General features: G+C 36.9%; 1 protein-coding gene across 5 annotated transcripts; it reads right to left on the bottom strand.

Moving 5' to 3' along the window:
* Window positions 1-10,649: 10,649 nt before the first annotated feature.
* Window positions 10,650-55,928, bottom strand: UAP1 (UDP-N-acetylglucosamine pyrophosphorylase 1). Of its 5 annotated transcripts, none has more exons than XM_058310036.2 (11): window positions 55,736-55,908; window positions 46,778-47,105; window positions 28,343-28,547; window positions 25,743-25,918; window positions 24,122-24,294; window positions 19,670-19,863; window positions 18,550-18,690; window positions 17,553-17,741; window positions 16,345-16,395; window positions 12,002-12,068; window positions 10,650-11,224 (listed from the first exon to the last, which is right to left on the bottom strand). In XM_058310036.2, the coding sequence occupies exons 2-11, from the start codon at window positions 47,055-47,057 to the stop codon at window positions 11,132-11,134; spliced, it is 1,569 nt and encodes a 522-aa protein (XP_058166019.1). In that variant the 5' UTR covers window positions 47,058-47,105; window positions 55,736-55,908; the 3' UTR covers window positions 10,650-11,131. The 5 variants fall into 5 exon arrangements, with proteins under 5 accessions (XP_058166019.1, XP_071063647.1, XP_071063646.1 ...); XM_071207545.1 differs by having other exon boundaries at window positions 10,986-11,224; window positions 16,345-16,392; window positions 55,736-55,859; XM_071207547.1 differs by lacking the exon at window positions 10,650-11,224 and adding an exon at window positions 11,788-11,924 and having other exon boundaries at window positions 55,736-55,859.
* Between the last annotated feature and the right edge of the window lie 1,716 nt (window positions 55,929-57,644).

The following is a 57,644-nucleotide window of genomic DNA, read 5'->3' as shown; positions in this document are numbered from 1 at the left end:
TTGTGTTTTTTTTGATACCAGTATATTTTCTTTGATGAAGTGTCTGTTCAAATCTTTTCCCCACTTATTAAATTATATTATTTGTTTCTTTATTAAGTTTAGAGAGTTCTTTATATATTCTGGGTACAAATTATTTATCAGATATGTGATTTGCAAATATTTTCTAATAGTCTACAGCTTCTCTTTTCATACTGTTAACAGTATCTTTCAAAAGAACAAAAATTGTTGATTTAGATAAAATTCTACTTGTCTTTTTTTTCTCTTATGGATGGTGTTTGGTGTTATAGCTAAGAAATCTTTGCCTAACTTCAGGTAGCAAAGATTTTTTTCTCCTATCCTAGATGTTTTATATGTTTAAGATTTACATTTAGATCTATGATCAGTTTCCGGGCCCAAGATGGTTCCTCGTCTGTTTGCTCGTTGTTGTTTTTGTTGTTGTTGTTGTTGTTTTTGCTCGTAGTTTGCACTCATTGATTTTGTTTGTTTATTTTTGTGTTGGTGTTTTTTTGGCTCATCGTCTGCTCATCATCTATTTTTTCTTTAGGAGGCATCAGGAACTGAACCTAGGGCTTCCCATGTGGAGGCATGCACTCATGCTTAAGCTACATCTGCTCCCCACTCATTTTTTTGTTTGTTTGTTTTTGCTCATTGTCTGCTCATTGTCTGCTCATCGTTCATTTGTCTTCTTTAGGAGGCATGGGGAACTGAACTCATGTATATCCAAGAGAATACCGTAGAAATGTTGGTACATCACTTCTGAGATTAGTTGATAAAAGACACTGTGACCTCCATCTCTCTTGCTCTCTCTCTTCCTTTGTTCACTCATGCTGAGGAAAGCCAGCTACCATTTCACAAGCAGTCCAATAAGAGGTCCACATGGCAAAGGAATTGAGACCTTTTGCTTAGAGCCGCATGAGTGAGTCTGATGGCCCCAGTCAAGTCTTTAGATGATTGCAGCCTTGGCTGATAGCTTGACTGCAGTTTAATGAGAGAACCTGAGCTAGAACCATCTAGTTAAGCCACTTATGGATTCCTAATCCTCATAAAATGTATTAGAAAATAAATGCATTATCTTCAGTTGAGAATTTTTAGGGTAGCTTTTATGCAATAATACATAATTATTAGAACATAAAAGAAGGATCTTTATTTGTAATGCTCTTTTCTTATGTGTGTCTCATTTTGGTATCAGTGTAATGATTCCCTCATAATTAGTTAGCAATGAATCTTGAATTTTCTGAAACTTTGTATAAAACTGTTACTATTTCTTTAAATGTTTGTAGCATTCCCCAGTGAAGCCATCTGGGCCAAGGTTCTTTATGGGAAGACTTTTAAACCACTAATTCAACTTATTTAATAGATATAGACCTATTCAGGTTATTTCTTCTTGAATGAAGTTTGGTAGTTTATATATTTCAAGAAATTGTCCCATTTCATCCCAGTTGTCATATTTACTAGAATAATAAAGTTGTTTACAATATTCCTTTATTTTCCTTGTATAACAGTACAATCTCATTCTTGGTATTGATAATTTGTATATTCTCTCTTTTTTTAGATTAGGCTTACTATAGGTTTAGTGACTAGATTGGTTTTCCCAAAGAAGCACCTTTGAATACTCTATTGTTGATATTCTCTATTGTTTTACTGTTATCTATTTCACTGATTTCTTTTCTGATCTTTATAATTTACCTTCAGTTACTTTAGATTTCATTTATGCCTTGTTCTTTTTTTTTTTTCTAATTTTATATGATGGAAGCTGAGGTCATTGATTTAAGATGTTTCTTCTTTTACAACATAGATATTTTTATGCTACAAATTTTCTGTACATACTGCTTTAGCTTCATCTCACAAATTTTAATATGTTGTGTTACAATTTTCATCCAATTTAAGGTAGTTTCTAATTTCCCTTTTAATTTCTGCTTTGACTCATGGGTCATTTTGAAGGGTCTTATTTAGTTTGCAAATGTTAGGTATTTTCCAGATACCTTTCTATTATTGATTTCTAATTTAATTCCACTCTAGTCAGAGAATATAATTGGTATGGCTTGAATATTTTTAAATTTACTGAGCTTGTTTTACTTCTCATAATATGGTGTTCCTGAGAACTATTCATGTGCATTTGAAAAGAATGCCTATTTTACTGTTGTGGGTGGTATTCTACAAATGTCAATTAGCTCAATTTAATTGCTAGTGTTATTCAAATCTTCTGTATACTTACCGAGCTACTCATTTTATCCATTGAGAGAGCATTATTGAAATCTTACTATAATTATAGATATGTGTATTTCCCTTTGCAGTTCCATTGTGTATTTTGAATCTCTATTAGGTATGTAAACATTTATGATTGTTTTCCTCTGAATTAACTGATCCCTTAATCATTATAAAATAAACTTCATCCCTAATAATCCCTAGTACTATCTGAAATCCAATTTGTCTGATATTTATATAGGCACTTCAGCTTTCTTTTGATCAGTGTTAGCACAGTATAGTTTTGCATCCTTATGCTTTTACTTGTGTCCTTACGTTTAAAGTGTGCTTCTTGTAGAAACCATATAGTTATGTCTTGCTTTTGTTATCTAACCCCAAAATCTCTGCCTGCTAATTGCAATGTTTAGACCATTTACATTTAATGTGACTATTGATGTGGTTGGAGTAAATCTCCCAACTTGCTATTTACTTTCTTTCTGTTCCATAAGTTCTTTTTTCTTGTTTTCTTTTGCATCTTTTAAATTAAAATAGTAATTTTAATAATTCTATTTTATGTGCTTTATTGACTTATTAGTTATAACTCTTTATTGAATGACTTAGTTTATCATTTCTGGTACTGCCAATCTACTGATGAATTCTTTCATCTTTTGTATTTTTTAAAAAGTATTTTGCCTTTGTTTACAAAAGATATTTTCACTGGGTTAAGAATTCTGGGTTCACAGTTTTGTTTGGATTCTTCCATATTTTAAAGTTATTACAACTAACAAGATTGTTAGTACAATCTTGTTATTCTGTCTTATAACTTCATTGCTTTCTGTTGAGAACTCTGCTGCCATCATTATTTTTGTTCCTCTATAATGCTTTGGTTGCTTTTTAAGATTTTCTCTTTTTATTGGTATTGAGAAATTTTATTATGCTGTGTCTTGGTGTAGTTTTATTCATGTTTCTTTTCCTTAGGATTCATTGGACTGTTTGGATCTGTGGATTATGGTTTTCATCAAATTTGGAAAACATGTTGGCCATTATTTCATCAACTGTTCTTTGTCCCTCCCCCCCACCTACCTTTCAAACAACCATATACACTTGGTTCTTTGAAGTTGGCCCATAGTCACTAATATTCTGTTCTTTTTAAAATATATATATTTTCTCTATATGTTCATTTTTTATTTCTAGAAATTTGTTTCCTTTCTCAAATCTATATTTGGTTTTTGTTTTGTTTTGTTTTGTTTTTGTTTTTGGTCACTTTCTTGCCCATGTATCCTATATCCTTTTTCATTAAAGAAAATATAAAAAACATGTTAAATATGTTAATTTATATTCTCTAAGTACAATGTATGAGGTATTTTCAGGGCTGATTATGCTTTTTTTTCCCCATTGATATTTGTTCATAGTATCTTGTTTCCTTATATGTTTTGTCATGTATCTTTGATATAAGAGAGAAAGTTATAGGAACTCTGTCTTTTATGCATGATTTTTCTGTAAACCTACAACTTATCTAATAAAATTGTTTTTAAATTTTAAATAAATTTAAAGAGAGAAGGACTTTTATAAGAATTGTATGAGGATATGTTCATATTTGTTTTGTTTTTTAAATGTATGATGGAGGCTATCAAATGACTATGGTATTATTATTCCATTGGATGCATTTAAAGTAGTGATGTAGCAGTTTTATTTTTAAATATCAATATATATTATTGGTAAGCAGATGTGCCTCAGGTGACTGGGCTCCTGCCTACCACATGGCAGGTCACTGGTTTGGATACCAGGGCCTCCTAATGAGGACAGTGGGCTGGCACCATGGGCAGGCATGGCAAACTAACACAACAAGAGACAAAAGAAGTGGGAATATAATGAGAGACACAACAAAGAGGGAAGCAGAGGTTCCCAATGCCTCCTAAAGAAGTTAGCAAGCTGTCAAGACAGGCAGGTATGGTGAGCTGACATGACAAGATGACACGAGAGACATGGGGAAGAAAAATAATGAGAGACACAACAAAGCGGGGAGCAGAGGTAGCTCAAGCAATGAAGCAACTCCCTCCCATATTGGAGGTCCCAAGTTTAGCTCCTGGTGCCTCCTAAAAAAAAAAAGGCAGACAGACACAGCAAGTACAAACAACAAGGGGGGTGGGGAGAAATAAATAAAATAAATCTTTAAATGTATATAAACATATATAAATATAATAGCTGGAAACCACATCTGTTACAGTTATTTAAATTTGTGATAGATTTTAGATGCTAACTTAAGAATGTGGAAGGGATCTACATAGTTCTACAAAATTCTTTCAGGAGCAAAATTTTAAGACCTCTGAGAGAGTCAAATGTCCTCACAAAGCAAACACCAGGTTTAGTGCACCATAACTACCTTACCTTCCTGTTTCAAATAATTTTTTAATGCTTTACTTTTATGTGGGGTGTGTTATAGTAAACTTCAAGATCTCAAGTGGGCCATCTTGTGAGAAATGAAAGGTATAATCTCTAAGCCTCATTTTAAGCCTCATCTGTATAAAGGGAAAAATATCTGTGCTCCCATCAGAGGGATGCTGTAATGAACAAATGAAATATGAACATAAAATTCTTAGCACAATCTTGCAACATAGTAAGGACCCAGTAAATGCTAGCTATCATTTTATTTAGTTCTGAGGCATAGGTTAACCAAGACCACACACACCAAAGGTTAAAGTGACTTGCGAAACTTATAAAATACAGAAGCACACATGGATAACTAATAGACACAAAACAAAAGAAGATGAGACAGGGTTGCTGGTTTCCTAATACTATTCAAGAACAAATTTACAAGAAATGACTGCTTTTGACACAATGCAATCCTGTGAAAGACACTACAAATTGGACCTGTTTCTCATAAAAAACAATCTTGGAGGTGGGAAAAATGGTTTGGAATCAACTACATCAGAGATGCCATCAACAATGCTCCATCTTGTCAGAAAAAAATTAAATTAGTAAAACATGCTTTAAAGCATAGAATTCTATAGCTCAAGTGGACCTGAGAGATTATTTAACTAATTTAACCAAATTCACCCTGTGAATTTGTGGCCAATCTCAGGTCTAACTTTCTATTAGACCGTATTGCTTCCCTAAAGAGAGTCCTAAGGAACTTAAATGTACTGAATACATTGGTTTTATAAGGATTATCTAGCATTTTTATAGTATATACATATTTTTCTGTTAACCTACAACTTCTCTAATAAAATATAAAAATGAAACAGCTAAGAGACATATCAGCCAAAGGCTGAGTCAAATAAACCAATATTAAAAAGGTATTTATGAGAAAATTAGGGAGATTCAGCACTGGCTGGATATTAGATGATATTATGGAATTATTGTTAATAAGGTTTTTAAGGTAGCATGTATATATATATATATATATATATTTGTGTTTATTAAAGAGAGGTCTATCTTGATATATACTGAAGTATTTACATACATCTAGAATTCACATTAAAGTAATTTAGTGGTGGGTGAGGGATGGGAGTATATGAAAGAGGATTAACCAATGTTAACTGTTGGGAAACTAAATAATGGTCTTTATTCTGTTCTCTACATTTATGCACATTTTAAAATTTAAATTAAAAATTAAACAAAAAGAATGGATCTCTGGAAACAGAGTGATAGAACTCAATTCCCAGCTTTCTTCTTCCTAGGTATATAATCTTAAACAATTTACCTAACCTATAAATCTCAATTTCCTGATCTATAGATTGGACAGTAAAAGTTCCCACATCATAGGAAAGTAATAAGGATTAACTGAAACAATGCATATAAAGGGCTAACGCAATGCCTGGCACATGGTTGAGTATCATAATAAGATGTTTGCCATAATTAGGCTCATTACTTAATACTCACTTCATGTATTCATGAGATTTAATCTCTCCTCTTCAAAGGTCAGAACTTTAGAAATATATAAATTAAGGGAAAGTTTTAACTTTTAAAGAAAATCTATCATAACGTCTCATTTCTGCCTTACAACATCTATGTCATATAGTTTACTGTATAAACATTTATGAGTTGCCCACCAGAACAAAATCTGAGAAGGAACAATTCCTGACAAGTAGAATCACTAAGAAAGAAATGAAAGAACTGATGTGGAAACAATGAGTCATGAAGTTATGAGTTTAGACTTTTTGTTCTAACAGTGTCCTAAATTTACTCAAAACTTTTAAAACATTATGTCTATGTAAACATACTTGGTGTCACCACTGACTCACCTAGCGTTTTGGCAAGGCTTTTAGGCTGTTTCATTTCTAAAAGGGCATAATAAAATACTGTATTTATGTAGTAACATCAGAGGGTTCACATAAACCTCTTGCAAAGGAAAGGCTTTTATCTCAAATTGCATCATCTTGAATTTATACAGTATATTTCCTTCATACATCCCTCTGAATGAAGGCATTATCATATTTCACAAGTGAAGAATCTCCATTAAATTGTCCAGTGTCAGAGATAATGAAGACCATTACATTGCAATGGTACAATTAACATTCCACTGTCTGAAGGTACTTTTACATCCCACCTCTGCAACTTCACCACAACCAGTTTTACCTTCAAGTTCTCCGACAACTCTATCTAACTGGTTAATTTGAACAATATTAATCTATTCCTTTGAGCCTTCAAAAAAAGGTAACAATGTATCATCTCAAATTTATAAAATAGAACTAGAACAGGCATAATACCATCACCTGAACACATCATTTTACTTGTTCTCATTCAGCCTGAAACTGGTAATATTCATTAAATGTTCCCTTGCTCTCCCTGCCCTGCCCGCCCCCCCCCCCCCCCCCCCACCAACCTGTTTCAGGAAATATTGAGTCAGAGGAGTAAAATTTAGAAAGAATCCTATTTAGGATGGTTCTATCAGTCTGAGATATTTTCAAAATGGTATCATCCCCTGAAGTAGCAAAGCTTGTTTCCTAGTGCCATCCTCCCCATCCTTGGCCTGTGCCATTCTAAAGTAAACTGCATTTCCTTCTTTTCCTCCCCTTGTCTAATTTTTCAAAAATCAGAACATGCCCAAATTCTTTTTGCCCTCTCTCCCTTGGTTGATTCCTAAACTAAGTCTATTCCTCCAGGTCAGTGATAGTCAATCCTACCTGCACCTTGCAATCACCTGATACATTTTTATAAATTGATAGCTGGGACTTCCACCAGCCTGAGAATCATAATCTCTAGGACTGAAGTTAAGAACTTGTTTTGTTTTGTTTTTTTAATCTCTCCAAGTGATTCAGATGATCCAGAGTGTTTAGAAACTATTGTTATAGCAATTACAGTTCTCACAATCAAGTCTTGCTAGTTCCAGCTTCCTTTCTCTTACCTCCATCAGTACCACCCCTTTGGTGTTTGAAAGAATAAAGTTCACACAGACATATATATTTGGTTTCTCACTTAATCTATTCTTGCTCTAGGAATACTGGTCTCTCTGTTTCTTCCCTAGTTTATGTCCCCTTTTTGGTACTGTCCCTGAATTTTTATTTAGCCTCCCTGGATTCTCTTTGAACAATGGTTCTCAAACTTTATTGGGCATCAGAATCACCTGGAGGGCTTGTTAAAATACAGATTTGGGGGGCCTCACCCCCAAATACGTAATTCAGTAATTCTGAGAATGTGCATGTCAAACAAATTTACAGGTGATGCTTACGTACCTGGCCAGGGGGTCACACTTAGAGAGCCACAGGTTTATTGTGGGGTTTTGTTTTGTTTTTTAGCAGTTTTATTGTGTACCGCCTATTTTTTGTTTTGTTTTGTTTTTTGTTTAGGATGTACCGGGGTTTGAAACTATATCTTGGTCATCAACTGGCAACTTGACCATTAAGCGAGTGCTCTTCTCTCCAGAAAAATTACCAATCTCCTTTTAATACTCCATTTCTGAGTAACAATACACATTGGTATTTTAAGGCAATTAAATTAAATAAATCCAAGTTAACAAAATGTTTGAGCTTTTACTATGGGAAAAACATGGCTGATTACTAAAAACTCTGCTTTCTAAAATACATGTTAGATGGCCCACTGGATGGAACGTGGGAGAGTATGGGCTATGATGTAGACCATTGACCATGAGGTGCAGCGATGCCCAGAGATGTACTCACCAAATGCAATGGATGTGTCATGATGATGGGGGAGAGTGTTGCTGTGGGGGGAGTGGTGGGTTGGGGGCGGTGGGGGGTGAATGGGGACCTCATATTTTTTTAATGTAATATTTTTTAAAAATGAATTTTAAAAAATTAAAAAATAAATGTTAGAATTCTTAAGGTACATTTATGTGTTAGTACATAGATCGCTGACCCCATTTGAGAATGGAATAGCTCTACTCTCAAAACAATGGGCTTTGTATTGAGTTCTGCCACACCAAACTCCAGTTCACAATGGTCACCTTTGTTTAACTCTTACTGAACTTAATTTCATATATTAGTATTAAACTATCTTTCATTGCATTATTTGGGTGAATTTTACTTCTTTAATAAGAATGCAAGCATTGTAAGGAGGGAACTCTGTTATAATTTTGTATGCCTTATCTGATAGTGCTGGGCATGTGATAGGAACTTAATCCTTATTGGCTGATTCATTTATTCATCACTTCCCAACATGCTTTTCCCAAGCCAGGGTTGTAAACAGGGCCATGGTCTCCAAAAACATCTGTCTTAGCCAAAAGAAAAACATATGTCAAAGCTAATTGAATGATTTGTGTTTTAGTCACTTTCCTAGATTATGCATGTTTCCTTCCCTTCTTTTACCTGTATAATGAGATCTGACTGTACCATGATGCATCAAGAAGAAAATACTGGAGACAGCCATCAAGGGTTAGAAATGAAATCATATATTACTAACAACAACCAAAACCTCTGGAAATAGAACGGATAAGAAACTGAAAATGGAATTTTTTCCTCATTCATCTTCTAGTAGGTGTCACTAACAATTCCTTTTTTGACATCAAAACTGGATCAAATTTGAGAGTCAAGAATGAAGTTGAGAAACAAAAATCAGATATTCAAAAAGCATACCTCTTTGGACTTATATATTCATTTGTAGCAATCAGTAAAGTTATTCACACATAGTAGGTGTCATCTCAACAAAACTCAACAATTATTAACTCTCACATAAATTCTACCATGCCCTTTCCAAATGATTCTATTTCTATATTAGCATTTTATCCATTTTTTTCTGAATTAAGACAATATTTAATAAAGACCCACAAAAGTACATAATGCCATCATCTCTCAGACTCTTCTCCCTTACTCTACCCAGTGTCCCCAGCCATTGCACCTCTCCACTACCATTCCTCCCTATCTCTGGCATTGCTGGTATGTTCTTAAAGATACAGAAAGAGGAAATAGCAGGTGAAGGTTCAGGAAAAAAAAAAAAAAAAGATGAATCATACTAATCAGGCTAACCTGTGCTGTAAAAGCTCTATAGTCTGTCCTCAGAATCCATTTTGTTTGTTCTAATGAGAACTCAAACATCACAAAATTTTTTGAGAAATGGAATGGATAACAAAAGTAAAACTGGGCTGTTACTGAATTAAAATGAAACAAAATATGCTAGACACACTATTTAGGCCTTACTAACAAAAAAAAAACATTTAGGTAGGTAGGTAGATAAAGACAGATGTTAGTATTACATGCTCTTAAAAAGAAAAGTAATCCTTAAACTTTTTACTTTTCAGAACAAAAGACCCACCCATGCCACTCCATCATGTAATAGCTTGTCAGGGAAAAGTAAAATTTACTGATTTCTTTTCTAGATATAATTTTTTAAATCTTTCACTTATTCAGATATTTAATTTTCATGCTTTAGAAGTACTTAAATATTATATAAAATACATTTTAAAAAACCATTATTTTAGATATGGAGAACCCTTAATAACAACCAATGATTTATGCCTCATATTTAAAGAACTGTTTCTTTCTCTTTTAATTCTCTAGCTGAATATAACTGGGATAGTAGTGATCAACTTGCCCAAGGAAATCCAGGAACTATATTCATTTGAATTCCTAAGTGCCAGCAAACACTTAGGCAAAAGAGAGCAAATCAATGATGTGAAGCAGGGTTTCTCAACCTTGACACCACTGACTTTTTGGGTTGGATAATTCTTTGTTGTGGAGAGCTGTTCTGTGTATTGCAGGATGTTTAGGAACATCTCTGCTTTGCATCCACTAGATGTCAGTAACACCACCATACCGTCTTGCGGCAGCTAAAAAATGTCTCCAAATGTTGCCAAATGTCCCTTAGGGAGTAAATCATCTTTGGTTGAGAACCACTATTACAAAGTGAGAGAAAGGGTTAGTCTGTTAGATAATTCACTGAAAAAAGCTCTGTGACTTTGCACCCTAACAAAAGTATCAATTTGTTTTTATGCATTATTTCAAAGTATCTCCCAACTTTCATATTTTCCCAATGGTTTACTTTCCTCAAGGTACAAATGATAACTCCAGAGACAAGAAGAAAAGTTTATTTTATTGTTCAATTATTATTTTAAAAATTTTAATGTCTGATAAAATAAAACAAACTTTTAGTACCATAGAAACCTTTCAACATGTACAATGACATATTATTACTATGTACAATTTCAAAAACAAATATTACCAGCTCCAAGTAAATGATGTTGAACATCCTGATTATACTAAAGCTGTAGGAAATGTCCTGGATGGCCAATGTTTTCCTTGGTTTGGGGGAAAAAATTATACAATTGGAGAAATATAAATAAGACCTTCAATGAGTTGAGAATCATAAAAAAAATGCCTTTTGAGTTTCAGTTATCAGGATCTTGGGGAGTTTTTAGTGGCTATAAGGGTTCAACAAGCAAAAAGAAACCCTGTGGATATTTGAATTTCAGTCTTCCAGGAGAGGTCCTTTACGTTCACAGTTGGTCTATCAAAAATAAAAGCTATTCTTCTTGTGGTAGACTATGGCATCTGGTTCATATACCATTCTTCACCAGCTCATGGACTCCATTCTCATCAATGATTAAAGGTGCGTGGAATTCTTTATCTGCCACATAACTTTCTATTCCCTAAAAGGAGGTTTGAAATGAATCACAGTTAGAAAACTGTTGGACAGATGCTGGACTTAGAAGCCATAATAATGATTTAAAGTGTGAATGCCAAAAGTTGGGTTGAGATGTTCAATTTAAAAATCAATAAAAATTTATTTAATATAATTTTTAAACTGGGCTTAATGACCCATTTATGGAAGCATAAAACAAACAACAAAAAAAGAAAATTATTCTGATTATAATTTTAAAGTTATTATAGAATGACTTCATTCTTCCTATAATCTTCACTCAAAAGAGTCAACTTTCTAAGCAAGGTGGCTGTGTCTGAGGTTAATACCAAGGATCTCCAGGAAAAAAATACTACATAATTAGAAGGGTAGGGACTCCAAAATCTCTAGGTTTTAAAAGTAAAACTACTGGGTATGTAATCAAAATAGCCTCTTTGAGAGGAAAAATTACATTGCATTAAAAAAAGCCAGGTAATTTATTTAAAAACAGCATTGATCACATATTTTTTAAAAGCCCAGTGCATTTCAATGTATAGGTAAAATGGCCCAAACAGTAAACATTTGTTAATGGCAACTAACCTATTTATAGGACAGCTGCTAAGCTGTAACAGGAATTCTCAAAGAAAAGAACTCAGAACAAATGCAGCTTCTTGGCTTGTTCCCAGGATGAGCACATCAGAGCAGGGCGATCAGAAAAGACTGCATCCTCTCTAAGGACAATTTAAACATAAAATAACACTAAAATCCTACTTTGAAAGAAAAAAGAAGAAAAGCAGTGCAAACTTACTTCTCCAGCATAGGAAATAAGAGGAGAGATTTCACACTGGATTGGTGCATCATTGGCATCCTTCAAACTGAAAGAAAGAAGCCCAAACATACATTAAAGAATTTGTTTCCCATATTATTTGCCAGAATGAAAGTAAAGACTGTAACTTCCCTCTGAAAAGCTTGCAGATAGTAAAATTCTCCTAGTTAAACAAATAGAATAGATCCTACCTTGATGATCACTATGTTCTCTGAGGATTAAGTTAACATAAAATTATCATAGAAAGGCACTATTTGGGGAAAATGCCAGTAATTACAGGTAGCTCTTCAAAACACTTCACTGTATATATATGTATTATAGTATATATTGATATACTATCTGTTTATATATATCTTATTTTTGTCATTTCCAAGCTTAAATTTGATAACAGAAGGGATTATTTGTTGGTATTTACTTTCTGCCAGGTCCAGGAGTGGGTGCTTTGAATCCTCACTACAACTTTGCAAGTTAGGTACTAATGTTGACCAACATTCTAAACCTGCACTGTCCAATAGAGCAGCCACTTAAATTAAATTTAAATTGGATTTTTAAAAATTTAAAATTCAGTTCCCCAGTCATAATAGGCACATTTCAAGTGCTCAATAGCCATGAATGTAATAACTACAAATTGGACAACACAGACATAGAATATTTCTTTCATTGCAGGAAGTTCTTTTGGACAGTACTATTCTAAAGGTCAGTTATATTCCCAGGACAACTAACGAGGAGGTGAGGATGGACAACCACCATACCAAGGAACTAAGAGAGTCTATAACTGCAAATAAGAGTCCCATCTATCAGCCACATGGGATCGAAGCCTCCTCTCAATTAGAGGTGGAGTGGGCATCACCATCCCAGAATCCTCAGGAATGGGGAATAAAATATGGACTAGAGTGGACTTACTGGTATTCTACTACAGATTTATTGTGACTCTAGCAATGAAAGAAATTATATCATTGATATGGAGACAGTGGCTGCTGGAGTTGCTGAAGGCAGGGTGAGGGAAAGAGTGTAATATGGGGGCATTTTGGGAACTTGGAATTGTCCTGAATGATATTGCAAAGACAGATACAGGACTTTATATATCCTGCCACAACCTACAGAATGGAGTGGGAGAGAGTGTAAACTACAATGTAAACCATAATCAATGCTGTGGAACAATGCTCCAAAATGTGTTCATTAATTGCAATAAATGTACCACACTAATGAAAGAAGTTGTTAATGTGGGGAAAAGTGGCAGGTGTGGGGAGTGGGGCATACGGGAATCCCTTATTTTTTTTTATGTAACATTTTACATAATCTAACTATCTTTTAAAATAAATAAAAATATATTTTAAAAATAAATAAACAAACAAACCTTGGATTTTTCTAGCTTAAAAAAAAAATCAGTTATATTATCTTCCAATGCATGTATTCCTATACACTGAAAATCTCCTAAATTAGATGACCTGATGTATTCGGTATATTTCATTGTGCTTTTGTTGCTTTTACCAAAAGTCCTTTTTTAAGGAGCTGAGGCAGAATGTATCTAAATAAAGGCAAGGCCAAAGTCACCATTTGCTTCTTCTAAGTCATGATCTAACATTTATATCCATTTGCAATCCTCAGTTTCTAAATTATCTAATAAAAAAACTCAATCAATAGTGTTTCCAATATGTTTACAATAATTTGGCCTCTGGTTGTTCACTATTTCAAGAATCTTACCAACAGGACACAGGGCACACAAAAATCTAGTCTCCTACAGTCTCAAACCATAGCTCTTCTTCACTTCACCATGTAGTCCCAGGCTTTGGTAAAGTCAATAAAATCAAAGGGCTACTGAGTTCAGCCACAGGCCAACCTTTCCCTGAATAGAACCATTTTTAGCTAGGTATTCAAGGTGCTCTATCTCCTACTCCAACTTAGTTATCCTGTTACTTTCCATTCAAACCAGGCCAATGGCACTCTCTTTGTATTATTCCAAGTCTTTCTCAACTATGCTTTCTTCTGACTATCCAAATAATACCCATCCTCCAAGATTTAGCTCAAGTCTCAACCTCCCCTTGATAACTACAGTTCATAGTGCTTGCCCCCATCCACTGATTTATAAAAGAAAAAAAAATAAGTTTATTAGACCCCTGCTAAATCAATGACCTACTAGAGTAATTACTGTTTATACCACACATATAGCATTGTAATCACATACTGCCTGATGGTGTTATTTAACTCTTATGCATATGCATCTGAAACCTCCTAGAAAGTAGTAAGAAATAACTTTAATATATTTCAGCATCCAGCACACTGCTAGGGATATTAGCAGGCCTACTAATGCTTATTGGCTGAATGAAAAATGCACTATGAGAGAAAGATGATAGACTAATGCTGGAGAAAACAGGACACACAGATTTGGCACATATCTCTCTAGACATGTGCTTGATTGTATCAAAAACGCTCAAGGCTGGGAAGCGAGTGTAGCTGAGTGGCTGAGCACCTGCTTTGCATGTTTGAGGTCCCAGGTTCAATTCTGGTACCTCCTGGAACAAAAAGAAAAGCTCAGGCACACTTGCCCAGACCCTCTGGAGCAGCTACAGGTTATACTGAACAAACTGGAAAAATAAGGGCCTATCCACTTGGTAAGATATATAAAGTCCTGTCAATCTGGATCCCTGGGGGATCCTGAGGAACACAGCTGACCTGGATATAACTTCCCTCCTAGTAAAACAAAGACACCTCAAGAAACCAAGAAGGAAAAACTTTAATAAACAAAGGTAAATTCAAGAGAGTGAAGGCAGAAGCTACTATCAACAATGTAAATCTCAGGATATAGGCACTGCCCCACTCCCCAAATTCTTCAGCCAAATAATCTTTTAACATCTCATACTGCTTTAAGGTGAAAAATAAAATAATACTATTTTGACAGTACCCTTGTTCTATTCTTTCAGAATACCTCTAAGCTGTTTCTTCTCTCACACAAAATTTTTTTTTCCATCTCTCACTTCTAAGTTCTTTTTCCATTTTTCCCATGAGGGCACCCTTCGGAGCTAAGGATTTCTACTATTTGAATCTATGAACTTATTTGGAGTTTAACTTTGACTTCAGTTTAAATATTCTACATATGGCTGAAGTGAAATAAATGGGGAGAGGGAGGTACTAAGTAAAAGATCCCAAACAAGAACTAAATAATGTTTAAAACTTTTTGTATTTTGGCTGAGATACCAATATATAGTTTTCAGGTATAGTTCACTTTTTAGAGTAAAAGCTGTGGTTCAATGGGAAGGACATTTAGAATCAGAACTTTATTTCTTAAATTATAAAAGCAGCTTGCTTCCACATATTAAAAATGATGGATGGGACAGAAAAATGACAAAGATTCTGCATCTCAGTGCACACGGCATAAGGGACATTAGCCATCTATGGCTCCTGGAAGACACTAACAAGATCTGTGAGTCCTCTCCCTTGTCTCTAGGGCCACAACACAGAAATACTTACATTCACATGTACTCGTTGCTACAGGGCAAGGATAAGTGGCCTTGAGAGAAAAAAGCATGTGGATGAAACTGACATCAGTGCTACTCTATTCTAAAAATAACTTTCCAGATCCTTCCCCCTGTACACATTTCCTAAATCATCTTAAAAACTTAAACTAAACCTAATAACTTTTAAATTATAGCAAGAATATCAAGCTGTCTCATTAGCTACAACAAAAATGGCTTTCTCAAACTCTTTGTCAGTACCCAGAAGAGAGAGGATATGTGCACTTCTAAAAGGACCTACTATCAGGACAAAAAGATACTTTCTTTGTGAGCCGGATAATAACTGAATAAAATTAATGTACCATGACAAAAAAGAAGAACAATTTATGTGAGAATTAATCAAAAGAACAATTTTCTCTATATTAAGAACCATTAAACGTGTCAGGAGCAGGTAGCCTTTGTACAGGAAGCATATATCCAATTCGATAATGCTATTTTTATCTTCAGAATGCTATTTTTATCTAAGCTTAAGCTTATGCAAAAAGGAGTCAATTGGGATCCAAATTTGTTCTTCCTGGCTTGTAACTTGCTCTGACTCTTACCTACCATCTATAAATTTGTCATTGCAGGCTCAAATACCTTTGGTCAGATTATTTAGTAAAGCATGCGCCCCATTTCCAGCATGCACAGAGATTCTGAGTTAGTGTCATCCAGACAGACACCTGCCACCAAGTAAGCAGTGTACCCCCACCAAAGTTTTGACCATCCTCTCCCCATACCCCCAAAAGGCAGAGCACTAAACTACAATGCCAGTTAGTATGGAGGGAAGCACAGCCCCATCACCATGCACTGCAGGCAGGCTGGTATATTTACTTGTCATTGACATCAGCTGTGATGGTCTCTGACTTTCCATTTGTAGCACTGCTATGTAGGAATAAATAAGCATTAATGGGAATGGAAACAAATCAAACAATAATAATGAAGTGGGCTGGCAAAATATTTTTGACCAAATGGATATTTATGGTAAATCATAAATTGGGCAAAGGAGACCCAAGAGGGGAGAAAAACAAACTCAATGGCTAAAGATGAAATATGAGGGAGGGCAATATGACATGCCACAGAGCAAGCTTGTTGACAAGACAAAAGCCTGATGGCCTTGGACTGTGAGCCAGAGGCTACCATGCTCCTACTTACGAAAACACAGTTATGGGAGGATAATGAATTCCAAAGGCCAATGTTTTAACATTCATCATGGCATTCTAGCAATTTTATGCATGCAGCCAGCCATTTTATCCCTTAAGACTATAAATTATAGAGCAGAATGTTTTTGACTTAGGTACAGAAACAACAAATGCAAAGGTGCCATTGAAGGCTATATCATGAAATATAAGAACCATTTAGCTTAAAAGTTATTTATCTTGAATAGATAGCTCTAAGTACCTTTATTTAACTTCAAAATACCTAAAACATTTCTAAAATTTGAGTCTCAGGTAATTTAACTGGCATTCACTTCTCTTCTTGGCACCATTCAGGAAAGTAAGACTTTCTCCTACCACGGTGAGACTATGGTGGGCCCACATCTTGTAGGTGGCCTGTGAGTGGTGGGTCTCTGGGAGGGGCTCATAGAAAGCACTTGTAGTGAGCCCACAGATACACAGGCAGCAACAACCAATTCTCTGTGACTGAGCACAGGGATTTACCCTGTAGTATAGTGGAGTACCTATCATGTGGTTTTAATCATATGGCATATCAGAAAAATATCTTCTGACCATTATTTAGTAGGAGTCATTTCATTGACACAGGGAAGGGAGGGAGGAAGGAAGGGAGGGAGGGAGGAAGGAAAGGAGGAAGGGAGGAACGAAGGGAGGAAGGAAGGAAGGAAGACCATGAGCTTCAGAAGAGATTCCTCTCTAAGAGAAAGTAAAACTATCAATCTCTTTGTAATGGACACCTCAGTAACTGCCCACATACCATACTTCAGATCTAGGATCTAGGAATCTTTTCAGAGAGAGAAGAGAAAGATGTCTAAGAGGAAAAGACCAAGAAAACATCCACAAAGAAGAGAAAAGGTATTGACTTACCGGGGAATTGCTGGAAGACGAGAGCCATTTTCATCTATAAAGTGGCCCCCGGCATTGAGGACCCAGCAGTGATGAAGGGACATCAAAGCATGCCTGGCAGTAGTAGGGTTGTCCTTCCCATTCTGACTGTCTGCATTCTTTAGTGGGGAAAACTCATCTTCCCGTAATACTTCATACACCACAAACTTCCTGGAGTGGAACCATACAAGACTTCTTTATTATGAAATAAAACTGCATACAAAACTATCTGACTCCTCTCAACATAGCTAAGCCTTTGTCTTCAATAATATGTTCTCTTAATCCAATTTCAAATATATGCTGAATGAAATACTGCTCATCACTGAACCAAAGAAAGTTGGAATTCTCTTCTCCAAAGCAAAATTGAGAAATTATTTCCTCTCCCAATATAAAACACTTCATCTTCAATCAGAAAGACTGGAAATGTTAATGCAAAAAGCTCAAATTAGTATCTGTTCTGGGGGGAGTGGGGAACATACAAAAAGGATGATTTAGAAATGTAAATGGGAAGATTAATCTTATATAGCTAATTCGCCTTCCATGTTACCATAATGGTCAAATTCACATATTGGTCAAATATGATCTTTTACAGAAAGCCAAATAATCTCAAAATATGCTCACTGAAACATTTACTCATAGGTTAAGACATACCTCAAACACAAAACGGGTCAATCCTTTCGCTCAAACTTTTTAGTCTCTTAGACAAAATAAACGACTTAAACAATTTTGCAGAAGGACCAGAAAATGAACTAATTGATAAAAAGAAAACTGTACTCTCAGGCAACTCAGACCACACTCCTTGATTGGTGGTCTTATACCAGGGAATGATAATGAATCTATACTATATACTCATGATCAAAATGCCATGTCTAACATGTATGCTATCAAATGCCTCTTTAAAACAGTTTCCTCCCTAAAAGAGGAAAGAGCAGCATTTTAGGACATATATTTAAACTTACTGATGCTATTCAAAACATACTTTGCAAACTGGAAGATGTCAAAGACGAATTTTTCCATCTTTATTCCATTTGGTTTGTCTGGCTTAATTAACTGCCCCTGGGAATCCACATATGGAATCTTCTTTTGAGCCACATGGTGCTGCAACTGAGGTTCATAAACACTAGGAAGAAGAAAAAAAGATAGTCACTTTCCAGATTTAAAATGCCAAAAATCTGAAAACACTCAGGAACAAATGCATCAATAACCAATACCAAGAAGTTCAAAGTGAAGAGCATTTGTTATGTCTCTTTCATAATTTCCATGTCTTTTATAAAATGTCTGACTCTTTGCCCCAACTTTCCCAACTGCGATCCCTTCAAGTACGGGATGGAAATATGAATATTAATAGTCACTACGGATGAACACAGTTATAAAAATCATAGTGGACTGGGAAATGTTTTAGAACTGGAGTTGATATACTAAAGCAGAGCTCTTTAACTTTTAAATAGAAGACAGTCATCTTGAATGTTTAAAAGCTACCAAGTGAAAAATTAGCAAGGATGTTGCTCATTTAAATATCTGGTTGAATAAAACAGCTATTATTTTACCCTTATGGCATTAACATGCTGAATTTCACTCAGGGTTCAAGTTTATTTTTCTTTACTCTTTAATACACTAGTTCCAAAATGCTAGTCTGGGAGCCAACAGCATGAGAATTTTGTAGCAGTTTTGTTGTTTTTTGTTTGTTTTTTTGAATGCAGATGCCCTGGATCTTTCCCCAGAAATTCTAATTCAGTAGGTATAGGGCAGACATCTGTCATTTTCAAAAGCTCCCAGTTGTGGTCGGGACAGGATGTTTCATTTCTTATTTTTGCTCCTTCGGAACCTATCATTGCTGAAGGGAGGGGAGAGCAAGAAGAGAGGAGAGGAATGCTTTGGACTCCAATTAATGGATTAGGGGATGGGTTCCTACTAATACACACCCTATGATATATCTTACTGAAAACTACCATGTGGGATAAATTTACATTTGATAAAGGTGGTTCTTACAAAAGAAGATGAATTCTGTGAAATATGGAATTGGGGCATCTGACTACCTCTCGAGTGAGTTTGTAATTAACAATATAGAAAGCAACACAAGGCCCCCAGTTTGACCATACTTGACTACATCTCTCAGAAACGGTATAGTGAAGAAATGGTTGGCGATGTTCCCGGCATTGAACAGCAGCCGTCCATCTAAGCTTCTTTTTTGTGCTGTTGCCAGGGAAATCTCGCTATATTCTACCACCTGGTACACTCCATCCACTCGGCAAACCACTCCAACTGGTTCTGTAGGGTTTGTCTTCTCTACCACCTGTCCACAAAAGAAAGAACAGTAAAGGAAGAAAGTCCATCAAATGCTATCTGGACATTTGCTACTTTCAAAGCCACATTATGATTTTGCTTAGTCTTTAAGATATTAAGTCAAGAGGAATCTTTAACTTTAGATAATCATTCAATCATCTTTATATCTTTGATAGAGTACTTTCCAATTAGAAATGAGGTAAATTTTCTCCTTCCTACTTATCACACAGCTAAACCATAGAATAGAAGTTCTATTATACACATCTAGCCCAAAGAAAATTATAGAAGTAATGAAATGAGGAGTCTATATCCCCCAAATATTTTTTATTTTTTAACTTATCCTTAACCACGCTCAGCTACTTTAAGAATAAATGAAATGAAATTTCACTGGGATTCACAAGAAGAAATGTGATTCAAGAAGTAAGGAATTTTTGTCTATCATTTTATATTTTCCAAATCATTACTTCAATTGAAAATGGCGTTTCTTTAATTTGGTTCATGAATACAGCATAATCCTTGTTTTTCAGGGACCTGGATTAGAGGTAGAGGGGTTAAAAAAGATAGGTCCTGGGCTCCCATTCCAACTTCAGTCAGAAAAAGCCCACTCATGTTTGTCTGGTTTGCATACTGGATTTTATCTGAAGTAACTCTGTGCTTTTAAAAAAAGTTTGAAAACCAGTGTGTGATAATCTATCAATGGCACTAGACTGATAGGAAGCTGAGAGAAGGATGTGTATTAAAACAGAGGGAGAATGTAAGAGTACTTTATTTGAAAAAACCTCAAATTCTATCTCACTATGCTAATCCCACACAGGAATCACTAACCTAAATTACATGATTAGAATAAAATTATAAAAAACTGTATGCAATGCACTAATATTTAACCAAGGTTATATGAGATGAAACAATAAAAGATATTTGAAGATTTTGTTTTGTTTGCCCTATCCATTTAACAATTCAGCAGGCTTCCAGAGTATTTTTAAAAATCTATCCCAATTAGAAAAATTTGTCCTATATATGCATAAAATTATACCAATAAAGTTATAAGTTTTCTTCAGTAAATGATTTCTTAACATCAATACAGTCAGTAACCGTCTCTTTCAGACAACTAAGGCCACTATTAAGAACTTCGTTTACACAGCAATTAGAGATATAGGCAATGAGTCTAGCTCAGTGAGGCAGGGCTACTGGATATGCAAGCCTGCTGTATAGTTTCACTGTTTGCCACCCAGAAAGGAGCATGGTATTCAATGAAAAGAAACTTTCTAACAAGGAAATGGATTAAACAGGAGGAAAGCATAATACAGCAAAAGAGTTTAAAGCAATCATGGGCCTATTTGTAACTTTTTTCTATCACCCCATCACTACCTCTTACTTCATATGCTCTACAGTAGGTATCTTTCTAGATGGAATTTGGAATAGATTCCTATCATTCCTATAAAATAAAAATAGGTTACTTTTCCAATCACGCCTATAAACCCCTTCTCCTGACCAGCCATGAAAAATAACATGAAGCACACTCATATTTTATATTTCCAAACTGTTAATCTACCCATGAAAGTTTTACATATATAACAATTAATGAATATCCTAATGTTACAGAAGCCTAAATTATAGAAAAAAAGCACTTGTAAACTATATAAAGTTGGAAGTCAGTTTATATTATACAGAAAAGATACAGTATAAAATTAAGTTTATTCAACTTTCCACAAGTTTAAGAGAAGCTGAGTCCAAATGAACATTATAACCTCAAAGTTACTGTAACTGTTTTACAAAATGATCTGCAATTAATGATATTTCCTACCCTTTTAGCTCTGTGCTTTTTGCAAGCCACCGCTTTAAGTCTTTTCTCAAAGCTCTCACTCCATAAAAAAAATAAAACAACCACTTAACACACTAAGAAAGGAGTCTACTAAAGAAATACTGCAAAGAATTCTACTACCATATTATGAATCTCTCCCTAGATTAGGTGTTTTAAAATATATTTTTAATACCTTGATTTTCTTATTTAAAAGGGGGGAAGCATATTACCTAAATGGTTTCTAACATTTCTAAAAGTTTTTTAACATATACCACCTTGTCATATTTTGGTGCCATCTGAATATTTATTTACTCGTTCATTGAGTGACCATCACGTTATGTACCAGAACAGGGCTTAGCAATGAATCTGCAGAGAAGACTAAGACTGAATTTGTTGTAGAGGACTCATGGGTAGTGGAGATGAATGACTGGTTAACACTTGCATTTCTATGTGATTAGTGGACTAACAAAAGTTAGTGCACTAATTTGAAGTTTGAGCTGATGGAAAAAACAAATCTAAAGAGTTTGGTTTTATAATATGGTATGGTACTAGGAGCTAGGAAACATGAATACTAATCCTGGTTCAACTAATATGATGAATGACCTTAAGCCTTGGACTTATAAAGTACTGGACTATAGCATGCTCATTTCTGAGATCTAAGTGGTTGACCAGAAGATGATCTGAGAGGTTCCCCTCCAGGTTCAACTCTCTCTAGCTGTATAGAATTTAAATTGATTCTGAAACTCAGAGCAGTAAAAATTTGAAATCATATTTTAGAAAGAAGACTGACACCAAGTGGAACAAAATCAGAAATACACTTGTTTGTTTCTTTTGTTTTTAAAGCTTAATAGTTACCTAAAATTCAATACACTGTTTCTTTTACAGCTTAGCAGCACTTACAATACAGATATTCATAGAGTATTAGAAGAGACAGATCAGTTTTTGCTACCATAAAAAAGCAACTCTTTTATTTTCAGAGTCAGGAGTCATCTTATTAGATCTCCAATCTCTCTATAACTTGAATTCATAAATTTAAGACTTCAGTCTCTGGATGTGACTTTACAAAAGAGTTATCAATTAATTTTGAGAAAAATGACATTTGTATAACAGAAAATCTCCAATCAGGAATACGGTATGTCTCTAATGGCAGGTCTTTTTTTTAAACCCAGATATTTCAAATGTATGTATAGTCTGATTTGTTTTTATCAAAAGTCTGTATAGATTCTACTTTTGGCAGAATATTATAAAATTATTCTAAATTTTCTACTACCACACTTATGTTTTCATTTTTTATATTTAACTTTATAATCTATTTTAATTTGATTTTGTTATGGTCTTAATCTTATCTTAATTTTAATTATTCCACCTCATTCATTGAAAGTACATTCTTTCCCCAATTTAAAATGTCCTTATTTTTATATATTGCATTCTTTTATATACATGCACTTGTTCTGACTGATCTATTATTTCCATTAATCTTTTTTTTTTTTTGGTGCCAGTACCAGACTCCTAATTACTTCTTTGATAATCCATTTTAGTAACTGGTAAATTGTTTCCAACCATCTCTCCTCTTATTATCTTTCTTTTTTCAACATTTTCCTGGCCAATTTTATACATTTATTCTAAACTTTTTAATCTGTTTGTCAAATGTCCCCATAATAGTCTCACTGGGATTTTAATTGGGATTGTGTTATACTTTAATTTGATGAGAATTGATCCTTTTACAGACTTAAATCTCACCATCCAGGAAAGTAATATTTATATGTCTTTTCTAAGTCTTCTGAAGTGTTAAAGTCTTGTATGTTTCCTATTTCATCTCTATGTATATTACACTTTTTGTTTGCTACCATAAAGGCAGGCCTCCTATATCTTCATCTGTGTGATTAAAACAAATGTCAAAAAGAACACTGCCAAGAACAGGGCCTTGTAAAATGTCAGCTAACTTCCCTCCATCTTAGTATCAGCACGTTTGTGGTCATTCAAACAGTTATTAATCTCCTTAATTGTCCTCATCCCCAACCTACATATTTTCATCTATTCACAAGAATATTATCAAGAGATACCTTGTCAAATGTCTTGCTGAAGTGTAAACCTACTATTTCTACCATATTTCTCTTATCTACTGCGCCAGTAACTTTATCATAGGAAGAAATTGGGTTAATATGACCAAATACAAGTTGATACAAATGAATTCATCCCAGGCTAGACATGATCATTCACTTTCCCAGGTACTTTCAAATCATTCTCACATGTTTTAAACTCTTGGGATTGACAAGTATATAACACTTCTTCTGTAATCAAATGTTGCCAATTTAAGAAAAAAAGGGTGTGTGGATAGTTTAATTACCTTAGAGAAATGAATGGTTCAGAAATATTGAGATCACCCTAAAAAATCTAGTTTGGCTGCTGGAATGTACTGACAGAGAAAGACCATTTTAAACCTCACTATGACTGAGAAAGGAATTACCTTTGCTCCACAGTCTGCTCCTTTCTGAATGCAAAATCCAATGAATCGTGGATCTGCCACTTTTACTAATATGTTATCAACACAATAGACATGAATACTCCAAATGCCTCTTTGCTCCATATCTTCCACAATATTCTGGGCTGCAAGAGCCCGATAAAGACCACCATTCCCATCTAGAAAATAAAACAGCCCACAGTAGCACACCAAAACCCATTATATCAATAACTCAAAGATTATTTAATGTCACCATACTGGAGCGTGAAGATCTCTGAGGGCCAAGTTTCACATTACAGGGCCAAAAAAGCCCTGAATATCATCAAGGAAGGCTTCAGATGTCAAAAAGTTAAACTACACGCTTCTGAGCATTATTTAGTATAGTATCCAGAGAGTAACATTATTAATGTAGAACCAGGCAACCCCAAAGGTCACACTTTTTTTTTTTTTAATCAATCTTTTTAATAATCTGGCCTGTAAAATATTGTGAAATATAAATTTTTTACGAAACAATGATTATTTCATAAGATTTCAAGTTAACATCTATGTGATTAAAGTTAGCTGAGTATTTGACAATTGCCCCAATACTGACAATTTCTTCCATCCCAAAAAGACAAATATGTAAGCATTTTATACCAAATAAGAAATCAGATTATAATGGTCAATGATTTTTTACACATCTAATTTTAGTGCTATTTCTACCTACTTCTTCCCTCAGCAACCTCAGCCCCAGTTTAAATGATGAGGAAAAACTAGATAACATCACAAAAAAGAGCTAATAATTGTAAACTCTTTCACTAATTAAAAAGAATTACAATGAAATAAAAGCCTACATCTAGAGGTCACCACTGCTACTACTACTTACTGCCTTTCAGCCTTCCCTCCAAGTATAGATTCACAGAGATAAGAATCTGTCCATATCTCTATTTTTATAATTGGGATCTTACTCAGTTTTTCACATAAATAATATAGCCATGAACATCGCAATACATAAAATACTGACCAAAAAGAATGAATATTTTGAATGATACTCAATTGCTCTTTAGAACAGACTTCTGGCAGTGGCCACCAGAGGTTCTCAAGGCAGGGAGACGGAATAATAGGTGTAACATGGGGCATTTTTTGGACATTTGGAATTGTCCTGCAAGACATTGCAATGACTGATACAGGCTGTTATATATTTTGTCAAAATCTATAAAATAGTGTGGGGCAAAGTGTAAACTATAATGTAAACTATAGTCCTTGGCTAGTAATAATACAATGCTTCAACATGTGTTCATCAATATTAACAAATATTCCATGTTAATGAAAGATGTTGTTAATGTGGGAAAGTGAGGGAGGGGGAGGCGTGGTATATATGGGAATCCCCTTTTTTGATGTAACACTTATGTAATCTAAAGCTTCTTTAAAAATAAAAACAAATTTAAAATTTTTTTAAATTTTAAAAAGTATTTGAGAGAGTATCCATTTCAGGTCTGGTCATTTTCATTTTTTTTAAGAAGCTGCCAAATTCAAATATATATATTAATTTTTTAACAGCCATATTACCTTATCAAAAAGAAAATCAAAACTTAATGATTTATATACAGTCATATCTAGCTGCCATTAAATAAGGAAGATTACAAACCTGGAGCCATAGAAACTTTGCTCTTCTCTTCTAAAATAATTTTCCCATCAAACTTCATAGCAGGCAGCATTCCTTGCTGAAAAAAGATTACATTCTCTTTTTTTAAACCAAAGTACTTGTGCTTTATGAAGAATTCCTTTGTAGATTCCATTGTTCTGCCACTGGTCATTATATACCTTGCAAGAAAAAAAAAATAGCTCTTCTAAGCAGTAGTGCTATGTAAATTAAGGAGAAAAGAAATTTTCTATTTCCCAGGCTAAAAAAATCTTAAGAGCAGTGCTTTTTCTTTTGAGTTCCTTCATTCTTTTCTGTATAAGACACATTCTTTAGCTGCTACCCAAAGGGAATTTCTTCCAATAACTTTATCAGTTCTTATAAATAAATCTAGCTATTGATTTTAACATATGTCCCACAACAGAGAACCTATAAGAGTCTTAAGTATTTTAGAATTCTGTAGAAAGCATGTTTTATATTTAAAAACTCCTAAATAAATGGGGAAAAAGTAGTAGTAACTGTAATAAATTCTAATGATCTCTTACGGTTCTTATTAAAATTGTGAAATGGAATCTGGACTCTATTCTCTACTCACTCTTCATTTAGAACCATAAAGTCTAATTATACCCTCTGTTGTTATAAAACTCTAACCCATGCTAGTGTGGCAAAAAAGAAACATTATCTAAAACCAAAATTAGTGACTGCAGTGGCTTTTGTCCTACTAGAATGTGAACTACATATACGTAGGGATTTAGTCTGGTTACTGCCATATCCCCAGAATCTAAAAGCAGATACTCAAAAAATATGTTTTGAATGAATGAATGAATGAAGAAAATAGTACAATTCCCCACTATAGTAGGTATCTGTAACCTTAGCAAAATATCCTGGGCATTTTGAACTCAAGTATAAATAAAATATAAATATTTGAGTTCAAAAGAGGTGGCTAACTGCCTACATAAGAAAAGATCAGCAATTCTGAGTTGTGAGAAGATGGGAGAAAGGGGGGTTGGGAGAGGTGGGGAGAAAGACCATGATATTGGAGGGCAGGGCTGTAGGTGGAATGTTGGCCTCTAAGAACACAGATGTCGCTCACAAACTCCCATAGGGACCAATATGAAAAAACAGGTCATAGCAGGTCAACATTTGTGTTGAGAAGAACTAGAAAAGCTGGAAAAATCACAAGCATACTTTTTAAGGCATTAGAGAAATGCAGAAGCAATGTGAATTGGAATAAACTTCAAGAGAGGGAGACTCTTTCAAAGGGTAACTGAGGATTTGTAGCTGTCTTTTCCTGAGGGCATTTGCTGATTTGGGTACTGGCTAGTGATAGAAAAGTCTGATCTTGGATAAAGCACAAGGTCATTGCTGGGGGACAGAGAAACAAGCACAGATTTGATTGGTCACAAGGGGCTGAAGTGACAATATTAAGGACTTGAAGGGCCTCTTCCATACAGTTGGCTCCACTCCACCCCCAAAAAGTGCTAACTTCTAAAGAGGTTCTGGGGCAGGAGGATTAAAGAGCTAAACCAAAAATTTCTAAAAAGCAGAGAATTCCCTATAGTCTCTTCGTGCTTAGGATACAAACACTGGGCAAGGGAAGGGCCATATGAACACTTCATACTAGCAGAGACTGAGAATACACATTTAGCCCATAGCAGAGAAATCAGTGGAGAACAAAGTATGGAGTGACACTTGCTAAACTTTGCAGCTGTATCTGGCAGGAGGCTAGAGAGCCTGATTAATAAGGATGTGAGTTTCTAGACTGAGACAGCCCAGAGCAGTGGCTGAAAACAAATCCATAACAACAAAATCATGAAATTTCAGATACTGAGGATAAGAAAAGAAACTAAATGTTCTGAGGAAGAGAGAAATAAAAAGAATGGGAATCAGAATTGCATTTGACTTCTCTCCACACTGCTGGAAAAATTATGAATCAAAATAAAGTTTCTAGGGAAGTTGATTTGGCCCAATGGATAGGGTATCCGCCTACCACACAGGAGGTCCAAGGTTGAAACCCAGGGCCTCCTGACCCATATGGTGAGCTGCCCACGTGCAGTGCTGATGCACTCAAGGAGTGTCGTGCCACGCAGGGGTGTCCCCCACGTAGGGGAGACCCACGTGCAAGGAGGCAACCCGTAAGGAGAGCCACCCACCGCGAAAAAAGTACAGCCTGCCCAGGAATGGCACCGCACACAACGGAGAGCTGACGCAGCAAGATGACGCAACAAAACGAGATACAGATTCCGGGTGCCACTGACAAGAATACAAGCAGGCACAGAAGAACACACAGCGAATGGACACAGGGAGCAGACAATGGGGGGGCGCAGGGAAGGGGAGAGAAATAAATAAAAAATACATCTTTAAAAAAAAAAGTTTCTAGACTGAGAGATGGTCAGATAGGGATATAAAATCAGATAAGAGTATATATTATGCAATTGCTATAGGGGTCACCTGCCTAGCTATAATAATTAGCAGATATAGTGAATTATACCTCCCAAGAAAATCAGTAGTAAGAGAAGATATATCCACTTATAAGTAAAGTATACAAACATTTTATATCTTTAAAATGTTCTGACACATTCCCATAATCATGTGACATATCTTACCATGGGATGGTACACTTTTTGCCATGATATTTTTCAGCTAACTGCTGTAGCTTCAGGATACGCTCTGCTTGAATCTGAAAAAGTGTTTTGTGTGATGGCAAACCAACATCATACATCCCTTTAGGATATGCAACGCCGAGTCTTGTCCCCTGACCACCAGCTAGAAGAAGAACTGCTACTTTGTTCTGAGAAATCTGGAAAAGTCCTAAAAGAGAAAGCACTTATATCACAAAAGGTCTATAATTCAACATTTTAAGATTATACATACATGGGTTGGCAGCAAACAAGGAATTTACATGGAATCATGTATTAACTCTCTTGTTAATAAAAAATATTTTCATTATTAACATTGCTGAATTTATATAACCCAACCAAACACCAAACAATGAATGACACACTTAAATAAACTAATAAAATATTTTTTCTGGTAACATCAGAAAGCAAGGATCCAAGAGACGTTACAGATATTTTGCAAGTACTTGGGTACTTATTAGATGTGGCAGGGCAAGAAAAAAAATGATACAAAGGTTTCAGAAAGAATGATGATGCTAATTACCTCCAGCCTATAAATCAGTTATAATTAATTAATCAATAAGCATGCACATATACTAGGCAAGCTACTACATAATAAATATAAAGAAACGAAACTCTCAGTTACGAAGGCAGTATAGTACAATGAGTAGGAACATAGGCTCTGAAATCAGGATGCCTGTGTTTGAAATTCAACTCAACTCAACTGGCTTCAGGGATTACCTGCAAAGGGGACGAAGGTACCCTGTAGGGTGATGGAACTGTTCTGTGTCTTGATGGGGGTGGTAGTTATGTGGGTTGTATATATTGTTAAAATTCATAAAACTAGTGCATTTTATTGCATACAATCCATACTTGAATAAAATTCATTAAAATGCCCTTTTTAAAAAGTGAGCCCCCCCAAAAAAGTGAGCCATCTACAACAGCTCAGAAAGATGTGAGACTCAAAGACTTTTTGTTGCTGATTTAACTCTTCTGTCTGGAAGCCCGTCAGTTTCCACTAGTCAAACATTCAGCAGTAGGTAGTAATCAAATATAATGCCTGAATAAAAATGTTAAATAAATTCAAGACAGATTTAAGATTCAAATGCAGAAAAAAGAAAAAAATTAAAAAAGCTATTGAAAGACACAGACTCTCAATTTGGATTTTAAAAAATCCATATAGCATTTCTAAGATCTACCTTGTCACTCAAAGGTAGATAGTCAGCACCACAAGGCAGAGTAGTTTGTGGGAAAAGCATGGAGCCTGGGTCTCTGGGAAGATCGAAAAACTGAAGTTTCAGATGAGATTAAAGCAATGGTTAATTTTTTTCTGTCTTTATCTTCAATATTTTATATTCATTAAAATTCTCAGAAATTTGGTAAACAAAGCCAGCCTACTACCCAAGGTGGAAGGGCAAGACAGAGGGTGCATTGGTGGCCACTATCAATTATTACTATTACTATATTGTTTTTTTTAAATCCTTAGGTAATGTGGGTTTATCTAATATAACAACTTTATGCTTGAGATGTTTTCAATGTATCAGATTTTCTTAAAGCTTATAAACTAGTACATTAAGAATTTAAATAGGGAAGCGGACTTTGCTCAGTGGTTAGGGCATCCATCTACCACATGGGAGGTCCGCGGTTCAAACCCCGGACCTCCTTGACCCGTGTGGAGCTGGCCCACGTGCAGTGCTGGTGCACACAAAGATTGCCCTGCCACGCGGGGGTGTCCCCGCGCAGGGGAGCCCCATGTGCAAGGAGTGCTCCCCGTAAGGAGAGCCGCCCAGCGCAAAAGAAAGTGCAGCCTGCTGCACTTACAGAGAGCTGACACAACAAGATGACGCAACAAAAAGACACAGATTCCCATGCCGCTGACAACAACAGAAGTGGACAAAGAAGAAGACGCAGCAAAGAGACACAGAGAACAGACAACTGGGGAGGGCGGGTGGGCGAGGAGAGAAATAAATAAATCTTAAAAAAAAAAAAAAGAATTTAAATAAATACCCTAAATAAGCCCACTATATAACCAGAAGTGTCCCCAGTACAGATTCTACCTTTTTTTCCTCCATTAGTGAATAAGAATAGAAAAAGGACATTATTCAGCAATTATTATAGCTGGGTTTCTTCACAATTAAATATTTTAAAAGCATATTCTATATTTCTATAATTTTCACTTTTGATATAAAGCTGACCTTAGCTACCTGAGACTTAATTTGCTCTCTTTCTTTCTTGCCTAGAAACTGAAATGTCATGTTATCTCCACAGCAATTATCTGTACTTTAGTAGAGTTTGAAAATAAGAAAATGAGAGTAGGAATAACATTAAACTCCCAAATACTAACTATAATAAAAAAGTAAGTATAATTTCTCCCATTTTAGAGCTAATAGTCTCAGGAGTTAAGAGCCTTGCCTAAAGTTGCATAGGTATAAATGTGAACCAGGATTAGAACCCAGCTCCTGGACCTATTTACCACGACACTACACTGTTTCCAGCAGGCTCTTTCTCTTATCCAAACATTTAACAGACATATTATAGCAACTTTTAGGTACGTAAACTTTCCTCCCAATTTGTTGCCCTTTCTTACCTTTTCCACTGAATTCATGAGAAATTGTGCTGTTTTGGTGGGGTTTTTTTTAAGTTTGTCTTCTGCATAACCTTATGGAGAAAAGCTGCTGAGCATGGAAGAGCAAGCATTCTCTAAAACTTTCCAAACACAGAAATTTCTAACAGCATTCAGGGTCTGTATCCACCTTAAGTAAGCCCAACTCCACCTTATAACAAAGATTGACTGAGACAGGAATTTCGTTATTCCCTGAGTTTAAAAAAAAATTATGGTTTCTAGGGAATAAATTTAATCCTGTTATCAATGACCTAAAAAGCATTTTAAAATACAAGTCCATAATCCCTTAGCTAAATCCTTAGGGTCAGATTTGCTTTAGAATGCAGAAGTCTTCAAAATTCAGAAAAGGAATATAGTACATATATCAGACATTATATCCTCAGCAGATCTTGTTCAACATCAAGTTTTTAAAATAGCTTCATGTCTGTTGAGCTCAGGTTTCACTGTAAAAAATACTTTACCTAGTCTGGCCCAGTCACAAAAAAAGTATCTCACCCAGCCTTTTTGAAATTGCATACAATCATTTAACACCAAAAGTATCAGCATCAAAAATACTTCTCAGGGGCCTCCAGGAAGATGATGGACTAGAAAGACCCAGGACTCTCATCCCTCCCAGAAAAACAGCTAGAGGACAGGTGGAAATGACCTGGAAAAAAAATCTTCTAGGATTTAGGACACCAGGGGGAAGACCGGACATCACCCAGAAGAGAGAGGGGCAAAGGAAAAGAATCTCGATGGTATAATTTCTCCCTCCCCAAGGCCCTTCAAAGTGGGTCTGCAACCCATTACTGGTCCAGTGCCCAGCTTTGAGCAACTAATAGGGACAATCCTAAAACACATATCAGGTTAAATCAAGAATCAAAGAACAGTAGTAATATAAAGCCTCCTGCCACTAAATCCTTATGAAAGAGAGAGAAATTGAGCATCTGAGTTAAACTCACCATCCTAATCAGATGCCTAGACATCAGCAGAAAAAATTATGACCCATACTAAAAAAATGGAAGAAATGGCCCAAGAAAAGGAATATATCAATGATTTAAGACAACTAATCACCAAGATGCACACAAATTTCCGAAATCAAATTAATGAGTTGAAAAGAAAATATGGCTAAAGAGATAAAGGACATCAAGAAGACACTGAGCAAGAACAAAGAAGAATTTGAAAACGTGAAGAGAAAAGTAACAGCTCATGGGAATGAAAGACACATTAGGTGAAATAAAAACACATTAGAGGCATACAACAGCAGACTCAAAATGATAGAAGAAAGAATAAATGATACAGAAGACAGAACAGCTGAGATTGAAGAGAGATAAAAATAGAAAAAATTGAGCAGGGGCTTAGGGAATTGAATGATAACACAAAATGCAACAACATACATGTCATTGGAATTCCCAAAGGAGAACAGAAGGGAAAAGGGGAAGAAAGGGTATTTGAGGAAATAAGGGCTGAAAAATTCCCAACTCTCATGATAGAAATGATCTTACATGTCCAAAAGGCATAGCATAGCCCAATCAGAATAAATCCAAATAGACCTACTCTAAGACACATACTACTCAGAATGTCAGCCGTCAAAGATAAAAAGAAAATTCTGAGAGCAACAAGGAAAAAGCAAACCATCACATACAAGGGACACCTAGTAAGACTTAGTGTGGATATCTCATCAGAAACCATGGAGGAGAGAAGACAGTAGTATGATACAATTAGGATACAGAAAGAGAAAAACTGCCAGCCAAGAATTCCTCATCCAACAAAACTGTCCTTCAAATATGAAGGTGAGTATAAAATATTCACAAGTGAAAAGAAACCAAGAAAGTTCATAAAAAAGAACTCAACTTTGCAGGAAATAGTAAAGGGAGCCTTACAGCCTGAAAGAAAAAGGCAGGAGAGAGAGGCTTAGAAGAGAGTATAGAAGAAAGAATAGCAGACAGGGTAACCAAAAGAGTAAAAAGACAACCAAAAATAATATATGACATATGAAAAACAAAAATAAGATGATGGAAGTAAATAATTGTAATTATAGTAATATCATTGAATATGAATGGATTAAACTTCCCAATCAAAAGAAACAGGATGACAGAATGGATAAAAAAACCTGAGCCATCCATATTCTGCCAAAAAGAGACTCACCTTATATCCAGGGATACAAACCAGATGAAAGTGAAAGCTTGGAAAAAGATACTCCACACAAACAGTAACCAAAAAAGAGCAGAGACAGCTATACTAATATTGGACACAAGAGACTTTAAATGCAAAAAAAGTTATAAGAGACACAGAAGGCCATTATATATTAATAAAAGGGACAAATCACAAGGAATAAATAATAGTGACAAATATCTATGTACCTAACCAGCATGCCCCAAAATACACAAGGCAAATCCTGGCAAAAATGAAGGGAAAAATAGACATCTCTACAGTAACAGTTGGAGACATCAACATACCACTCACATCATGAGACAGAAGAACTGGACAGATGATCAACAAGGAAACAAAGAACTTGAAAAACAGGATAAATGAGCTAGACCTAACAGACATATACAGAACATGGCATCCAAACTCAGTAGGTTATATATTTTTCTCAAGTGCTCATGGATCTTTCTCCAGGATAGAAGATATGCTAGGTCATAAGGCAGTTCTCAATAAATACATTTTTTAAAAATTTACAAGTCAACTTCTCACATGATACTGGAATGAAACTGGAAATCAATAATAGATGGGAAAGAAGTAAAATCACAAATGTGTGGAAGCTGAACAACCCTCTTAAATAATCAGTGGGTCAAAGAAGAAATTGTAAGTGAAATTAGTAAATATATTGTGATGAATGGAAACAAGAACACACTTATCAAAACTTAAGGGATATAGCAAAGGCAGTGCTAAAAGAGAAATGTACAGTCCTAAATATCTTTATTAAAAAAAGAATAAAGAGCTAAAATCAAATATCTAACTGAACAACCAGAGAAACTAGAATAAGGACAGCAAAACAACCCCAAAGCGAGCAAAGAAGGAAAGAAATAATAAAGATTAGAGCAGAAATAAATGAAATTGAGAACAAAAAAAATAGAGAAAATCAACAAATTCAAAAGCTGGTTCTTTAAGAAGATCAATAAAATTGACAAATTCTTAACTAGAGTAACAAAGGCAAAAAGAGGGAAGACACAAATAAATAAAATCAGAAATGACAGGGGGGAAGTTAAGACTGACCCCACAGAAATGAAAAAGAGCATAAGAGGACATTATGAGAAACTATATGCCAATAAACTTGACAATCTAGATGAAATGGTCAAATTTCTAGAAATGCACAAACCATCTACACTGACACTACCAAAAATACAGGAACAAACCAATTTTAAATCATTTAAAAAGTATGAATCAGTCATCAAAAATCTCCCAACAGGGAAACGGACTTGGCCCAGTGGTTAGGGCATCGGTCTACCACATGGGAGGTCCACAGTTCAAACCCCGGGCCTCCTTGACCCATGTGGAGCTGGCCCATGCGCAGTGCTGATGCGTGCAAGGAGTGCCGTGCCATGCAGGGGTGTCCCCCGCATAGGAGAGCCCCACACGCAAGGAGTGCGCTCCGTAAGGAGAGCCGCCCAGCATGAAAGAAAGTACAGCCTGCCCAGGAATGGCGTCACCCACACTTCCCATACCGCTGACAAAAGAAGCGGACAAAGAAACAAGATGCAGCAAATAGACACAGAGAACAGATAACTGGGGGAGGGGGGGGGGGGTTTAATTAATTAAATAAATAAATCTTAAAAAAAAAAATCTCCCAACAAAGAAAAGTCCAGGATCAGATGGCTTTACAAGTGAATTCTACCAAGCATTTCAATCAGAATTATCCTGTTTAAATTCTTCTAAAAAATTGGAGGGAAAATTACCCAATACATTTTATGATGCCAACATCATCCTAATACCAAAGCCAGATAAAGATACAAGAAAGGAAAATTACAGACCAATCTCTCTAATGAACATAGATGAAAAAATTCTCAATGAAATAACTGCAAATAGAATCCAACAGCATATCAAAAGACTTGTACACCACAACCAAGTGGGATTTATTCTTGGCATACAAGGGTGGTAAACATAAGAAAATCAATTAATGTAATATACCACATTAACAAATTGAATGAAAACACCACATGATCATCTCAATCAATGCAGAAAAGGCATTCAACAAAATCCAGCATTCTTTCTTGATAAAAACACTTTGAAAGATAGGAATAGAAGGAAAATTCCTCAATATGATAAAGGGCATATATGAAAAACCCACAGCCAACATCATACTCAATTGGGAAAGATTCAAAGCTTTCACTCTAAGATCAGGAAAAAGACAAAGATGCCTACTGTCACCATTGTTATTCAACATTCTATTAGAAGTTCTAGCTAGAGCAATTAGACAAGAAAAAAAATTAAACACATCCAAATAGGAAAAGAGAAAGTAAAACTCTCACTATTTGCAGATGACATGATCCTACATTTAGAAAATTCTGAAATGTCTTGGACAAAGCTACTTGATCTAAAAAATAAGTTCATCAGCAAAGTGGCAGGATACAAGATCAATACATATAAATCAGTAATGTTTCTGTACACTAGTACTAAACAATCTGAGGAGGAAATCAAGGGAAAAAATCCCATTTACAATAGCAGCAAAAAGACTCAAATACCTAGGAATCAATTTAATCAAAGTATGGGAACTATATGCAGAAAACTACAAAACATTGCTAAAAGAAATCAATGAAGACCTAAACAAATGAAAACACATTCCATGTTCAGGGATTGGAAAACTAAGTATCACGAAGATGTCAATCCTACCCAAAATGATTCATAAGATTTAATACAATACCAATCAAAATTCCAAGAGCCTAATTTACAGAAATAGAAAAGGTAATTAGCATATTCATTTGGAAGGGAAAGTGCAGCCGAACAGCCAAAAGCATTCTAAAAAAGAAGAGCAATGTGAGAGGAATCTCACTGCCTGACCCTGAGACATATTATAACGCTACAGTGGTCAAAACAGCATGGTATTCACATAAAGATATACACATCGATCAGTGGAATAGAATTGAAAGTCTAGAAATAAAACCTTACCTCTATGGCCAACTGGTTTTCAACAAACCTACCAAAGCCATGTTAACAAGATAAAACAGTCTCTTCAACAAATGATACTGGTAGAACTAGATATCCATAATCAAAAGAATGAATGAGGACCCCTATCTTACTCCCTATATAAGATTCAACTCAAAATGGATCAAAAACATAAATATAAAAGCCAGGACCATAAAACTACTAGAAGAAAATGTAGGGAAACATCTTGTAGTAGTGGTAGTTTCTTGGACCTTATACCCAAAGCACAAGCAACAAAAGAGAAAAAAAGATAAATGGGAACTCCTCAAAATTAAACACTTTTGCACCTCAAAAGACTTTCTCAAAAGGGTGAAAAGGCAGCCAATTCAATGGGAGAAAATATTTGGAAATCACATATCCAATAAGAGTTTAATATCCATGATATATAAAGAGATGCTACAACTCAACAATAAAAAGACAAACAACCTGATTAAAAAATGGGCAGAAGAATTGAACGGACATTTATCCAAAGAAGAAATACAAATGGTGAAAAAACACATGAAAAAAATGTTCACCATCACTAGCGATTAGAAAATTGCAAATCAAAGCTTTAATGATATCATTTCACACTATTAGAATCATGGCCACAATTAAAAAGATGGAAAACTACAAGTATTGGAGAGATAGAAATGCTTATTGACTGTTAGTGGGAATATAAAGTGGTATAACCACTGTGGAGGACTGTTTGGCAATTCCTAAGTAAGCTGAATGTAGATCTTCCACATGATCTGACAATACCACTAGGCATATACCTAGTAGAACTGAGAGCAGTGACATGAGCAGATATCTGCACACCAACGTTCATAGTAGCATTATTCACAATTGCCAAAAGTTGGAAAAAAACCGGGTGTCCATCAACTAATGAATGCATAAGCAAATTGTGGTTTATACATATGATGGAATATTATGCAGCAATAAGAAGAAATGAAGATTTGAAGCAAATGACCACATCAAATCTGGAATACATTATGATGAGTGAAGCAACTATGACACAAAAGGACAAATACTGTATGATTGTGCTATTATGAACTAAATATAGTGTGTAAATTCATGGAATTAATAACTAGACTATAGATCACCAGAAAATGGAATGAGGTTAGATAATGGAAAGTTGAGGGTTAATCTGTGTAGAATTGGCAAAAAGTTTGTTTGTAAATCTTTGGAAATGAATAGAAATGGTGAAAGCACATCATAGTGTCTGTTAACTAGCAGTGCTAATACATGAGTATGACAGTGCTTGAAAGGGAAAGTCTAAGGTACTGTATATTACTAGAAGGAAAGCTAAAAAATGTAACATGGGACTTATGGCATAGCAAAACCTCATGTGAAATATGAGTATGGGTAATACTGTATATATAAGACTGTTTTTCTTTGACACTGAACAAATGTACGTTAACGTTACAAGATGCTATTATCAGACAAAAAAAACTATTATGCTAAGAAACCAGACACAAAATACTACATATTACATGATTCCATTTATACAATATGTAAATATAAATCAATTTATAAGCTGAAATTAGATTAGTGGTTATGTAAGGCTAGAGAAGGATAGAGGAATTGAGAGGTGACTGCTAAGGGGTATGGGGTTTTTCTTTTTGGAGTTATAAAAATGTTCTAAAATCTTTTGTGTGATGAATGCACAACATTGTGATTATACTGAAAGCCATTGATTATATACGCTGGATAGATCATATGGCATATGAATATATCTCAATAAAACTTCTTAAAAATAAATAAATGTGTACGACTAGCCAGAAATAGCAGCTATGTACAGCAGGGGAAGCATATAAAGATTGAAAGGTGAAGAATTTTCTTGTGTTTTTTTGTTGTCTGTTTGCTGTTTATTATTATTACTGAAATAATGAAAATGTTCCAATAATGATTGAAGTGATGAATGCACAACTATGTGATTATACCAAGTACCAGTGATTGTATACTTTGGATGAACTGTATGCTTTATTAATATGTATCAATAAAATTGATTTGTTTAAAAAAAAATACTTCACAACATCATCAAAAAAATTCCCAGATAAATATTCTGGGCACATTGGCCTATGTTCTTTTCGTACTATTTCTTATCTTCATTTTTGGCACATGTATTTTAAGTTGTTCTACTGATAATGGGGCTCTAGTCAGTCTTCCTGGCTAATCCATTCTTACTTTTACTCTCAATCCTAAAATGAGTTATTACTCTCAGCTACTTTCCCTCAAAAAGGTAAGAGCCACACTCCCAAGGGCCAGTGCCATGTCTCAGCCCCTGCTCTCCCGAAGGTCACCCAACACCACTGCAGTGTTTCCCACAGGTCTGAACCAGCTATCAAAATATTCCTCTAAAAACTTTTCTCTTTCTTGGATCAGTCAATAATCCTAAACTACTTCATTTCTGTTTTCCAGATTTCCCAGTGTTAAAGTTTTGCTGAGCAGGCCTTCCTGCTTATGTGTCTTCTTTCTGAGTAGACAGAAAAATAAGAGGAATGAAAGCAGTCCCTAGAGTTATCAAGGCCAGCTGCAATTCAACAACTAAATGAGCTCCAGCTGTTGTTACAATATCAAGTTGTGTGTACACTGGCTGAAGTACTCACCTGTTTGGCTGTGTTACTACAATAAAGCTGCAATGCTTATCAAAAATATGTGACCCATAAATTAGTCTAATATATATGTAGATAATATATGTAGGTAATATATATATACACAATAATATATATATGTTGGTAAAATATTATTTGAAATTAAAATGGACAAATAAAATTCAGTAAGTCCTTCAGTTATATAGCAATAATACAATATTTTTTACAATAATATAATATTTTGTATAAAATTGGACTGGTCTTTGTCATAACATAAATTTGACATAGGCAGCACCATAACTATCTGAAGAAATACGAACTGATTTATAAATGTACTTAACCTGTATGAAAACTAGGAAACTATGAACTTCTATTCCAAAACTACTTCTGTAGAAATTTTTTTTTTTAAAGTGCATCTCTATATCATCTTTTCCATTTCTCAATTATAAGACACAGGAGATAATAACTTTCCTATAAGGTCCCCTCAAAAGAGACAAAATCAGATGTTTAAAAAAAAAAATCCAAGCCAAAGTGAGATGTTTCTAGGGCTGGAGTACATTCCTCTTCTTGGAGAATCTATATTATGAATTCAACATAATCTGAGCACTATTCCTGATAACCTTTATAAGAAACAGGAGTTTGCAGTGGTCTGTCAGAGGACACTTCCTGAATAACTTTCTGCTTGGACTAGTTCCTCCTAAACACTAACTTGGGCATGTGCCTGAAACAAGGGTGGTACGGGTGCTTTGAACATAAAGCACTGTAGAACTTTCATATCAATCGTCAGCACTCCAGGGCAAGAGCTGTGGGATGAAGAGGCTATTCAAGAGGTAGAAATAAAGAAAAACCATCCAAAAAAAGTTAGGGGAGATATTTTAAGGCTTTAATTTTTTATTATATTTTACAGCTGAAACTATTATTCTATAAAGTAACCACTTCCCCAAAATGTTAAACACAAAGAACTGACTAATTAGGGAAATTTCTATTTGAACCAGGTATTAGATATTAAGGAGTCACCACGTGTTATAAGGTACAATGATGGCATTGTGATTAGTAAGAAAATCTCCATATATTTAGAGATACATACTGAAATATGTGGGGGTAAAAACAGTATGATGTTTGAGATGTGCCTTAAAAATTACAGCAAAAAAAAAGAAAAAAGGGATAAAGCAAAAGTGATAAAAACTTGATAATTGTTTAATTAAGTTGGTGCATATGTGGGGTTCATTATTCTACTTTTGTTTCTAAATACTTGTTTCAAAATATTCTTGACTTGTTTTCATAATAACAAATTCTTAAGCAGGATACAAAATTGAACATAAACCATAATCACAATGTGTTCATAAAAGTGTGTGTGGGAAAAAATCGTCTAAACTACTACTAGTGAGTATTTATCTCCAGACAAAGGGATGGCAGATTTGTATTTTTTCCTTTGTACATTTTTTTATTTTCCATCTCCTCTAAAATAAGCATGTATTGCTTTTAAAATAAAACAAATCTATTAAGAAACATCACTGTACTAGATTTCGGAAAATAGAAGATAATGTTGTAAACACATTTCTTCTAAACGATCCATTTACTTTTCTACCATAGCACTGTATAGTAGAGAAGCACCATTAAGAAAATACCTCACTGGCAAAACAGATTAATACTGAATAATAATTTGTTCTTAAAATATGAAATTGGAAAAGTGTCTTGGGTTCAATACAAGCATGTATTTGTTCATACACTTTTTTTAATGGTACCAGGGCCAGGGAATGAGTCAGTGCTCAACCACTGAGCCATATCAGCTCCCCGTTGTTGTTGTTGTTGTTTTTTTCATTTATTTGCTGTTGCTTGTTTTTGTTTTTAGGAGGCACTGAAAACCAAATCTAGGGCCTCCCATGTGGGAAGCAGGCGCTCAATTGCTTGAGCCACATCTGCTCCCCATTTGTTTTCATAATAAATGGGGGTTTGAATTAAGCAAACATGTTTTCCAATGTGATTATCTTTACTAAAATGATAGTCTCATTAAAGTTTCTAATCATTTTCTTTCAAGAGCTCAGCTTATAAGACAGATATTTTCCAGCTGCTCCTCCACATTCCATTTTCTACTACCGGCCACAACACTTTAAGAATTAAATTACAACAAGATTTCTTTCGACCAAAGAGCACAGTGATCTTGGTCACATATATAATCATCCCTCAGAAAGAAAGACTTTTCCATGTTAGGTGTTAAAACATCCATTATAATGCCTGTAATTACCAGGCACTTTGAAATCACCGTGCAATGTTTTAATCCCCCATCCTAGGAAAAAACAACACTGTCCTTGATACAATTGTCACGGTCTTCCCACTATCTGAAATATTACTCCATAATCTTCATAATGGCAATCTCATCCTTTTGATAATTTATTTCAACAACCTCATTTTATTATGAATTTGCAACACATGACAGTTACTAGCTAAGTGAAAAGGACATAAAGTCAGTTACAAAGTCTCCTTCTCCACCCCTACTGTTTAATCTACAAATATTGTTCCTTTGACACTAAGCCAAAAGGAAGTTTGCTTTGCACCTTCTCATACTGTTCTTAGTTGTAAGAGTTCCGGATTTTAGTTTAAATGAAAAGTCATAAACATAGACTTCGTGTATACTAGGTTCTACAGATTCTAACAAGGAGGTCATAAAGAAGTTGGGAAGCATTACCAACAGACTCTAGGAGATCTTGATTGCTGCTTATGTTTCCCTTTATACAAGGTCAAAGCTTTGCCTCTCCATAAGAGTTGATTCTAAGACTTCATCCCTTTAAAATCCCAAAAAGAGGGAAGTGGCTGTGGCTCAATCAGTTGGGCTCCCATCTACAATATGGGAGGCTCTGGGTTTGTGTCCCGGGGCCTTCTTGTGAAGGCAGGCTCACCCCCATACCAGGAGCACCACCTGGCCCACAACTTCTGCTGATAGCCAACTCAGCAAGGTGATGCCACAAAATAAGGGAGACAAGCAAAAACACAGAAGAGCGCGAAGCGAATGCACAAGAGAGCAGACAGCAAGCAAGCCACAAGGGGGGAAGGGAAATTAAAAAAAAAAATCCCTAGGAGAAATATAGGCAGCTTTTTAGGATACTAAAGGGTAAGAAGAAGCAGGTATACAGGGGCCTGGTCAAGATGATGAAATAAAATGCTTCTGGGCTCTATCCCCCCAAAGAAGCTTTGAACAATCAGCAAGAACTAGCAGAAACATCTTTCTCAAAGCTCCAGAAAACAGAGAACTGCAGTAACAGGGTGAGCATAACTCCTGGCGCCCTGGTTGGTCCCTTTTCCATCTCTACTGACTTGGCACAGAGCCAGCCCCCACTCAGTTCCAGAGGAAGCAAAATAACCCTTGTGCACATACTGGGAGTAGTATATCTGACCCAATCTGTCTGATGGTAGCCTGAGGAACTCAATGTTCCAGAACTTACTCTGCATGTAGAAGGTGGTTCACAGAGCTGCCCTCCAGAACACAGTGATAGTCAAGTGGAAGCCTGGGGCAAGGGATTGCTACCTGTGTCACAGAGTGCAGTGCCAGAGACCTTAAGGAGATTATTTCCAAGGGAAGAGGGGCTATTAGGAACCCTGTAAACAGGGAATTCCCAGAGTTATACATAGATGCTCAAGACAAGAGGCATGCACAGAAAGGATCAGGCAGACCCCTACTTTTGACTGGGCTATTCTCTAAACTTATTATATGGTTAAGCCCTGGAGGAGAGTACTAGAACAGGTCAATCTGCAACACTGGGAAAGGTATTTTCTTTTTTTCTTTCTTTTTTTTTTGGTTGCTCCTGGCATTCAAGAAACTCTGTTGTAACACTAGCTGGATACATGCTTAAAGAACAGATGCCTCAGAGTCTAAATTTCAGTGATAACACATTAAAATATAAAAATGTCTAGGTTTCAACAAAAGATTAGAAAACATACAAAGAAATAGGAAGTAATGGCCCAAGCAAAGGAGAATATTAAAGCATTAGAAACCATCAATGAGGAAAACCAGACTTGGAACATACAGAAAAAGACTTAAAAAATGATCCTATATATATGAGAAGAACAAAGGAAAACATGGACAAAGAACTAAAGGAAAGCAGGAAAATGGTGGATGAACAAGAGAATATCAATCAAGAAGTAGAAATTATGAAAAGGAACAGAGTGGAGTTGAAGACCACAGTAGCAAATTTTAAATTCTCTAGAGGAGTTCAACAACAGATTGAAGCTGAGAGAAATAGAAAAATCAGAAAACCTGAAGATAAGAAGATTGAAATCATTCAGACTGAGAAGCAGAAAGAAGAAAGAATGAAGAAAAATGAACAGAGCCTGAGGAACCTGTGAGACACCATCAAGAGAACCAATACACATATTGTGGGATTCCCAGAAGACAAAGAAAAAGAGACAGAGGCAGAGAGAACATTCAAAGAAATAATGGCAGAAAACTTTCCAAATTTAATGAAAGACAGAATATACACATCCAAGACAATCAAAGAACTCCAAAAAGAATAAACCCGGGAGAGCAGATATGGCTCAGGCCATTTGGCATTCACCTCCCATGTGGAAGGTCTTGGGTTCGGTTTCCAGTATCTCCTAGAAAAAGACAAGCAAAACAATGAGCAGACAGACAAGAGAACTATCTAGGGGAAGGATGGGGATAAATTAAAATAAATAAAGTAAAAAACAAATCTTAAAAACAAGAGAAGCAGACTTGGCCCAGTGAATAGGGTGTCCATCTACCAAATGGGACGTCCATGGTTCAAACCCTGGGCCTCCTTGACCCGTGTGGAGCTGGCCCACGTGCAGTGCTGATGCGTGCAAGGAGTGCCGTGCCACGCAGGGGTGTCCCCCACGTAGGGGAGCCCCACACACAAGGAGTGTGCCCCATAAGGATAGCCGCCCAGCACGAAAGAAATTCAGCCTGCCCAGGAATGGCGCCACACACACGGAGAGCTGACGCAGCAAGATGATGCAACAACAAAAGAGACACAGATTCCCATGCCACTGATAACAACAGAAGCAGACAAAAAGAACACACAGCAAATGGACACAGAGAACAGACAACTGGGGCGGGGAAGGGGAGGAAGGGGAGAGAAATAAATAAATAAATAAAAATAAATTTTAAAAAAAGCAAAAACAAATTATGCAAAACTAATAAACCCAAACAGACCCACATTACAGCATATTTTAATCAAACTGTCAAATGCCAAAGATAAAGAGAGACTTCTGAAAGCCACCAGAGAGAAGCAACATCTCACATACAAGGCTGCTTCAATAATATTAAGTGCCAATTTCTCATTGGAAACCATGGAAGCAAGAAGGTAGTGGGATGACATACTGAAGGGCTGAAAGCAAAAAAACTGCCAAAGATCTCCCATGAGGGTAACGACATCAGTAAATATAAATGTCAGACTATTATATTTTTGGCTTGTAATTCTACTTTCAAAGGCAAATGTATAAAATGTAATGATAAATCAGTCGTTTGGGACTCGAAATGTATAAATATGTAATTTGTGACGAGAACTACATAAAAGTGGGGACACAGAGGGGTATAGAAACATAGTTTATGCATGCTATTAAAGTTATCAAAGTAAGCAAGACTGTTATAGATTTAGGATGTTAAATTTAAGCCCCATGGTAACTATAAAGAAAATATCAGGGCTCAAAGAGAAAGAATTTAGAGTACTGGTTGCCAGGAGCAGGGGGCAGAAGGGAATAGGGAATTGATGCATAACGGGTATATGGTTTGGGAGATGAGAAAGTTTTAGTAATGGAAGGTAGTGAGGATACCACAATATTGTGGGTAGGATTAATCCCATTGAATGGTATGCTTGAGAATGATTGAGATGGAAAAGTTTACATTATATATTTGTTTCCACTATTTAAAAAAAAAGAATGAAAGAAATAGCAACTAAAGAGACAATGACAATCAAATGCAATATATGATCTGGGTGGGATCTAGGGAGGGAGGAGGAAAGACTCAAAGGGAGGGGAGTAGGTGTAGTTTAGTGGTTGAGTGCCTGGTTCTCATGTACTAGGTGTTGGGTTCAATTCTTGGTACCTCCTAAAATAAAAAAATAAAAAATGGAAAAAAGGCTCAAAGAAACATTATTGGGACATATGAAAAAAATGGAATATAGACTGTAAGCTTTATATCAAATGTTAAATGTGAGGCATGACTCAAATTGGGTCTCTGCCCTCTTACCACAGTCAGTCTTAATAAACTAAGAACACACAGAGAGAAAGAGACAGAGAAAGGGAGTTCTGCCATTTTGACCCCTCTATGTGAGACTCCACATTCACCTACAGCTGCAGAAAGACAGAGAAGACCCAAAAGGCTCAAGAAGTAGAGGCCCAGGGAGAGATGTCTCACTGACCACAGCTGAGCTCAAGGAGAAAGTACAGACAGACCGGCAGACCTGCCATCTTGCTTCGCCACCTGACAGGACTCCAGGATCTGCTAGCAGCCAACCTTTGGTGAAAAAGCATCTCTAACGATGCTTAGGATGGACATTTTTAAAACTTCAGAACTGTAAGGTTTTACCCCAAATAAATTCCCCATTATAAAAGCCAACCCATTTCTGCCATTTTTGCATCAGCAGCCTTAGCAATCTAAAATAGGTGGTTACATAAGTGTTCTTAGGAAATGCACATGGTAGTATTAAGTGCCTAGGGATCATGATATAGGCAATCTTTACTCAAGTGTTCAGAAATGGATTCATGGGTAGACAGAAAGAAGGATAGATGGATGGGTGGGTAGATAGACAGACAGCTGGACAGAGAGAATGATATGGCAAATGTAGCAAAATACTAAAATGTATACAATAAGTACTAGGTGAAAATATGAGAAAGTAAACACAAGGATTCGATGAGGTTTTAAATGGCAATTTCTGTATCATATTTGCTATTTTGATATTATTTTTGCAATAAAGCAATGTTTTTGAGAAAGAAAATTACTAGTCAAATCTGTTCATTCTACAGTTGAGGCAATGAAGCCAAGATTTGAAGAGCATACATAAACACCTAGGGATGCAATGTATAGTCAACCTTTTACTTACGGAGGAATACTCAATTATAAAAACCACAGGTCTCATCCCCACCAAAAAGCTACATTTTATTCAAACTTTATTTCAAATTCAAAAAATAACAGACAAAAGGCAGCTCAACATGGAAGCACTTCCAAAAATAAATAAATAAATAAGCTACATTTGAGCTATTTTTCCTCTTTAAAGTACTAATTAGTACTACTTATGGGGATTGGTTATTGACATACGTTGGAAGAAAAAACACTGCGGCAATTCAAAAAAGAGTTATTGACCATCTTTTACCTACAAGAACCTGTTCTAAATGCTATGTCACATATACAGACAACTAAGACATGGGGTGTGCTCTTTTAAGAATCTACAACATATTGAGGAAGACAGAGGTAAACTACTCAATATAAGGCAGAATGAAAAGAAAAGCATGAACAACTAATTTCAACTTAGGACACTGAAGGAAAGGTCATGAATTCAACAGCATATGTAGTAACCCTTAAAGAATGAGTGTAAGTTCACCACGTGGCAGAGCCACTGCCTTACACACCAGGAGATATCCTCACGAGGTAACACAGCTAGAAAGAGATGGAGCAAAGGGCAGACCAAGCTAAGGATAAGCATGAGCAAAGGCAGGAAAAGCACAATACAATGTTCATGGAAAGGTGAACTATTTGGTATGACTAAAATACGTGGGCAGTAAGAGCGGGGAAAAATATAGAAGACAAGATTGAAAATATCAGCCAGGGCCAGGCTGGGGCAGGTTTTCAGATTAAGCCAGCATAAATGGAAATATTTAACTTAGGCTTCAGGAAAAGAAATCCAGCAGAAATAAGGAAAGTGAGGAGAAAGAAAAACTAGAGGAAAATGAAGACTTGAATGAGAAGAGCCTAATAAATGAAAAGAAAATGGAACTAGCGAATGCAGAGGTCTTGGCAACACAATCTGTCACTTTCTGTAACACCTGGTTTAAGGTAGTATGAGATTCAAAATATTTGTTACCTGATCCCTCTACATTAATAATTTTAGCCTATATCATAGTAAACCTTAGAACAAATGTGCACATGCTCAGTACCTTCACTTTCCCAGGCCTGGAGCTGATCCTGATCCCTAGTAGCACTGCCCAATACCTCTCGAGGTACAGGTTCCATTCGTGTGTCCACTTTCTCTTGATAAGAGGATTGGTTAAATCCTTCAATGGCCTTTTGGAAAAATAAGTTCAGTTCCTCAAAGTTCATGGCCTGGAGCTCTTCATAAAGTTCTACCTGTTGGGCTTCTTCCAACTCATTCCAGAACTGTAGCAGGTGTTCTTGCCCAGCCTTGGACAACCTGCGTTTGAGGTCATTAACGTTCATAACGCTCGGCAGCCAAGCTTTGTGGAAACAGGGGTATAATTTCTGCTCCTGTAAACATAAAAGAGAAAAGAAATTAATAATAGGTAAAAGTCCAACCCCCAAACCTGGAGATTTTCCTACCAAAAATAAGTACATTAAAAAAAAAAAAAACTTAAGGAAATTAACTTTTACTTTTCAAACACTCATTATCAGTAAGAAATCAAATTTGTAAGCCAATAATAATTAGCATTATGTACTGGGCACCATTAAGTACTTTACCTACTCTCATTTAGTCTTCAACACCTCTACGACATTTGTGCTACTATTACTCTTTTACAGTTGAGGAGATTAAGGCACAGAGAGGTTACCCAAACTACTCAACTGGTGGAGATAGGATGTGAACCTACGCGGTCTGATTCCAGGACTCACAGGCCTTCCCTACCACATTTAGTTACCTCTGGGTTATTCCTCTGACCACTAAGCTACAACTAAAAGAATACACAGCTGCTTATATGTTTAACTGTTCACCTTTTTTTCTACAACTTTAGAAATAACTCTATTGTATTTCAGAATACAGAAAGATTTAGGAAGACAGAATCACCTATAATCATGAAAATACATTTTATTTCAGCTTCTGCAGAGAAGCCATTAAAAACATCCCATTATCTCTGCTTAAAGCCTAGTTAAAGAGACAAGCAAGACACACCTAACAATCAGTAAATAAGAATGTTTCTTAAAATCATTTCCTGATAACATCACAGAATGTTTAACTTAACAGTACTAAAAAACAGAGAATGAGGAAGTATTTATCTCCTGGTCTAACACAGATAAATGCAAAAGTTAAGTATTGTCTAGAAAGAGTTTACAAAGGAATGTGGGCCTAGAGAGTTGAGCATAAAATTAGGAAAAAAGCATAGCCAGGGTGGCAATGAGGGGTAAGCATGTGTGGAAAGCAGTAAGAAAGCTCAAGTTTTATGCAGAATGTTGGGAAACGAAGTAGTGTAGGACCAGACCATGAAGAACCCCGAAAACTAAGCAGAGAATTAGATTTAACATATTAAGCAATAGGAAGCCAAGAGCAGATTACTAACCAGGGAAGTGTCACTTTGCATTAGGAAGATCAAAGGAACACTTGAACAGGATAGATTCTAAGGAAGAACAACTAGAAGCAGGAAGCAAGTTAAAAGACAAGTGCAGGTGTGAAAAACCAAGGGTCCGAACCAGATTCGTTGCAGAGGAAATGAAAGTGAAAGGGATAAATTTGAGGGAAAAAGAATTTGAGTGGAAAAGAATCACTGCTGCAATGTAACTGGATATGTGGGATAAAGAGAAACCAGATACCGGAGAAAAGTCCATTTCACCTTCTCCCACCCTAAGAGTAATGAAAGGCAATATAAATACATGTGGTAGTTGAGAGAACAATTCTGAAGTTTGGTTGAGTTACTTAACTTCCCTGTATCTCAGTTTTCTCACCTGTAAAATGGTCATAAGTTTCTACTGCCTCAGGACCATTAAACATCAAACACCATTTACAAATTCACGTTAAGAGAACTCCATCTACTTGTCCCGTAAGGTGGTAATGTAATAATACCTAACACATATCTATTACAACATGCCCATACAATTCTAATTGCTTTACAGATACACTTTTGTTTAATCCTCTACACAACTCTGATATGCTCTTATTGGGACTATTTTGTTTTACACAGAAAGAAAGTAATCCACAGGGATAAACTGCCCAAGGTCCCACAACTAGTAAAGTGATCAAGTTGGCACCTGACTCCTAAATTCAAGCTCTTAACCAGAATGCTTCTAATCTCAGGAGAAGAGGGCTTTCTATATATTCATGAGGAAGAGGGCGGAAGAGAGAAACAGAAAAAGAAACACACTATTCATACTGTACCTATTCAGAAATATAGATACAATTGATGTTCTTATATCTGACTCTGCTGAAATGAGCTTACAAACCAATAGAAATGAAGAAAAGAAAATGCACAATGCAGGTGTATGAGGAACTTTACAGGATGAGTAAATATTTTGTGTTTTAAAACATTACTTTTTATTCTATGTTGGACATGTCGACCCAAATCAGAAATTTCTTAGAAATAATTTTAACTAGGTTTCACTCAAAAATAAATTCAGGAAAAATATTATTGTCTAATTGACAGGGAGATAACTTTTCTTTTACTTGGATGCCCCCCAAATTGAAGTGACAGATTGATTTCTTGATTCTTCTTATAAATTCAATTTCAAATTCATTTAGCACATAAAGTTGCATGTGTTATATTCCCAACTTTTATTTTTGGTTTGTTATTTCGATTTACTCCAGGGATAGAACACTACAAGTATGAAATAGATTATACTATCTATAAACAATTCATAACCAAATTAGGTCTCTATCTCAAATGAAAATGAAACTTTATTGATCATCCCTATGGGATATTGTCCTAGCTTTTCATCACCTAAGATCCTTATCTCTACCTTGAACAAGTTACTTAACCTCTCTGTACCTCAATTTTTCTCATCTGTTAATTGGGGATAATAATAGTACTTATCTCATATGGTTAAGTGGCTTAATGAATTATAGGGAACAGTATTTAAAGCAGGGCCTGGCACAAAGAAAGCCCTCTGTAAATACTATTAGCTACTATTATATAAGTGAAAATTGTCCTCTGGATCTCTGAATCACAACCTCCAAACATGAGGAGAGTTACTCTGAGTTGGGCATTGAAGAATGAAAGAAGTTTGCTAAGGATACAACAGATTAGAAAAAATGCAGTCATTGGAAACAGTATGAAAAATGTCCAAGAAAGTACAGATGCATTCAAGGAGAAAAGCAAATATCAGGATAGAGGTGGTAAATGGTGATAAATGAGGGCGAACTTCGATCATTGCTGCTAACTCTGTTGAATGAAAGACGATGGACCCACAGTCACCCTTCTCACTTATGTAAATAGGTTACTCCTAAAAATTTCCTTTTAATGTGCAAAGATAATGAATAGGGAAGCAGCTTTGGCCCAATCCATTGGGCTCCGTCTACCATATGGAAGGCCCTGAGTTGGCGTCCCAGGGTCTCCTTGTGAAGGCAAGCCAGCCCGTGCCTGCAGAGAGCTGACGGCCCACACCCGCAAATAGCTGGTACAGCAAGATAACGCAACAAAGGGAGACAAACAGAAACAGAAGAATGCGCAGTAAATGGACACAGAGAGCAGACAGCAAGTAAGGGGGGGGTAGGAAATAAATAATAAATCTTAAAAAAAAAAATACATGAATAGACCATTTTAAAAGGAAAACTATTAAATAAGCACTTACTGTACACCAGGCCCTCGTCTAGGTAGTAGGGACACAGAAATGAACAAAGTGACGCATCTGACCACATTTCAGTGTGTGAGATGGACAGATAAATAAAATATCAAGTAGTGTGTACTATGAAGAAAAAGAAAGTGGGATGGGCAATGGGGCTGATGGTAGATATTTGTAGACAGGGCAGTCAGGTACAATGTAGCATACTTTGTTTTATTGTACTTCACTTTACTGCACTCCACAAATACTGCATTTTTTTTACAAACTGAAGGTATGTGGCAACGCTGTGTCAAACAAATCTATTGGCACCAATTTTCCAACATGTGCTCACTTCGTGTCTCTGGGTCATATTTTGGTAATATTTCTTGTAATATTTAACATTGTTTCATTATCATTATATCTGTGATGGTGATCTGTGATCAGAGATCTATGCTGTTACTATTGTAATTGTTTTGGGGTACCATAAACCATGCCCAGACAAGATCAATAAATGTCCTGTGTGTTCTCACTGCTCCACTAACCAGCTGATCCCTGACTCTCTCTCCTCTGATTTACCTATTTCCTAAGACACAACAATATTGAAATTAAGTTGCATGTCTCTTACTTTAGATCAAAAGCTAGGAAGTATTAAGTTTTCTGAGGAAGGCAAGTCAAAAGCCAAGAGAGGCCAAAAGCTAGGCCTCTTACATCAAACAGTTAGCCAAGTTGTGAATGCAAAGGAAAAGTTCTTAAAAGAAATTAAAAGTGCTGCTCCAGTCAACACACAAAAGATAAGAAAGTCAAACAGCCTTATTGCTGATGTGGGTAAAGTTTTAGTGGTCTGTATAGAAGATCAAACCAACCACAACATTCCCTTAAGCCAAAGCCTAATCCAGAACAAGGCCTTAATTCTCTTCAACTTTATGAAGATGGGAAGCGGATTCGGCCCAACGGATAGGGTATCCACCTACCACATGGGAGGTCTGCGGTTCAAACTCCAGGCCTCCTTGACGCATGTGCAGCTGCCGCATGCACAGGAGTGCAAGGAGTGCCCTGCCACGCAGGGGTGTCCCCCGCATAGGGGAGCCCCACGCGCAAGGAGTGCACCCCATAGGGAGAACCGCCCAGCGCGAAAGAAAGTGCAGCCTGCCCAAGACTGACATAGCAAGATGACGCAACAAAAAGAAACACAGACTCCCAATGCCACTGATAAAGACAGAAGCGGTCACAGAAGAACACACAGAATGGACACAGAGAGCAGACAACTGGTAAGGCAGGGAAACTTTTTTTAAAAATCTTAAAAAAAAAAAAAACAACTATGAAAACTGACATAGGTGAGGAAGTCACAGAGGAAAAGTGTGAAGCTAGCAGAGGTTGGTCCATTAGGTTTAAGGAAAGAAGCTGTCTTCATAACATAAAAGTGCAAGTTGAAGCAGCAAGTACTGATGTAGAAGCTGCAACAAGTTATTCAGAAGATGTAGCTAAAATAATTTATGAAGATGGCTACATTAAACAACAGAATTTTAGAGAAGATGAAACAGCCTTATATGGGAAGAAGATGCCATCTAGGACTTTCAGAGGTAGAGAGAAGTCAATGTCTGGCTTCAAAATTTCAAAGGACAGCCTGACTCTCGTTAGTGGCTGATATAACTGGTGAGTTTAAGTTGAAGCGAATGCTCGTTTGCCATTCTGAAAATCCTAGGGCCCCTAAGAATTATCTAAATCTACTCTGCCTAGGTGCTATTAATGGAACAGCAAAGCCTGGATGGCAGCACACCTGTTTATAGCATGGCTTACTGAATTTTTTAAGCCCACTGTTGAGGCCTACTGCTCAGAAAAGTTACTTTCAAAATATTACGGCTCATTGACAATGCACCTGGCCACCCAAGAGTTGTGATGGAGATGTACAGTGAAATTGTTCTCATGCCTGCTGCTAACACAACAACCAATATGCAGCCCACGAGCCAAGGAGTCAATTTGACATTCAACTCTCATTATTTAAGAAATACATCTCATAAGGCTATAGATGCCATAGATAGTGATTCTTCTAAGGGATCTAGACAAAGTCCATTGAAAACCTTCTGGAAAGGACTCACCATTCTACATGCTATTAGAACATTTGTGATTCAAGGGAAGAGATAAAAATATCAACATAAACAGGAGATTGGAAGAAGTTTATTCCAGCCCTCATGGACGACTTTGAGGGGTTCAAGCCTTCAGTGGAGGAAATAACTGCAGATGTGGTAGAAATAGCAAGAAAACTAGAATTAGAAGTGGAGCATGAAGATGCAAATGAATTGCTGCAATCCCATGATAAAACTTGAATGGATGAGAAGGTGTGTCTTACAGATGAGCAAAGAAAGTGGTTTCTTGAGATGGAATGTACTCCTGGTGAAGATACTATGAACATTGTTGAAATGATCACAAAGAACTTAATTATATAAACTTAGTTGAAAAAGCCATGGCAGGGTTTGAGAGGACTGACTCCATTTTTTTTCTTTTTCTTTTGTAAAAAGGTATTTATTGCCAAACTTCAAGAAAGGCGCTTCATAAGCTCAAGATGTGCTGACTCCATTTTTGAAAGCAGTTTCGTGAAAGGAAGAGTCAATCAATGTGGCAAACATTATTGTTGTCTTATTTTAAGAAACTACCACAGTAACCCCAACTTTCAGCAACCACCACCACCCCATCAGGCAGTATCTATCAATACCAAGGCAAGGCCCTCTATTAGCAAAAGATATGACTCACTGAAGGCTCAGGTAATGGTTACCATTTTTAGCAATATTTTTAATAAGGTAGGTACATTGTTTTACGTACACTTAATAGATTATAGTGTAAACATAACTTTTACATGCACTGGGAAACCAAAAAATTCATGTGACTCCCTTTATTGCAATATTCACTTTATTGTAATGATCTGAAACCGAACCCGCAATATCTTCAAGGTATGCCTGTACATGTGAATGAAGAGAGAGGACAAGACAAGTTATAAATCTAGGGGAGGAACACTCTAGGTAGAGGAAACAGCAAGTAAAGTGGTCCCCAGACAGGAACGTGCTTGGCGAGTTCAGGGAAAAGCAAGGTCAGTGTAGCTGGAGCAGAGTGACTGAAACAGAGTGGTGGACCCATTAGGAAACTACTACAATAGTCAAAATCTGAGATGATGGTCATGTTAAGTTTGAGATGCCTATTAAACATCCAAGCAAGACATGCAGATTAGACAGCAAAATGCAGTGGTCTCAAGTTCAGAGGTGATAGTGGAGCCAAAGATAAAATTTTCAAGGTCATTAGCATATATCATATTAAGTTCTTAATTGAATGAGGGAGTGTCGACAGATAAAAAAGAAGACAGGAGCCTAAGCCTTGAATACATATTATATTATTAAAAGACATTTCTACTGACTTGTATATGTTTCAAGAGAAAAGATCCAACTATTTTTGAATTTAAGAAAACAGAGCATATATAAAAAAAGACAGTTGAGATAACATTTACATTGAACTCTTTTCCAAAGAATGTGGTCTCATTTATACTATGGTATTTGCCTAGACCAGGTAAGAGAACAGTCCTAGTTCTTGGTCCCTCCCCATGACTGGACCCTGTGCAAATCATTTCACCTCCCTTTGCAGACATTTCTTCTTCTTTACAATGAAGGTAACACAAGCACTCTTTCTCACATACTCTCAAGTGAAAGAGAGCTCTGTCTACTAAAAAGCATATGCAAATATATTTTAAGATATATGTCAAAATGTTCCTAAAAGTCTTAGATAACCATCTGTCTTCAAATGCTTGAGAAAACAAATCCATGAAAGTAGGACAACTCATTGATTAATCTTTTGATATCTAGGCCCAGTCTGGAGACCATCAAATGTTGGCAAAGTTATATACGGTCATTTACATATTGCGTAAATGCTCACAAGATAACAACCATACTTGAGATTTGGGCAAGAATAATTTATCCATAATGTTTATTTTGAAGCAGATAAACCACCATCATGTCCCAAAACTGTTTCCCACCAATTCTGGTAAGAGGTGTGTATGTGTAATGATAGGTAGCAGCAAAGAGTCAGACTGAAATTTTTTATTTTGACAGCAAAAGTCTGAAAAAGTTGAAGATCTGCTCTAGGAATGATGACAGAACTTGGTATATACCCATAGTGTAATGCAACCACCTCAAAAAAAAAAAAAAAAAAAGACAAATCTGGTAACAACCCACCATTATCAAATATCTTTTACAGGATTTAAGCACAAGTATTAAAGAAATCTCCTATTTCCCCCTCCTTTTCTGGTCTTCTTCCTGCCCCTATCTCTACACCTATACATACCCCCAAATTGACAGAGCTTTTGAAAACTTGACCCCCAAAACTGGGGTCAAGCCATAAACTGAATCCCGTAAATGCTTGGCAGCACAGCCTATGAAGTCTTTCATTATTCATCCCAGTTAAGTGAGCCAACCGACTAAGAGACAACTGCCTTCAGTTTCCTGCAAACCCTTTAGTCCACACCCAGTGAATTTCACCTAAAAATTCTGAACCTAAAAGCATAAATAATGATATATATTTATTACCCTCATCACTACCACCTCATTTCAGATTTCATAAACCATGTTGAGTACCACAGTGCCAGGCCAAGCTTGATAAAAGCTTCAGGAAACCATATGTTCAGCACATGCGTGCTTTCAGCCCTCCAAGCTATTCTTCTGCTTGGCCGAGAAAGGGGAAACCCAGAAATTTCAACCCTTTCTCGCTACCAGTGTTAAAACAAAACAGTGGCAAGTAGGTTTTATCCCATTCTCAGGCTCCTCACGCTATCTCCTGTCCTAGGCAGTGCTCTCCGAATTCTTTTCCTCTTAATTCAACGGACCCCAACTCGCTTCCACCTGACAGTTCCAACGACCATTCAGTGCCACTGGAGACCCCCCAGCTTGGCACTGGTGCCGCCAGCAACCCCCTGCATAAGACCCCGGCTTGAGAACTTCAAGGGCCCCATCCGCCTCCAGGTGGGTCAGACCCCAACCCCAACCGCTGTGACAAGCCCCCAGGGCTGCAGACGTGGCCCCAAAGCCGCCGGTCCATCTGGCGGCCCTCGTCTCCTCCACGGCCCCGCACCCACCCGGCAGCCCAGCGCAGCCCCACCCCGGTGCGGTGGCCCAGGGTGGCAGGCGACTACGGGGCAAGGTTGGGTACGGGCGTGCAGGCGGGCTCCTCGGCGTGTGCCAGGCTGTCCGCATTGTGCACGTACGTGCGACGCGTGTCGGCGTCTGTGCGCGTGGCCGTGGAGGCGTGCGTGCGTGTGTGTGCGTGTGTGTGTGTGTGCGTGTGGCGGGACCCCGCCCTCCGCCGGCCCCGGCTCCCGAGCCCTGCCGACCCCTCAAGGGTGACAGCGGAAGGGAGCAGCAACTGGGCTGGGAACCCCTCACCTCCCTCGGCGTAACCACAACTCCGCCCGGCTCCGGCTCCCTCGGCGCCGCCACTCATCCGCGTCCCGCGCCCGCTCGGAATATATACCCTCATCCGGGGGGCCGGGGCAGCGGGGCGGGCCGGGAGCTGCGGCCGAGGGGGGCTCGGGCCCCGGCCACCCCGCCCCTCTCTCGCCGCGACGAGTGGCTGCGCGCGCGGGGAGGGGCGGCCACCGCCCGCCCCCGACACGTCAGCGCGGGGAGCGCAGGCGACGAGGCGGGCGCGGACAGGGACGCTCGGGCGGCGGCCGGGCCTTGCGTCACTCACTGTTGGGCCCAATGGGGCTGGGGCTGGGCGTCCTGGTAGCAGGTGGCCCCGCCCCTCCCGCGCGCGCAGGGCGGGGGATGGGGGCGGTCGGGGCTGGGGCTGAGGTTAACCGCCGGCCTGGTCCCGCGAGCCCTAACGTCACCGGGTGGAACCGCGGGGTGCGAGCGCGTCCAGCTCATTCGCCCCCTTGGACCAGCGGCTCGGGTCGCACCGTTCTTCCACAAGAGGACCCGGGTGTGCGCGGGGAGCCGTGTCATAGGGCGGGCTGATTTCGGACCGCCCGCGCGGTTAGTTGGCAAAGAGCCCCGGATTTCCCCGCGGAGCCTCCTCGAGGGCGGGCCTGACGCGCCCTCTGACCTTGAGCTAGTTATTTCGTCCGGAGTTCAGCAGACGCCTGGCGGGGCTCGTACTTTCTTTCTCTTTGGATTTTAGGACCCAAAGGGGTGAAGCCCGGCCAGTTTGCTTTTGCACAGACAGGGACTATTAGAAGAGATGAAAGCAAAGGTATCAGGGTAACCTGAAGTAGTGAAACCGCGCCTGTGAAAGTGAATCCGGGTTCAGCTTTGAGTGTCTCGAGAACCTTGTGGACCCTCAGTATTCGGCAGGAAAATGGTGGTTGGACTGGATCACCTCCAAGGCCGTTCCAGGACCAGTGGTTTAAAATGCCTATTGTATAATATCAGTCCTGTTATATAACCTCGTGTGGGTAGGCACAAGGTTAGAAGCTGTGTTTACTTTAAAAGTTGCATTGCACTTTTCTTTGCGCAGCTTTTGCAAGAAATCCAAACACCTAGATTTTAGGACACCTATCAAATTCAGGGGAGTGGATGTGGCTCCGTGGTTGAGCACCAGCCTCCCACCGCGAGGTCCCAGGGTTCATTCCCCTTCCAGGTACCTCAAAAATATATATATATATAGAAAGTATATCTATGTATATCTGTATGTTTATATAAATAAGGAAATTTAGACATCTAGGTGCTTCTACCTTCTTAAGTGCAAGGTCCTTTTCATTTCCTTTATCAATTGCAAACCCCACATCAAGTAACAACTGAAAATTTTAGAACTGTAGTGCTGGTAGACTTACATTCAGGATATTGAATTTTCTCCATCTTTTGTTGTCCCAGAATATCGTTCATTCATTGGAAAAATTCATGTAGTATAGTGGTTAAGAGCAGGTGATCTTGAGCAAGTTTTTGTACATCAGTTTTCTTATCTATAAAATACAGATAATAGTAACAATGCCCTTAGGATTGTTGTGAGGATTAAATCAGTCAGTACCAATAAAGTATGCAGAACAGAGTAAACCCTAAATAAAGTTTAGTTGATACTGAGTGCTTACTTTATGTCAGCACTATTCTTGTTTCTTTTTGCCTTGATATAATCACCTGGAATACCTTTGGTTGTTTGGATCCCTGAGACCATAAGGAACATTTCTCTCAAATCGCTCATGATAACTGAGAAGAACAAACTCACTCCCAATAAGGATCACTAGATCCCACTTTAAAAAACCTAAAAGTATGCCCACAATGATGTAGCTGAATATAGCGTTGTGACCTTTAATGATGCAGAGGGAAGAGAGTTTAAGACAATTTTCTAAAAATA

This window comes from Dasypus novemcinctus, chromosome 13 (assembly GCF_030445035.2).
Source record: "Dasypus novemcinctus isolate mDasNov1 chromosome 13, mDasNov1.1.hap2, whole genome shotgun sequence".
Lineage (NCBI taxonomy): Eukaryota > Metazoa > Chordata > Mammalia > Cingulata > Dasypodidae > Dasypus > Dasypus novemcinctus.
The sequence above is the reverse complement of the archived record's forward strand: the minus strand, read 5'-3'. Positions and strand labels throughout refer to the sequence as shown.

Coding starts and splice junctions, on each gene's coding strand:
- UAP1 (XM_058310036.2), bottom strand. CDS start 47,057: ATGAACGTTAATGACCTCAAACGCAGGTTGTCCAAGGCTGGGCAAGAA. Junction 25,919..28,342: donor AAAAAGTGTACCATCCCATG/GTAAGATATGTC, acceptor TTTTCTTGCAAG/GTATATAATGACCAGTGGCA. Junction 17,742..18,549: donor GACATCTTCCAGTTTGCAAA/GTATGTTTTGAA, acceptor GTTCCACTCCAG/GAAGTTTGTGGTGTATGAAG.